Genomic DNA, 72,089 nt, shown 5'->3' on the forward strand with positions numbered 1-72,089 from the left:
CCACCAATTGATTTAGACTGCACTACAGATGTCCATTAGAGCAGTTTAATCCAATTTCTGATTCCCTTCCCAAAGCCCATTTTGGAGAGCAGGTCCAACATAGACGATATCTGGAGAAAATCCTTCTCCTGGTCTAAACTGATCAGGTAGGTGTTCTCCCTGTCCTACATGTAGGCAATGGTCTCTCTGAGTGGTGTCAGATATTCAGAGATTTTCCTGACCAGAACCATACAGGTTTAGTCTGGGTGGATCACCAGTCCCAAGCAACTTCACTCGATTGGCGATGGCTTTTGACAGGATTTTGTAGTCAACTTTTAAGAGGGGTATGGATCTCCAATTTTTGATATCCTCCTTCTCCCACTTCTTTTTGAAGATGAGGGTGATGAAGCCATTCCTCATGGAGTCTGACATGCTGCCTGCCAGGAGCATAGTGTTATATACTTCCAGAAGGTCCAGAACCACCCAGTCCCATACAACTCAGCTTCTGTTGCTTTCAGGAGTTTTACTTGACCCAAAGGAATGGGTGGAGTCCGTCAACTTCCCCAGGGGAATTGAATGGTCCAGACTCTCCCACTAGCAGTTGTCTAAGACCACTGTGATAGAGGACAAGAAGTTCAGGGGGGAAATTCTCTCTGTAGTGTTGTACAGTTTGCTTGAAAAGTATCTGCTGTTCCTCTGGATGCCCATCTGTGAGTATATGACTGCGCCATCCTGTTCCTTAAAGCTGTGGATCACAGAAATCCCTCAGTGAGCCTTTTGGAAAAATATGTGTGAGCACATCTTGTCCCTGCTACACTGTGCAGACTCTGGATTGAATGATGACTCTGGGGTGAAGAGCACGATTTGCCAGCATTTCACCCCTTGGAGGACTTCTCTCACATCCATCCCTCTTGACTACAAAAGGAGGAGTTGCTGCAAGTCAGTCTGGATTTGGCTCAGTTCCCTTTGTCCATTTTCTGCTCTCTGAACTCCCTAGAGGATAAAGAGCCTCTGATGTTCTCCTTGGTCACTTCTGACCAGTTCATCGGGGAATCAAAGAAGGGTTTCATGGTTCTCTAACCAGCGTACTCCTTCTTTAGTTCCTCTACGTTCTCTTGGGTCAGCAACCTCACATTCAGTTTCCACATTCCACCTTCCAATATGCCTGTAGGTGATAGGGGTGTGAAGGAGGCAGTGGTTTGAGAAGAACACCAGTATGACACCAGTGGTTCATCCGTGACAGCCTTGGACATGAAAATAATGTCTATCAGAGGCCATATTGAGCCATCTGATCTCAACTAGGTAGATGACAGCTGTGCTCCATTTACCTGATTGCTGAAGGTGTCACACAGCTGTGTATCCTTTACCACCTGGAGCGTTGTCCAGTCTGTTGTCAGCACTGCCAGATCGTCCAGCCACGTCGATGATGCAATTGAAGTAACGGGCCAGACCAACGGGCCTAGATGTTGCCAGCAACAGTGGGAGATACCAAAAGACCCACAGCCTCTCACTCTGCATGGGTGAGGCATACACATTGATCAGCCGGAGGTGCCACTGTACTTTAGATAAATCACTAGGTGATGTCTCACAACCACCTCCATATTCTTGGTGATTATAAATTGCTTCCCTGCAGCAAGATACTCAGACCGGATGTGCAACAATTGTCCCCCCCAATCCATTGTCACCATCTATGATAGTTCCTGAGGTATGGCAGCCCACACTCTGGCATGAAAGTCATATCTGCCTTGACCTTGGCAAGGCATTGAAAGGTATTTACACATCAGGTAATGTATTTGACACTGTACATGTTGAGCATTGCTATTTTAAACTCTATTATTGTTTATTGGACTCCCCAGTTCGCAATCCTTATAGTCCACTATGAATCAGCCTGAGTTCTCATGCCCACTGCTTTGGTGAACTGCAGCACTAATTTCAGGCTCAGGAACAGGCGGTGATATTCCTCTGGCAGTGGGGTCTCCTCAGGCAAGGCTGGTGGTGTGGCTGGTAGGAAATTTGGCTGTGTACCTGCTCCTCCATCTCCTAGCTGGCTTGTATTCTCCTTCTCCCATCGCTGGGGGTCAACAGCTTCAGCACTGTTGTGAAGTAGGTTTATCTAGGACGGCACAACATCATGGGCTGTATGACTTGTACTGTGCTGTACATTTCTATGTTCTGTTCACATCAAGTTAAGAGAGGCAAAGATGGGACAGAATGTCAGTGTCTGTTTCCCATGGTTGGGGGGTCTAAACTACAGGGAATAAATTTAAAATGATGGAGATTAGATTAAAGTGGAATCAGAGGGGTAAAATGCTTCTGCTCAGAGAAGTTGGTGTCTGTAATGAGCAGGCAGAGGAGATGGTGGAGACAGAAGCAGCAACAATTTTTAAGACGTAGCTGGACAGGTACATGAATAAACAGATCATGGAGGGAATTAGTGCAGGCAAGTGGGATTACTTTGGGTACATATAATGGTCAGCATATAATGGGCATATCCTGTACTCTATGACTCCATGAATAATAGATATGTGGGGGCTCGCTCTTCTCTGAACTCACTATATTGGCAGTTCACAGGGATGACTTCATTTTCCTCCCTCTTCTTTGTTCTCTTTTAATCAATAAGGTGTACATTGTGCTGCATGTAATTATATTTATAGACATACTAGAAATTGAGCAAAATCAGCATTTTACTATTTGGAATGAGATGTTAATGGTTGTTATAATTTTTGCATTGCTAAGATGTTGTTACAGTAAGAGAACCAGCTTCATTAACTGTTATCTTTTGGTTTGTCCTAAGATTGAAATTGTCTTCATCTCACAACTCTTACACTGTGCACACTTTGACACTTGCTAATATTACGAGCCAGAGAACCCCAAAACCCAGCAGCAATAGAAATTCACCAAGACAAATGGTTACTTAAACAAAAGTTACTTTTGATTTTCTTTAAACATAAAAAGAGGATCAAACTTAACTTATTACTATTAACTTAACCTAATTTAACCCCCTTCTAATTCTAAGCGCAAGTGTATGTAATGTGTGTATAAGTTCATAAAATTTCTTTGATTCACAGTCGAATCTCACTTCTCACCCCGCCAAGTTCACCGGTATCAGGCAATTCTTATTCTGGGCACAGAATTTAACATTTATGAATTTTCACCAAGCTTTGGCACATAAAGGTAAACGGTTACAGCTCAGAAAGGTTCTTGTTGGTTTCAGACAAGAGTCATCACTCGTTGGACACACACAAATTGATTCCCTCCAATCAGCCAGGTCAGTGTCTTGCCGAAGAAACTTGCCCCATCGGGGTTTTCCAAATTATAACCTCTTCTTCTGCAAGACACCACAGAGTTCCTTTTGTTTCCATTATTTCAGGTGAAATAGTCTAGCCAATCATTTCCTCTTGTATGGACCACAAGGGTTTTCAACAGGCTGAACTCACAACTCACAACCAGTCTTCAAAATGGGGTTTCAACAAGCTGCCAATTTGCTATGACTGCAGAAACCAGTTCTCTCTCTCTCTGCTCTTAGAGAAAGCCTGTTTGAACTCCTGTCTCTCTCTCTCTCTCTGCTTGCAAAAACAACATGACCTTTTTAGAACAGCAAACTGCAACCAGACAGATTGCGACACTGGACCCAATCTTCTGAGTCCATTCATCTGTTGCTTTCAAAACAATAATCCATTTGCACCTGCTTTTGAAATTCTTTAGCAAAGTTTTATTGTCTTTGCAAAGGCTCTCGGTGCCTGCATGACTTTCTTTCAGTAAAGCTCTGGCATTTTAAATGAGATCTGTCTTGTGAAGTGTTTGTGTTTGTTTGTGACCTACACTACTCCAACAATCTATCTCCTCCAAAAACATATCTATATACAATATAAAATATGATATAGTCCATCATGCTATTTAATTGGGTGTCAGGATTCTTGTGCTTTTTTCCTCCATTTTTTATGTTTCTAATTCAGGTTTGTTGGAGAATTTAGAAGCTTTGGCCTGTGGCAAACCAGCATTAATCCTAGTAATTGGAACAATGCCTCAACTACTTTGATTGCTTTAAATAGCTTCTGATCAATAATTCTATTGCCATCATACAGCACCAATAAGGTTTTGTCAGACCTGCCACATGGTTGTCACAAGTACCGGAAGAGATAGCATTTCAAACACTTGCATCTGAGCTATTAGCACAGAAATTTGAACAGATAAAAGTTTATCATCAAATGCACAAGTATAATGCACAAATGCACCGAAATTCAGACCAACAGGTACATAAAATACACCAACTACAATCGTACAGATTAGATTTCCACAATATTCCAAGACAGAAAAAGAGATAATAAATATAAAAGGATAAATAAATAAATGTTAGTGCAAGAAAAGTGACATTTCAATGTTGTAGATAGATCTTTTGGTGGTGAGAGTTTATAGTTTTGGTTTGGGTAGTACAGAGACATTCAAGAGTCTGATAGCTGTAGGATAAACACAGTTCTTGAACGAGAGGCACTAATTTCAGACTTCTGTACCTTCTTCATGAAGGTAGCAGTGAGAAGAGGTTGTGACCAGTGACAGGGGTCCTTCATGGTGACGGCTTAGCTTTCTTGAGACAGCATCTCACATAGAGTCATGGAATTGTAACAAAATGGAAAGAGGCCTTTTGGCCCAATTTTACCACATTGACCAAAATGTCCCACCAAACCCATTTCTCCCAGTCTTGTATTTGGCCGACATCCTTCCCAACCTATCTTATCCATATATCCATCCAATGTTTTTCTTAAACTTGGCAATAGTACCGGACCCAATCACTTTCTCTTGCAGCCTTTTCTAAACACTCACCACCTGTGTAAAAAAAAAGGTATCCATTTGGTTCTTGTTAAGTCCATTTCGCCTCAGCTTAAACCCATGTCCTCTGATTACTGTTTCCCCTGATCTGGGCTAAAGAATCCCTGCATTCACCCAATCTATGACTCTCATGATATTTTCTATGGATGGAAGGTTGTAGCCCATGACAGACTTGGCTAGGTCTGTCACTTTCTGCAGCCTTCTAGGATCCTGGGCACTTGAGTTACCAGTCAGGATAGTTTCCACAGTGCACCTGTAGAAGTGCGAGAAACTCTGTGATGACGTACCAACTCTCCACAGAAAGTAGAGATGTTGGCATGCCTTCATCATAGTTGCCTTGTTGTGCTGGCATCAGGAGAGGTGCACCAATATGTTGATTTTTTTTTTCCAAGTATAATAAAATCCCCCTCATCCGAAATTCAAGCAACCAGCAACCCTCAGTAATTGGCAAAATAAAAAAAAAATTGAGGAAATAAGTAAATGTTAAAAAATTAAAATAAAGAAGAATATATCAAAAAAATTAAATAAAACTTTAAAATTATAAAAGTAAATGTCTCTGAAACCACACGCAAACCCTTGATCAAGATGGGAACAAACATTCAGCCAGTGGAGCACCCCTGGGGGTATCCTGCCCAGAACTGCTGTTGCATAGAGTTTCAATAAAGTTGTGGTTGAAAACAATGGCATTAACCAGGATAAAGATCCAGCCGATGCTGGGGTAACTCTCTCAAAGTGTTTCCCTATCCCTGTCTGGTAGGAGTCTTTATCTTTATTAGAATATTATGAAGTATATTAGTAAGTCTTTATCGGTAAACGTTGGAGGGGGATTGATAATGATGACACTGCAGTTAGTACAACGCTGTGACAGCTCTAGTGACTGGGATATGAATTTAAAATTTTTAAGTTACAGGAATTGCCCGATTAAAGTGAACTTTACATAATGAAGCACCATGATATTGAAATTTTTTTCAAATTACTTTACATTTTGCACAGTCTTTTGTCTTTTAAATGGTTTATTCTTAATGCTGGTATATTAGTTAGGCATTGCATATCCCTGTAGGTACCGGATATTGGGGGTTTTACAGTATTTGTGGTATGGAGAAGAGCTATTGCAAATGCTCTTGTGTTGCCAACTGTGGTGCTGTGTAACAAAACCAAAGAGGAAAGCTATGACTTGGGTAATGCACTGTTTGTATCGAGGGTTAAAACCTTGAGAGTTTCTATCCTTTAAAGGACTGTCAAACTTAGATATATAAGCTGAGTCCTAAGCTAACTTCTGTACTGCAGCCACCTCTTTCCAGGTCTCATCATTAGTTGTTCAGATGGTTTGTATGTCTTTCATTCTTTCCACTAGCTCTTCCTCTGACATCTTCCAGGATGGATGCTGACCCAAAAGTAACATGTCAAAGAGTGTATTGTGACAGGGCTGGAGATACTGACTTATTTAATCTTGGGCAAAATTAGGAAAAGGAAAGAGGAAAGCAGACAGGTTACCATTGTGAATTAATGGACAGACACTCAACTAAAACGATTGACAGTGCAGGAGGTGACATGATACAATGCTTCATATTTTACTGGCATTAATGTCAGGACAATCTGATGAGAAAAAAAGCAATTAAATCTGGGTTCACTCCAGTCCTATTACTTCCCCATGATCTTCAGCAGTCCTGGGTTTTATATGATGAGTTCTGCTGCTTCTTCCCTGTGATTAAAAAATAATGTTGGTTTGTGGAGATACTGCCTGTCACAGCTCTCTTCCTGTTGATTTGGGCTGTCTTCTCCTTCAGAAAGACTGAACAAATAAGATACAGTTAATGTCACTGTGACACTCTGTAGAAATCAGAAGAACCAAAACTGTGTCCTAATGCTTTTGTGGAAAATGCTGTGTAGATTTGGGCAATGGAACAATTCCAGGGAAAAACTGGTGTAAATTCCATTGTCCTGCTGCCTTGACACTGTGTGAACATTCACACTACCATAAGAGATTACCACAGAGAAATAATTGGAAATTGCAGCCAAGGATGGTACAGTTTTTAGAGGATATGATGAACTTGCTTCTTTTTTCCATTGGTGTGAAGAAGTTGGGTTGGGTTTAATAGACGTCACACATCTCCACAGTTCATGTAGACAGCTTTTCTTAGGATGCTGCCCCTGCCGACTTGAAATATGTCATACCATTTTCTTCATACATAAACACAGATATAGAAGAGAATGTCAACACTTGAGAAGCACTCACAGGGATTTACAGTGGCTCAGTGACATGTTCCAGGTGGATGGCAATGTTGAATTGAACCTATGTGGCTTTGACTCAAAATTTTTTAATTTTATGAACCACTCAGCTTGAGGGAGAAAGGAAAAGGGCACTTAAAGGACATCCAACCTGATCAACCACATTCAAATATAGAACATTCGAGTCATTTGAACTTTTATTGTGCATTGTATGTTGTCCATTACATTTACAGCATGACTTGGCTGGAAGCGAATAATATGGAAAAATAAAATCACCTATTTCTGACAAAGTCAGAGCCCCATTGAGAAATAGTGGAGAATGTGACAAATATGTTTCAAGGACAAAGGAGAAAAGGAAAGGGACATATTTGGAGATTCGATGAAGATGGGCTAGATATTGTGGAAGGTGGGTCAAGGTAGTGATGGGAAATGTCAAAACAATATGGAGAGAACTTCACAGGAAGCAGGAAAATGAAGAGCACCTGTGACCAGTTTGTAACTGTCACTGCTGCCATGGTAATTTGGAGTACAATGTTGGCAAACATGAGGTTATCCACTTTGGAAGGAAGGATGGAAGATCAGAATATTATTAAAATGGGAAGCAATTGCAGCATGCTCAAGGCCTTGGGATTGCTTGTGCATACATTGCAAAAGGTTGTTCTGAAGGTGCAGGAGTCAAGAAGGAATGTTGTTCTTCATTGCTAGAGGGATTGAATTTAAGAGCAGGGAGGTTATGCTGCAACTGTACAAAGTACTGGAGAGACTGCATCTGGAGTACTGCATGCAGATCTGGTCTCATTACTTGAGGAAGAATTTATTGGCTTTGGAGGTGGTTCACCAGGTTGATTCCAGGGATGAATGAGTTGGCCTATGAGGAGAGACTGAGTCGTCTGGGACTTTATTTCTGTAATTTAGAAGAATGAGAGGGGATCTTATAGAAACAAATAAAATGAGTTATATATTTTATAACATGAGGTAGGTAGGTTGTTTCCATTGGTAGGGGAGAACAGAACTAGGGGACATAGCCTCAAGGGTTGGGTGTTGGGTTTTTCCTCCTTTGTCTTTTGTCAGTGAGGTGGGCTCTGCGGTCTTCTTCAAAGGAGGTGGCTGCCCGCCAAACTGTGAGGCGCCAAGATGCACGGTTGGAGGCGAGATCAGCCCACTGGGGGTGGTCAATGTGGCAGGCACCAAGAGATTTCTTTAGGCAGACCTTGTACCTCTTTGGTGCACCTCTGTCTCAGTGGCCAGTGGAGAGCTCCCCATAGAACACGATCTTGGGAAGGCGATGGTCCTCCATTCTGGAGACGTGACCCACCCAGCGCAGTTGGGTCTTCTGCAGTATGGATTCGATGCTTGCGGACTCTGCCAGCTCGAGTACTTCGATGTTGGTGATGAAGTCATTCGAATGAATGTTGAGGATGGAGCAGAGACAGCGCTGATGGAAGCGTTCTAGGAGCCGTAGGTGATGCTGGTAGAGGACCCATGATTCAAAGCCAAACAGGAGCGTGGGTATGACAACAGCTCTGTACACGCTGATCTTTGTGTGTTTCTTCAGATGGTTGTTTTTCCAGACTCTTTTGTGTAGTGTTCCAAAGGCACTATTTGCCTTGGCGAGTCTGTTGTCTATCTCTTTGTCGATCTTTGCATCAGATGAAATGGTGCAGCTGAGGTAGGTAACTGGTTGACCGTTTTGAGTTCTGTGTGCCCGATGGAGATGTGGTGGGGCTGGTAGTCATGGTGGGGAGCTGGCTGATGGAGGACCTCAGTTTTCTTCAGGCTGACTTCCAGGCCAAACATTTTGGCAGTTTCTGCAAAACAGGACGTCATGCGCTGGAGAACTGGCTCTGAATGGGCAACTAAAGCGGTATTGTCTGCAAAGAGTAGTTCACGGACAAGTTGCCTTGGTGTGAGCTTGCAGGCGCCTCAGATTGAAGGGACTGCCATTGGTGCGGTACCGGATGTAAACACCGACTTCATTGTTGAGGTCTTTCATGGCTTGTTTCAGCATCATGCTGAAGAAGATAGTAAAGAGGGTTGGTGCGAGGACGCAGCCTTGATTCACGCTGTTGTCAATGGAGAAGGGTTCGGAGAGCTCATTGCTGTATCTGATCCGACCTTGTTGCTTTTCATGCAGTTGGATAACCATGTTGAGGAACTTGGGGGGTGCAAGTGTAAAAGTGTAAAACGAATTGATATCATCTGTGTGGTGTGCTGTTCGCCAGAATCAAACACACACAAGGTAAAGACTGTACAACAGGCTTTAATCCACAAAGGCTTCCACAGAGCCAGGCTGGCTGTAGCTGCAATAACTTTGAGTGACCCCTGGCACAGGCTTATAATCCCGGAGGGTGATTGATACGCGACCTTGTCCCTCCGGGCCGACTGATTTACAGCTGGCCAGGTGTTGTCCTGTCCCCTTACACACCGGCAGGTACAGAGGTTTCCCCCTGCAGTAGGCCGGTGATGTACCACAACATTCACCCACTTCTTTAAAATTGTCCCAGGGTGGAAGGGGGCAGTAACAAGGAATCACACCCACTATATACATACAGTATTTACAGGTTGAGATGATCCAGCTGCTGCCAGGGTCTCTGTGACTGTAGTAGGACTGGCTCCTGGTCATTGGTCGGAGGGGAAATGAGGGGGGGCTGGCGGCAGGGTTCTGTGTGACTGGTGTAGTGCCATGTGGAGGAGTGGCCAGGGGGACGGGGTCGACGTATGAGGGTCGTATTGGATAGGTGGGGGGCACAGGTTTGTCTCCCAAGGCTGAAGCGGGCCCCTGATGGTTAGGGAGGTCCTGCGTGCCCCTTAGCTGCCTGGGGACGGGGTTGTATACCCGGTCAGTGTTGTCCTGGTCAGGAGGGTGGCGTGGTGTGGTGGGTGCTCCTCCTGGTGCCAGGTCCCTGGTTGAGATGGTGTCATCCCTGCCACTGCCGAACCAAACGTAGGCGTAGTTATGGTTTGCATGTAGGAGGAAGACCTGCTCGACCAGGGCTTCGTCCTTGTGTGTCCATATGTGCTTACACAGGAGCACCGGTCCCAGGGACGTAAGTCATGCTGGGAGGGGCTTTCCAGTCAGCGACCTCCCGGGGAATGAGGACAGACATTCGTGAGGGGTCTCTTTGGTAGCTGTGCACAGCAGCAACCGAATGGCATGGAGCACCTCGGGCAGGGCGTCCTGCCAGTACTCAACAGCTCACTCTTTCGACCTGAGAGCCAGGAGGACTGCCTTCCAGACTACCCCGTTCCCATGTTCCACTTGCCATTGCCTCTCGTGTTATAGCTCGTCGTGTGACTGGTTGCAATGCCCCTCGCTGTCAGGTACTGGCGTAGCTCGTCACTCATGGAATTAGACCCCCGGTCGCTGTGGATGAAGGCGGGGTAGCCAAACATGGTGAAACTCTGCCCCAAGGCCATGATGACGGTGGCCGTGGAGGTATCCGGGCAAAGGATAGTGAAAAGGAAGCATGAGTACTCATCCACTACCGTGAGGAAGTAGATGTTTTGGTTCGTGGAAGGCAGGGGCCCTTTGAAGTCCATGCCGAGATGCTCAAAAGGCCAAGTAGCCTTTTCAACATGGGCCTGGGTGGGTGGGGGGGGGGTGGAAGAAGCAGGGTTTGCACTCGATGCAGACCCGACAGGCCTCGGTCATGTCCTCGACGTCCCTGATGGTGAACGGCAGGTTTCGGGACTTAATGAAATGGTACAACCTGGTGACACCCGGATGGCAGAGGGACTCATGCAATGCCTGCAGCCCATCGTCGTGCATAGACAAGCAGGTGCGAGAGAGGGCATCAGGGGAATTGTTAAACTTCCCAGGGCAGTATTGGATGTCATAGCTGTAGGTTGTCAGGTCGACTCTCCAGCGCAGGATCTTGTCGTTCTTGATCTTGCTCTTGTGGGTAGTGTTAAACATGAATGCCACGGACCACTGGGTGAATCTCCTGCCGGCCAGGTAGTGGCGCCAGTAGCGGACCACTTCCACAATCACTTGGGCCTCCTTTTTAATGCTGGAGTGCCCTAGCTCAGAACCATGGAGGGTCCTGGAGAAGAAAGCGACAGGGTTTCCCCCCCCACCCCTTGGATGAGGGAACCAGTGAGGGCCACCTCGGAGGCATCACTATCCACCTGGAAGGGAGAGTCCTCATCCACAGCCTGCTTCGTGGCATCTGCAATGTCTTGCCCGATGTGGATGAAGGCTGCTTGCGCCTTGGGTGGGAGGGGAAAAGTTGTAGCTTGGGCCAGTGGACGGATCTTGTCCAAGAAGCGAGGGACCCACCATGAGTAATAAGAAAACAGGCCAAGGCACCTGCGGAGGGCCTTTAGCGTGGAGGGGAGAGGTAACTCCATTAATGGGCACATCCTTTCTGGATCTGGGCCGACGACTCCATGGGCCATGATGTACTCCAGGATGGCGAAGGCGGGTAGTGCTAAACACACACTTCTCCTTGTTGTAAGTGAGGTTCAGCTCCCCGGCCATCTGGAGGAATTTTGCCAGGTTAGCATTGTGGTCCTGCTGGTCATGGCCGCAGATAATGACGTTATCCAGATAAGGGAACATCGCTTTTAGCTTGTGCCGGTCTACCACGTGATCCATCTCCTGCTGGAAAACAGAGACCAACCGTGGAGTACGGAGACCCCGTTCGTGACCCCAAAGAGAACTTGGCGGAACTGGTACTGACGTCCGTCCACCTCAAAGGCGGTGTAGGACTTGTCCTTTGGATGGATGGGGATTTGGTGATACGCCAACTTCAGGTTGATCATGGATAAAACGCGGTAGCGGGCTATCTCGTTGACCACATCGGCGATCCTTGGCAGGGTGTAGGCATCCAGCTGGGTGTACCGGTTAATGGTCTGGCTATATATAATCCATGACCATCCTCTGCTTACTTCCCCTTTGACCACCAGGACTTGGGTTCTCCAAGGACTGTTACTGAGCTCTATGATGCCTTCTGCCAGGTGTCACTGCACCTCTACCTTGATGAAGTCTCTGTCTGCAGCGCAATAGTGCCTACTTCTGGCGGCAATCGGCTTGCAGCCTAGCGCAAGATGTGGGAAGAGAGCCGGTGGGGTGATGCACTGTGTGGAGAGGCCCCAGGTTGGCCGGGGCTGGTAGGTTGGTGTGCTATGTAATGTGAATAAAAGTTGGTGTCCCCTGAAGACAAGGGTGACACTCTGCAGGTGGAACTTGAAATCTGGGCTCAGGAGGATTGGGGCACAGAGGAGCCTGAACCCTGTGTAAGTTATATCGGCTGAGGGTACCAACAGTCTTATCCTTGGCAGCGAGGGTGATCGAGCAGGTGATGGGATGGACCTTTAATCTCAGGGAGTGGGCCACGGTTGGGTGAATGAAGTTCTCAGTGCTCCCACTGTCGATCAGGCACTTCATTACTTGCCCATTGACTTGTACGTCTATTAACGAGCACCAAGGTCATGAGGGATGTCCCTGGTCAGTGTGGTGGCGGCCAGGACCTTCTCAGAGTTGGAGTCATTGCTCTCCGGCTGTACGCAGCGATTTATGGCTTCCGTAGAAATGGGGATTGTTGGTAGGGTGGTCTGGTCATCACCCGTGTTGACCACATTGTTCTCAATGTTGTCGGGGGCCCTCCGTGTTGGCCGCTGCCTAGCCCAAGATGGCAGCGGCACGTGGGGGCCCGCTGTGTGGCTGGCCTCCTTCCCCAGCCATGTCCATTGCCCTGGGGGAAGTGATGTCATCATGGCCGGCAACAGTGATGTCATTACGTCTGCCGGAAGTGACGTCACACCATGAGCCGGAAGTGGCATCGCTGTAGTTCTCGGCGAGCTGTGCTGGTGAGGGCGGGGGCTGGTGCAGGTGCTCGGGGCACACGCTGCAACAGTCATCGGCGGGACCGGGTGATGCACCGTCGAAGTTGGGGAAGGCGGAAGTCGTCTCGGGGACAATGGCACCGCTCAGCATGCGCACGTGGAGGGTTCCACGGGGGAGGTGGCGATGTCATCGAGGGCCACTGAGCTGCCAGCAGGTTTTGAGAGGCACACTTTTGCAAAGTGGCTTTTCTTGCCGCATCAGGAACAATACTGGTTCCTAGCTGGGCAGTTTTGCGCGATCGTTGATCTGACCTACATCACGACCCACAGTACTTGCTGGGGCGCCGGCCACCTGCTGCAATGACGTTCTCCTCACCAGCTTGGTCTGGGGCTGCAGCTGCAGTGTGAGAGGGCCATGAGGCAGCCTGGGGAGCCTGGAATCAAAGGCTTCGATGTGCAGGGCTGCTGCTTCCAGGGTTTGAACCACTTCCACAGTCTTGGTTATGGGGTAGATATAGTCTTCCAGCATCTTCTGCCGGATGGCCCATGAGCATAGCCCTCGGATGAAGGTGTCCCTGATCAGCCTCTCGACCCCCTCTGCAGCTACCCCAGGTTCAGCCAGACACGATTGGGCCAACTCTCGCAAGTGTCCCAGGTAAGACTCAGCCGTCTCCCCAGGTTGCTGGGCTTGGGTGTTGAAGAGGTACCTTGCACAGACCGCATTCATGAGGGTTTTGTATAAGTTCTCGAGAGTGTCCATTGCATTCTTGTACGTGGAGCAGTCTTTGGTTGCCTGGAAGGCGTGGGGACCCAGGTTTCACCGGAGTAGGATCAACCTCTTCCGATCTGAGTCCAGGATGCCACCTTCTTGTGCTTCAATGATTGCTTCGACCGCTTGCTGCCAGATCTCAAAGCGTGTCTGGGCTTCCAGGTGACATAGGTCGACTTCAAGGCTCCCTGCGCTCAGGAGTTTTTCCAAGGCAGCTGTGGGAAAATTTTGTGGATTAAATTGTGGTGCGCTGTTAGCCAGAATCAGACACACATACAACAGGCTTTAATCCACAAAGGCTTCCACAGAGCCAGACCGGCTGTGGCTGCAGTAACTCTAAGTGAAGCCTCGGGAGGCTGGGGCAGGCTTATATCCCGGAGGGTGATTGACACCTGACTGGGTGGGGCATGATCCCTACAGGCTGACCGATTGGCAGCCAGCCAGGCGTTGTCCTGTCCCCTTGCACTCCTGCAGGTACAGAGGTTGCCCCCTGCAGTAGGCCGGCGGTACACTCCTGCAGGTACAGAGGTTTCCCCCTGCAGTAGGTCGGTGGTACACTCCTGCAGGTACAGAGGTTGCCCCCTGCAGTAGGCCGGTGGTGTGCCACCACAATCTGGATGACCTCTACAGAAAGGGTGACTTACATCCAGAATTTCCAAAGTTACATGAAATAATCCTGAAGGGTCAGTTCATGTCACTGGAAATTCTAGATGCTGCATTACTTTCTGAAAAAAAACAATGATTTTCACCATTGAAGATGACGTGTACTTAATTGAATCTGTTGGCAAACATAGATCCAATGAATATATTGAATGTACATGCTGTAAGATAATTAGTATGTGAAAGGCATAAAAATAGTTATAATCTAATTAAAACCAAATTATTATGAGTTTCTCCTCTAAACTTATAATGTGCTAAAGCATTCATTGAAATTTGGTTTGAACATCGAACATAGAACAATACCGAACAGTACAGACCCTTTGGCCCTCAATGTTATGCCAGACCATATATCCCTTCCTAAAAAAAAGCACTAAACCCTCCTTACCCTAAAACCCTCTATTTTTCTTTTATCCATAATGCCTGTCTATAAGAGTCTTTTAAATGTCTCCAATGTTTCAGCCTCCATCAGCATCCCCAGCAAGGCATTTCAGGCACCTACAACACTTGTGTAAAAAAACTTGACCCTGATGTCTCCCCTAAACTCCCCCCCCCCCCCCACCTCCTTAACTTTGTACAAATGTCCTCTGGTGTTTTCTGATCCTGCCCTGGGAAACAAGTGCTGGTTGTCCACTCTATCTATGCCTCTCATAATCATATAGACCTCTATCAAGTCTCCTCTCATCCAAAAAGTCCCAGCTCTGCTAACCTTGCCTCATAAGACATTTCCCAATCCAGGCAACATCCTGGTAAATTTCCTTTGCACCCTCTCCATGGCTTCCACATCCTTCCTATAATGACGTGACCAGAACTGAACACAATATTCTAAGAGTGGACTTACCAGAGATTTCTAGAGTTACAACATGATTTCTCTACTCCTGAATTCAATCCCCCTATTAATGAATGCCAGAATTCCATAGGCCTTCTTAACTATCCTAATAACATGTGTGGCGAGCTTGAGGGAGTGTTCCTCTGTTCATCCATACTCTTAACTATCTGATCATTAACCCTGTACTCAGCATTCTGGTTTATCCTTCCAAAATGCATCACTTATCCATTTGAAATCCATCTGCCACTTTTTTGCCCAACTCTGCACCCTGTCTATATTCTGTTGTAAGATTTATTATGAGCCCAGAGGACCCCAAAACCCAGCAGCAATAGATATTCACCAAGACAAATGGTTACTTAAACAAAAGTTGTTTTTAATTATCTTTAAACTTGAAAACAGGATCAAACTTTAACTTATTACTATTAACTTAACCCCCTTCTAATTCTAAGTGCAAGTGTATGTAATGTGTGTGTAAGTTCAGAAAAGTTCTTTGGTTCACTATCCAATTTCACTTCTCATTCCTCTGAGTTCACTGGTTGCAGGTAATTCTTATACTGTGCACAAAGTTTTACATTTATAAAGTTCACCAGGCTTTGGTGCTTGAAAGGCAAATGGTTATGGCTCAGGAAGGTTCTTGTCGGTTTTCAGAGGCAGATTTGTTGTACATTTATTTCCAGCAGCCACTTCAGTGTCTTGCTGACTAAACTAACCCCACAGGTTTCTCCAGATGATAATGTTTTTTTCAGGTCATCACAGAGTTCCTTCTTGTTTCTCTTATTTCAAGTGAAACATTTGACAGCCAGTCCTCTCCTCTTGCTGAAACCACAAGGGCTTTGACCAGGCTGAATTAAGCGCTCACAACCCATCTTCCAAATGGGGTTTTCCACAAGCTTGCCAGCTTGTCCTGTTGCAGTCCCAGCTGCTGCTGCTGACTGTAAAGCTGTAGAACTGACCTCTGTGTGTGTGTGTCTCTCTCTCTCTCTCTCTGAGAGAAAGCCTGTTTGACTCTCTCTTGCAAAAGCACATGACCCACTTACAACAGCAAGTTCCTCTCCAGACAATCTGTCGCTCCGACAAGTTGTTTCATCTATTTCCTTTTTGTAAACAACAACCAATTAGTGAAGTCTCCTGGGCACTCTCCAAAGCTTTTGCCAAGGCTGTTGGCTCTGACATGTCTAGCATGAGCAGAGCGCCAGTATTTTAAATAAGATCTGTCTTATAGTGTTTGTATGTGATCTACATTAAAAACCCTTCCCCAATTTATCTCCTATAAACATATTTATATTCTGTCACACATTCGACAGTCTTTAGCTCCATCTACAACTCCTCCAACCTTCGTGTCATCCACAAGCTTACTGGCCCATCCTTCCGCCTCTTCATCCAGGTCATTTATAAAAATCACAAACAGCAGGGGTCTCAGAAAAGATCCTTGCGGCACTCCACTTCACTCAAGCAGAATACTTGCCTTCCATAACTACTCTCTGCTTTCTTCCTACAAGCCAATTTTTATCTTCCCAGCAAAGGTTCCACTGATCCCATGCCTCATGACTTTCTGGATGAGTCTTTCATGGAAAACCTTGCTAAGATCCATGTAGACTACATCTACTACCTTACCCTCATCAATTATTTTTTGTTACATCCTTTAAAAAACTCAATTAGACTTGTGAGGCACAACCTTCTCTTCACAAAGGCATGGTGGGACTGTTCTTGAGTAGACTAGACTTCTCCAAATGCTCATAGATCATATCCTTAAGAATCCTCTCCATTAGTTTGCACATCATTGATGTTAAGACTTACTGGCCTATAATTCCCAGGATTCTCCCTATTATCTTTTTTTAAACAAGGTGGCTACATTTTCCATTCTCCAAATCCTCTAACACCTCCTTTGCAGCCAAAGAGATTTCAAAAATCATAGCTACTGCCCTAGTTATCTCTTCTCTCATGTCCTACAGCAGCCTGGGTATATGGTGTCCGGCCCCGGGGATTTATCAATCTTGATGTTTTTAAGAAGATCTAACACTTCCACTTCTTTAATTTCCACATTGTCCAGCACACAGGCCTGTTCAATTTTGATCTCATCATGATCAAGGTCCTTTTCTCTTGTAAATACTGGTGCAAAGTATTAATTTAGGACCTCCCCATCCTCCTCAGCTTCTAGGCACATGTTGCCTCCTCTATCCTTTAGCAGCCCCACCTTCATTCTCATCATTTTTCTGTTCTTCACATAAGCATAGAAGGCCTTCGGGGTTCTCCTTAATCCTACAGGCCAAGACCTTCTCAGGCCCACTTGAAGCTCTCCCAACCCCTTTATTAAGCTCCTTCCCAGCTACCATATACTTCTCATGAACCCTTTCTGTTTCCTGCTTCCTATATCTAATGTATACATCCTTATTCCTCTTGATTAGTTGCCTGACCTGTTTTTCCTTGTCCCAGTGAGACATAAAACTTCCTCCATATAACTTTTGTCCTTTCACTCTTAAACAGTTTCCAATTTATTTTCTTTAGTTCCTGCCTCATCCCTTCATAATTAGCCCTTACTCAGTTAAGCACTTTCCTTGTATGACTGTTTTTTTTTCATAGTTGTGTTGAAGCTCAGGGAGTTATGGTCACTTTCACCAGATCCATTATGGCCTCTCCTCTCATTGGCCGGACCACATGCTGTGTCAGGAATCCTTCTTGTACACACTTGACAAATTCTATCCCTTTTGCAGTCAGTAGGTGCCAGTTAATATTAGGGAAGTTGAAACCACCCATAACTACAACCCTGTATTAGCTCGTGGTGGTTCAATTAGTTAAGTTGCTGGTTAGGTTTTGGATGAAAATATATTGTATAAGGGATTGAGGTAATTCTCCAGAAAGATTAAAGTTTACTAGATGTTGTTTAATGGTTGGAAAGATTTATAAGAATAGCACTTAACTTGTCCTGTTAACACATTGCAAGACACAGTCTAGAGCTGAAAATTCTAAAATATTATTTGCTCATTTATCCACAAAGTTTTGACAGCACTGTTAATTATGGAAACATTTGATACAAAGTACAGTAAAACCCATGTTATCCGGAATTCAAGCAACTGGCAAAAAAAATTGCTGAAAATAAATAGATAAAAAATATGGAAGTTTAAAATTGGTGCACCTCACGGTTAGTTTGCCAAACATGCAATGCACAGTATAAAGCAACTGTAAAATTCACTTATCTGGCATCTACCAATACCCATAGGTGTCAGATACCAGCGGTTATATTGTTTTGAAATATATATGTGGATTCAGACAGATTGTATCCTGACATGTTTTGCAAAATCCCATTTAACTTGTATCACTTTATATCGTGGCTCCTAATGATACAGCTCGAGATGTAGTTTTGAGGTTCTTAAGGATTGGTAAATACCATTGAAGTATTTCTTAATTCTTTATGACTGAGAATCAATTGGCTTGAAGCTTTGAACTAAATTCAAAGGCAAAATTTTGAGAGTGTAGTGTTTGCATGTTCCTGCCTGGATTAAAGGCAAAGATGACAGGCATAGGGAACCTTAGTTTTCAAGGGATATTGGCAATCTGGTTAAGAAGAAGAGAGAGATGTATAGCAGGTATAGGCAACAAGGAGCAAACAAGGTTCTTGAAAGAGTTTAGAAAATGTGAGAAAATACTTCAGAATTAAATTAGGAAGGCAAAAAGAAGACATGAGGTTGCTTTGGCAGATAACGTGAAGGTAAATGCGAAGGGCTTCTACAAGTATGTTAAAAGTAAAAGGATAGGAAGGGACAAAATTGGCCCACTAGAGAGGATCAGAGTGTTTGTCTATGTGTGGAACCTCATGAAATGGGGGAGATCTTAAACAGTCTTTTTACATCTGTGTTTACTCAGGAAACTGGCATGGTGCATCAAGAATGAAGGGAAACAAGCAGCAGTGGCATGAAACATATAGAGGATAAAGAGGAGGAGGTGCTTGATGCCTTACAGTGACTAAAGGTAGATAAATCCTACAGGCCTGACATAATATTCCCTCAGACCTTGAGGGAGACTAATGTACAAATTGCAGAGGTCCTGGCAGAAATATTTTAAATGTCCTTAGCCACGAGTGAGGTGCCAGAGGATTGGAGGGTAGCTTATGTTGTTCTGTTGTTTAAAAAAGGCTCCAAAAGTAAACCAGGAAATTACAGGCTGGTGACCCTGACATCAGTAGTAGGTAAATTGTTGGAGGGTGTTCTGAGAGATCAGGTATACAAGTATTTGGACAGCTAAGGGCTGATTAAGGATCGTCAGCATGGCTTTGTGTGCAGTAGGTTGTGTTTAACAAATCTTATAGAGTTTTTTGAGGTGGTTACCAAGAATGTAGATGAAAGAAAGGCTGTTGATGTGTCTTCATGGACATTAGTAAGGCCTTTGACAAGGTCCCACAGGGGTTGCTAGTTCAGAAGGTTCAGACACTAGGTATCCATGGAGAGGTTGTAAACTGGATTTGAAATAGGCTTGAATGGGAGAAGGCAGAGAGTGGTAGTTGATGACTGCTTCTCAGACTTGAGGCCTATGACTAGTGGTGTGCCTCAGGGATAACCATTGTTATTTGTTGTCTTTATCAATGATCTGGATGATAATGTGGGAAATTGGATCAGCAAGTTTGCTGATGACACTAAGATTGGAGGTGTTGTGGACAGCGAGGAAGGCTTTCAAAGCTTGCAGCGGGATCTGGACCAACTGGAAAAATTAGCAAAAAAATGACAAATGGAACTTAATGCAGACAAGAATGAAAAGTTGCATTTTGGAAAGACAAACCAAGGTAGGACATAACCAGTAACTGGTAGGGGACTGAGGTGTGCGGAGGAAAAAGGGATCTGGGAATACACATACATAATTCCCTTAAAGTGGTGTCACAGATAGACAAGGTTGTGAAGAAAGCTTTTGACATCTTGGGCTTCATAAATCAAAGTATTGAGTACAGGATTTAGGATGTTATGGTGAGGTTGTATAAAACATTGGTGAGGCCAAATTTGGAGTATTGTGTGCAGTTCTGGTCACCATACTACAAGAAGGATATCAATAAGATTGAAAGAGTGCAGTGATGAGTTACTAGGATGTTGCCGGGTTTTCAGGAGTTGAGCTACAGGGAAAGATTAAACAGGTTGGGACTTTATTCCTTGGAGCATAGAAGAATGAGAGGAGATTTGACAGAGGTTTACAAAATTATGAGAGGTATAGACAGAGTAAATGCGAGTAGGCTCTTTTCACAAATTAGGAGAGATAAATATAAGAGGACAGTGCTTTAGGGTGAAAGGAGAAAGGTTTAATGGGCACATTAGGGAGAACCACACAGAGAGTGGGAATGTGGAATGAGCTAACGTGGTAAATACAGGCTCATTCTTAAGTTGTAAGATAAATTGGATAGATACATGGATGGGAGAGGTCTGGTTATGGAATGGGTGCATCAGTGGGGCTAGCAGTATGATGTTTCAGACAGACTAGAAGGGCCCAATGGCCTGTTTTCTGTGCTGTAGTATTCTATGGTTCTGTGTTCTATGGTTCTAAATAGTGCTTTTTAATATCTGGTATTGAGCAGATCTCTAATCTCAGAATTTGAGATCTACTTGTGGGAGATTCCACAGTAACTCAGGAGCACTCCAGAAATACCCTCAGAAATAGTGATCCAATCCAGAATTGAGATTCAACATTAATCATTGGATGCAGTGGGAATACATGAATTAAATTTAATGATACAAGAGAGATCATAAGGCTAGCAGCAAATAGCAAATACTCAATATTGAGTGGCTTTCAATCAATTATTTTTCCATTTCAAGACATTCTGGTTAAGAATGTCAAATGTAATATTTCAAATGATTTTTTTTCAAGTTCAAATTTATTATCATCTGATTGTACTTCTTGAACAGATCAGGCAGCATCCATGAAGTCAGCATGCTTCAGACAAGTGAATGGAAGATTATCAACCTGAAACATGAATTCTGTTTTTCCCTCCATATTATTTGTCTGCTTGCTGAGAATTTTCAACATTTTTTGCTTTCTATTTCAATTTATCATTTATTTAGTCTTAGAAATGCTATCAATCAAAATATTGGTGAGAATACTAGCAGGACAAAAGACTGGAGGAATTAATAACCACGCAATAAAGAAAATTATTTTGAAATTAAATAAAAGATATTTAATAACAATTCAATCCAGTTGTCATTTGATGCTAAGAGGTAGATATTAATGATTTTGAAATGCATTACCTAGATTTGAATAAAGTTTTATGAAATGTAAACTGAAAATAACAGCAGTTTGAAACCACATTTAATGTCATTGATAACAAATGTTTTGTTGCAATATGATTGGACAAACAATTACATGCACATTCTGGGTTCTGAGACATGGTTTAATACCACCCTTATCACTCCCACCACTCACCTCTGTTGGAATTAATCTTTTCAATAATGCTGTGAAGAAATTATTACCAGATTTCAGACATATTCCCAGAATGTTACAAGAAAGCCCACACTTAATTCATCATGTAATGTTCTCATATGCTCTCTATTGTTAGCTGCAGAATGAACTTTGGAGATCTATGAGCATATCATCTTGGTGCCTTCCCTTACACTCACATATGATTAGTGTCAAATTCAAACTGTTAGGTGGCTTATGAAATCAAAATAGCAATTTGGGGAAGATCTTGCTACCAGTAGCAAACTGCCTACATTTATCTCTGACCTACAGATGGTATGAGTTTTCTATTTGGATGTTCTGCTGGCATCAAAATCCTGGTTAAGTGCCATTCTGATCCGAAAGGATGAGGCACTGAACAATATAATACTGTTGTATGGGTGGGTGAGAACACAATAACTGAAAAATTTTTGACAGCTGGCTAAGCTATTTCCCTCTGCTTAACTAACTGTCAAACATGTCAATTATGTTTAATGCTTCCTACTTGAACCCAGCATTCAGGAATATTCAAAAACAATCAGAAATCAATGGGCTGAATCAAGCCTACAGTGGCTGATGGTTCCACCTGGAAGAGTTGAATTTAGCCATTGAGTCCCCAATGCAAACAGAGAAATTGTTGACAGATTTCGAGAAGCATAGTCTTATTATTTATAGTCAGCATGACTTTGTGAGAAGCAGGTCATGCCCCCTGAGCCTTATAGAGCTTTTCAAGGGAGTGACAAAGGAAATTAATGAAGATAAAGGTGGTGGATGCATTGTAGATATATTTTAGTAAGGTGCTTGACAAGCTCCCCCATGATCAGCTCATGGTCACAAGGCATGGGATCCAAGTAAGCTTGGATGCTTGGATTTGGAATTAGAAGTGCACAGTAATAAATGGAATGCATTCTGCCTGGAGGTCTGCATGGATCCCTGCACTGTGTGATTTTTATAAATGACTTGGATAACGAAGTAAAGGAGTGTTTTAGCCATTTTGCAGATGATACAAAGGTTAAGGGTGTTTTAGATACTGTAGAAGATTGTTGTAGGTTACAACAAGACATAGACAAGATGCAAGAATTGGGTGGAGAAGTGGCAGATGGTGTTCAATCTGAATAAGTGTGAAGTTATGGACTTTGGAAGTTTAAACTTAAGATGGAGTATGTGGTTAATGCCAGGATTGATAGCAATGTGGAGGAACAGAGAAATATCGGGGTCCAGGACAAAAGATTCCTCAAGGTTGGTGTGCAAGTTGATCGGGTGGTTAAGAAGACATATGGTCTGTTGGTCTTCATTAGTTGGGGGATTAAGTTCAAGAGCTGTGAGGTAATATTGCAGCCTTATAAAACCCTGGTTATTCTATATTTGAAGTATTGCATCTAGTTCTGGTTGCCTCATGATAGGAAGAATGCAGATGCTTTGGAGAGGGTGCAGAGAAGATTTACCAGGAAGTGCCTGGATTGGAGAACATGTCATATGAAGCATGGTAGACAGAACTAGGGCATTTCTCTTTGATGTGATGAAGAATGAGAGGTGACTTAATGAAGGTATATAACATTATGAGAGGCTTCGATAAAGTGGACACCAAGCACTTATTTCCCAGGGCAACAACAGCAAATACTAGAGAATGTCTGTTTAAGGTAAGTGGATGAAAATTTAGAGATGTCACAGATAAGTCTTTACATAGAGGATGGTGGATTCCTGGAATGCATTGCCAGGAGTGATGGTGGAGGGTGGTAAGATAAGGATATTCAAAAGATGGATGTAATAAATGTGAATAAATCACATGGATGTAATAAAATAGAGAGTTATGGATTTGAGGTAGGGAAAAATTAGATTGTGTGGATTAGATTTATGTTAGTCGGCACAACATCATGGGATGAAGGGGCTGTACCATGCTGCAATGTTGGTAAATGTGAAATCATCTATGTTGGAAGAAAAATAGATAAGATATGATTTAAATGGTGAAAGATTGCAGAACAGTACAGTGTTGGCCTTCATTATTAGAGGGATTGAACTTAAGAATAGGGAGGTTCTGCTAACACTATACGGGGTACTGGTGAGCTGGTACCTGGAGCACTCTGTGTAGTTCTGGTCTCCTTACTTGAGATAAGATCGTGTAACCTTGGAGGCAGTGCAGAGGAGGGACAAATTAAAAAAAAGAGAGGGAATCTTACAGAAACATAGAATTATGAAAGTGATGGAAAAGATTGAGGCAGGAAAATTGTTTGCCCTGGTATGTGAGACTACAATTAGGGAACATAGACTCCAAATATGGGGAGTAGATTTACAACCGATGAGGAGGAACTGCTTTTCCCAGGGATTAGTGAATCTGTGGAATTTTTCTGCCCATTGAAGCAGTATTGGCTGAATCATTAAATATATTTAAGACATAGTTACATTGCTTTTTACCTAGGAGAGAAAAGGAGTAAGGTGGTAAAGGTAGGAAGGTGGTGTTAAGTCCATGTCTAGATCAGCCATGATCTTATTGAATGGTAGAGCAGGCTTGATGGACCAGATAATCAGTAGCACTGGGAGTGGCAATGACTCTGAGAGAAGAAAAAAAATATTTAGAGTAGACTATAACCTTCATTATTACACCATTATTGTTCTATAGGTGCTCTCACTATTATCTGTAAGTCAACCACTGTGAGTCCTGCCCTGGTTCAATTCACTCAATGGCAGCAGCTCACATTTCTCTCAATGAACTGCAATTGCCATTCCCAACCCCTGTTCCCCATCTGATCTAGATCTTGTTGCAAATCTTCTTCACTGTCCACTATAGTACATTTGATCATATCATCAGTAAACTTACCCTTGCCACAAATATCCTTGTTCAAATTATTTATGTATATTATAAAAGCAAGGATTCTAGTATCAAACCCTTTGGGACTCGACTGGTCTTGGTCCTCCAGTCTGAAAAATGCCACTCTGTTATTATTTCAGTCACCTAATTACAGGAAAGATATCAATGAGATAGAAAGTGCAGAGATTTACTAGGATGTTGCTTGGACTTCAGGAACTGAGTTATTGGGAATGGTTAAACAGCTTAGAACTTCATTCCCTGGAGAGTAGAGGAATGAGGGGAGATTGATAAACGTATTTAAAATTATGAGGTGAATAGACAGATTAAATGTAGATAGACTTTTCCCACTGAGGATAGGTGAGATACAAAACAAAGACATGGGTTAAGAGGGAAAGGGGAAAAATTTAGGGAGAACATGAGGGGGATCTTCTTCACATAGAGAGTGATGAGCTGCCAGCTGAGGTGGGTGAATATGGGCTCAATTTTAAAATTTAAAAAGAATTTGGACCAGTATGGGAAAGGTTTGGAGGGCTATGGACTGAGTGCAGGTCAGTGGGACTAGGCAAAAAAAATGGTTTGGCACAGATTAGAGGGGCTGAAGGGCCTGTTTCTGTGCTCTAATGTTCTATGATTCAATGCCAATTGTTTATACATTTGAATAGCTGGTCTTCTGTCCTGTGTACCCTAACCTTCCATTCCAACCTACAATGAGTGACCTTAAATGCTATACTAACATCTATTAAATAAGTTCAACTGCCTTGCCCTTATTTACCTTGTTCATCACTTCTTCAAAATATTCCATCAAGTCTGTGAGACCAAATTTCCCATGCACGAATTTTCATCCAAGTGTTGATACATTCAAGTGTACATTCAAGCCATCCAAGTGTTGATAGATTCTATCTTTCACAATAGACTCCAGCAGTTTGCTGACCACTGACATCAGGTATATAGGTACCTAGATTGGCCTTACAGCCCTTTTTATATTACAGTGCAATATTTGCCATTTTCCAGTCCTCCAAAACTTTGTCTGCAGCAATAAACTAAAAATGTCTATCAAGATCCCAACAATTTCCTTTCTGCTTACCTACAACATTCTGAGTTGCATCTGATCTGGATCTGGAGATTTATCTCCTTCAATACCATCTGAGACAACTAAAACCTCATCACTACTGATGTAGACATCCCTTTGGGCTAGTCTATCTTTCGATACCTTCCTCACTGCTTATTCTGCTCCATAGTAAACACATTCACAAAATATTAATTTAAGCTATTCCCCATCTCCTCTGTTTCTGCACATACATACTTTAGGGGGCCTATTCTATCCTTTTTGATCCTGTTGTTCCAAATATGCATTATAAACTTGTTTATTAATTTAAATTATAAATTTAGGCGTAAAGCCCGGTAACAGGCCCTTCCAGCCCATAGGCCTGTGCCACCTAATTACACCCAAATGACCTACAACCATGGTAAATTTTGAAGAGTTGGATTCTTCCTTATGCTGTCTGCCAAAGCAATTTCTAAACTCCTTATTTCCCTCTTCACTATATTCCTCAAGAGATTCCCTTGAACCTCTCTGTCTGTATTTGCTTCCTTTCTCTTTCTGATCTGTAGTCTCGTAAACCAGGACTCCTTCCCATTGTTATTCCTGCTCATTACACAATGGGAAAATATTCTTCCAATCTTAAATGCCTCCAGTTTGGCAATTCTTATTCTCTAATATTTGTGTCCAGTCAGCTCCTGTCTAATCATGTTGAAATTGGTTTTGTCCCAATTTAGGATTCTAACCTGAGGGCCAGTCCTATCTTTTTTCATAACATTCTTAAAGCAAATAGGATGGCACTTGTTGCTGCCAAAGTGCTCCTTCACCCATACCTCAGTTACTTAACCAGCTTCATTCCCCAGTAAAAGGTCCCACATTGTCCCTTCTCTCATACTCCTCTCCATGTATTGCTGGAGAAATTTCTTCTGGACACACTTAACCAAGTTCATCCCACACAATTCTCTAACACTTTGGCATTTCCGGTCAATGTTGGGGAAGTAGAAATTACCTGTAATAATAGACTTGCTATTTCTACAGACATCAGCAATCTCTGCATCTTTGATCCTCTAGCCATAGGTGACTGTTTGGACTCCTTCTTTCCCATCGTAACCTCCTACCATCTTGTTTACTCTGCTCAATTCCTTCCTTCAACCTACAATTATTCCCCAGAGTCTCCAACAATTTCTCCCCCCACTCCGTCTGTCACCAAACTTCTTCTTCCCTGTAATTTTCCCTTCCCTTACTTCTGTCACACCCATGTCCACTGTTGCTAGCCAACCTTTCAATATGGCCAGCCACCAGCAGGGAAGCCAAATCCAGAAAAGTTCAATATGACAAGGTCTTTGTGTCCTGGCCATTTCTGGTTTCCTAAGAGCCGACAGTTACTTCTACCCCGTCCTGCCCCTCTGCAAGTATGTGCGCCACTATTAGGGTGACACAGTGAAATGTACCAGTTTCAGGTCATTAACTGACACTATTTTAAGGCCTGGTGATGAGAAGCTATTGGAACTCATCTCAGACTGGAATATATTATGCAAATCAAAGCCATTACATTACAAAACATCAAAAGAGAGGGGGGGTCACCTTGAAAAAGAAATTTGCAATAATGGTTATGCATTAGTGAGGATGTCATGAACAAGGCAAAATGACATGTTGTAATAGAAAGCTTTACTATAACACCATCCCTTCTTAAATTAATATCTGTGATAAGGGACATGGGATTTCAGATCTTTATAGATGGAAATCCAAATCCCAAGATAAAATCCTTGCTTCTCTTCTTTTCTTTTTGTAAAATGAAACCATAATTCATGAAGACATAATCCTAAATCTTCATGCTATAAATAATTGATAGTCAGGTAAGTTAAACTAAATGTGATTAGTAGATTGCTGTTGTTTTACACACTATCACTACTGTAATTATATCTTGGAGGTTTAAAGATCTTGATGGTGTCAGAGTTACTCACAAATTATGCATGTATTTATCATCGCTGCATGACTACTTGATATTGAAGCCTAGATATTTGATATGTGGTTTTGTAAACTAAGTGGATATGCCAACATCATCAAAATGTTAAACTTGCACTAAGAAGTGAAGTAACCATCTATCTTTCACCCAAGTTCAATAATGTCAAACTGGCAAAATGTGGTGCTAGTGGAAATGCAACACCACATGCTCTCCAGCCCATTAACTCTTGTCAAATCCCTTATAGAGTCAGGCAATAGAGATGCATCAGGATGGTAGCACCAGAGCTAAATGTTCACTTTTCACTGACCTTATCTGTCAACAAATCCTGGATGTGATAAGAACATATCTACGAAAGCAGCCAAACAAGCTTCAGTTTAAAAAAAAACACATTTAAAAGGGAAGAAATTGTGACAACCCAAAAGCAAAATAAATTCTCTCATTCCAATAACAGATTTACTCTCTGAAGATTCATTTCCTTCAATTAAGATTAATTGATCGATATTAAAAATGTGTTTGAGCTTCTCAGTATTCAGATGTATCGTTGCACTCATTTGCTTGTTAAATGAAACTTTTATTGAAAGAATGTTTGTCTTCTGAGGGCACAGTTTTATTATGTTTTGATTCTGAATGTCTATTGCCGAGAACACCTCAAGGTCACAGCTCAAGGGCAGTGGAATTCGTAAATCAGAGCAGTGTCTCCATGCTGGTAAAATTAGCTTCTCACTTATGGTTTTTAGACTGCAGGCGTGTAACGGCAGAATCAAGGAATTTTGCCACTACACGGGCAGTCTTAAAAAGAATGTGCAGGTAATTTGAGTCAATTCCTGCACCGCAATTTATCCTGTAGGGCCTCGCAACTTTTTGGAGGAAGCCTGCAGTGTAAATCGTACTTGAAAAATTAGTTGACCATTGTCCACTCTATCACATGTCCAGTCACTGGGACTGTTACACCCAGGTACTTGCAGTCTAAAAAGGTACCCAGTATAAACAACCACACAGGCAGTAATTATGCTCATTTTTCCGTGATTTTCCCAATATTGCAGTCTAAAAACCATAACAGTTGATCAACTGATCTTAATAACAAGTAGTGATTCTTGGGTATTTGTTGGTGTGTCAGGTGCATTGAATTCAGAAGGAAAAGTGATGTTGGCCATTCATTTATGAAGTGCAGTACTGTAGTTACGAACAGCTGCAGAGACCAAATATCATGCTCTAATTTGCTGATGAATTCAAGCTAGGATCCGGGCTTGACCACAAGTGGATCCCTCATCCATCATTGAGAATACCTGAACATGAGGTTCCTTCCAGGTGTATCAATCTTAAAAAATGGTCCGAAAAAATGTTGCTGAGGTGTAGCAACATTTTATAAACTGCCCTCAGTAGATCTTCTTCTCCTACACTCCACAACCACCCTACACTCCACAACCACCCTACTCTCTCCAATCCCTGCACTTCAGCACTTTCAATATTAATGTTCTCTTAAAATATGATCCTGAAGCCTATTCTCCCTCAGAGAGACTGAACTCCAGACTCAAAGGCCCCAACCTTGAGGAGGATTTAACATTGTGGCTACTGAGGAGGCTTGACTGCAAGTAGAACCTGATGCAGGTTTCCTTTCTATTTCAGGCACCAAGTTTTCAGATCTTGACTACCCCAGGACCTCCCAGGCTCCATCAGAGGCATGATGGACTGTAGACCATAAAGTCTACCATCATTGACCTAACCTGGATCCACTAGAGCACCTATAGACCGAAGCGCCATCATCGATGTACTTGGACCCAATGAAGAATTCACAGATCGAGGGCCTCAGTTGCCCATTGCCACCAACCTACCCAAACTCCTTTTAAGCCCCCATGGATCATTGGCCCTAACTGCCGTTGATCCCTTCCAAATGTCAGCCAAGCAACCCGGTGCTGCTAATCAATCCACAAAAAACTCCTTTGGGGCACCCAAAGCTACCATCTGAACTAGAGACCCTGAAGGCCACATCCCCTTGCCTTCAGGAACCAGCATCTCCACTTAGCATCTCCTTGGCCCATGCAGAAGCAACCATCATTCATGACTGGTTTGTGTCAGTAGTCTGGTCTGTATTCATGATATCAGCAATCAACCTTAATGAATTGATCATTGCTATTATTGATTTTATAAGCAAGTACCTAGAATATTGGGTACCAAAGAGAATGATCTGTGTGGTCTCTAGTCAAAAACTATGGCTGAACAGCAAGTTCAATTCACCGAAGGCTAGGAAAAGACATACAAGTCTGATGACCAAGTTCTTTCAAGAAATTTTGGTAGGACCAGCCCAACACTATCAGAGTCTTAAGTCCCAGATGAAGCTTTTGGCCCCAAGTGATTGTGACAGGACATAAAGTGAAACTGTGCAGAATAGTGAGCAAAGTATATCCCTCTCTGATAAGCTCAATGCATTCCATGCTCTCTTTGAGCAGGAGGACAGTGAGACAGTGGCACGCACATCTCTAATCTCAAGTACACTGACTCCCACCATCACCACTGCAGTAGTCAAATAACCTTTCAGAGAGTGAAGTTGTAGGAAGTGACTGGCCCAGATGGAGTCCCAGGATGTGCCTTCTGTACCTGCACAGATTAACTAGTGGGAGTATTCACAGACATCTTTATTCTCTCTTCCTACAAGCTGAAGTCGTCACCCTCTTTGAGAAAGTCACTCTTATCCCAGTGGTGAATAGGAATGCAGTGATGAGCCTAAATGTCTATGAGCTGGTGGCTCTAATCCACCATCATGAAGTACATTGTAAGGCTGGTCATGACTCACAGTAACTCCTGCCTCCCAGCCACTGTCAACCCACTGAATTTAACACACCACAGAAAATGTGTCCATGGCAGATGTCATCTCCCTGACATTCCACTTAACCTGGGGACATCTGGATGGCATGGATACCCAAATCACATTACTATTAATTGACAACAGCTCGCCTTCAACATAATAGTGTCAGACAAACTCATCACCGAACTTCGTCACCTTGGCCTCAGCAGCCCCCTCTACATTTGGATCCATGCCTTCCCATTCCATAGGCCACAATCAGTTTGTATTGGGGACAGTTCTTCCTCCAGGATCATCCTCATTACCAGGCCCCCACATGGCTGTGGAAAACCTCCCACTATACTCCCTGTACATCCATGACTGAGTGGCTAAACAGCACTCCAACTCCATCTCGAACATTGCATACGAAACCAGAGACATTGGGATTAGTGGTGTGGTGACAGGACAACAACTTCTCCCTTAATATTAGCAAGACGACAAAACTGGTAATCAATATCCAGAAGAGGAGCGGAGCTCACTCCCCGGTCTGCATTGTGATGAGGAGGAGATAGTAGACAGCTTTATGTTCCTAAGGACAAACATCTCCAGTGAATTGCCTTGGTCCACCCACATTGATGAAATGGCCAAGAAAGTACCCAGCCCCTCTACTTTTTCTGAAGCCTGAGCAATGTTGGCATGACACTTACATCCTTTAACAATTTCTACAGATGCACCATTGATAGCATCCCATCAAGGTACATCACTATGTGGTACAGGAACTGCTCCACCCAAGACCACAAGAAACAGCAAAAGTTTGTGAATGGACCTCAGGCCATGGTGCCTACCCTCTCCACCAACCCCATCTATACTTTGCAAAAGCAGCCAACATATTAAAAGATTCATCCCACCCGATCCACATTCTCGATCAGGAAGAAGATTCCTGAGTATGATAAGCACCCCCAAATTCAAGGACAGTTTCTTTTCTGTTAGTATCAGACTCCTGATTGAATCTCACAATATGTTGCCTTTGCTCTGAACCAACTGATCTTTCTCTAGGGCTCTGCACTTCTGTATCATGTCTTACTTGCTTGACCATGTCTGCTACACTATGCATAAGATGTCTAGCTGGACTGCTTTCAAATCATATTTATAACTTATCTTGGCACAAACTTATCTTGGTACATGTGCCAATAAACTTTAACTGTACTGAGCTACCTAGTTTATTTTTTACTTCACTACTCTCCGAGCTGACCTATCATGTGCGGTTCCAATTTGAACAACAGATTGAGAGCTGACAGTCTCAGTAGTCTCAGAAGGTAGAGCATTTCAGTTTTTTTTTTAATGTGAAATAGAGACTTGTTCAAATCTTTTCCTTTCCGCAGTCATAACTTGTCCAATTTATTATTCAATGGTCTTGAAATTCCCTGGAAGGATTCTGTCAAGATTTTTTACCTAACTACACTTGTCCCAAGATGAAAGAAAGTCTACATGGCATTATCAGTCTCTGATCTTTAAGCATTAATGAGTGTTCTGCCTGTTTATGGAGGATCTCTCTCTATCAATGATAACAACATGATTAAAATGGCAGGAGATGTCAATATGTTGCCAGTCCACTGGCAAATAGATATACTATTTGAACTAATCACCTGTCCCAGTTGAGTGGAATATTTTCAAGCTGGCTGACTATTCTTTCCATTTATTATATGGATTTGACATAATTCTTCTCCAGCAGTACAATTACCTGAAGGATCTTCATAGGCACAAAAGGTAACTATGATAGAAAGTGACATGTAATATATTCTGGCATTGAGTTTCTCTATCTTGAAAGCAGGTCAGCTAAATCTAAAACCTGGGCCTTGTTCTCCCCAAAATTAAAAGTATTTTAAGCACCATATTCACTTTGTTATAGGCTGGAACGTATATTTTTACATTTAATAATTGCTTAGTGCAATATAGATACAGTTACATCCAGCTGGGTAAAACTGCTCTTACCTTCTTTCTTTCTTATTTTTCCATGGTTTTCAGGTCAGGACTACAAAGTTTTCCCCTCCCTTGCATTCACTGCTACATACAGTATATACTGACCAGCAACACAGCACTCCAAGACTGTGTGTTTACTCTCCTGTACACTCAAGACCATGTAGTGAAGTTTGACTCCAAAACAATCACTGAATTTGTTAACAGCATGAACATGGTTACCCAAATAATTGGAAATGTGAATCAGAATACAGAATGGAAATTGAGAATCTGATTGGGTGCTACCTGAACAAGAATCTTGCTCTCAGCATTGCCAAGACCAAAAAGCTCATTGCTGATCTTAGGAAAGGGAAGCTAAGAGACCATGCTTCTTTCCACATTGATGGGATGGAGGTGGAGACAGTTAGTTCCTTTAAGAGCCTGGGAGTTCATTTTTTTGAAGAGCTCTCCTGGAGAAAGCACACCAAGGTAATTGTGAAGAACTTCCACCCTGACCTCAAATCCACTTGGTCCATCTCTAGCAACACTCTCCCTCTGTCTCCATCTGTCTCCATCTCAGGATACAAATTCCTGACAGATATCTCTACAAACCCACCAACTCACACAGCTACATCAAATACACCTCTTCCCACCCTGTGTAAGGATTCTATTCCATTCTCTCAATTCCTCTATCTCCTTTGCAACTGCACCTAGGACAAGGACTTCCATGCCAGACCATAAGAGATGTCCTCCTTCTTCAAACATTGTGGCTTTCCTTCTACCCCCATCAACTCAGCCCTCACTTGCATATCCTTTGTTACCCGCACATCTGCCCTGGCCCCTCTGTGCAAAAGGACAGGATTCCTCATCCTCACCTACCACCCCATCAGCCTCCGCATCCAACACACCCTCTTCCTCCCATTTCCGCCACCTACTATGAGATCCCACCACCAGACACATATTCCCTCTCCTCCTTCTGCAGGGACTGCTCCGTCCATGCCTCCCTTGTCCACTCCTCCCTCCCCACCAATGATCCCCTTGATATTTACCCCTATGACCACAGGAGATACTCCATTTGTGCCCACACCTCCTCCTTCACCACCATTTGGGGCCCCAAACAGTCCTTCCAAGTGAAGCAACATTTAAATTGTAAATCTGCAGGGATCATCTACTGCATTCTGTGCTCCTGCTGTGAGCTCCTCTACGTCGGAGAGACTGGATGCAGATTGGTGATCGCTTTGTTGAGCACCTCGGCTCTGTCTGCCACCACAGCACAGATCTTCCAGTGGCAACCCATTTCAATTCTCCATCCCATTCCCTTGCTGACATGTCTGTCCATGGTCTCATGCACTGCCAGAATAAGATCACCCGTAGGTTAGAGAAACAACACCTTATCTTCCGACTGGGCACCCTCCAACCAGATGCCATTAATATTGACTCTTCTGGCTTTCATTAAATCCTCCCCTACATTTCTTCCCCATCGCCTTCCCCCAGTTCTGTCTCTCCCTTTTCCCTATCCCCTTTTGTACAGGCATGATAAATTCTTATCACATCGTATCCAATTAACAACTTTTGTTGGTCAGCATTCTGAGATTTCCTGCTTCTGGCTCATTTTTCTTATTCTTTGAAGAAGGACTCAGGCCTGAAACATTGGCAATATATCTTTGCTTTTTATGGGCCCTGAAAAGACCAACTGAGTTCCTCCAACATTTTGGTGTATTTTTACATCAACATCTCTACTTCCTAAAGAGTCTGAGGAGAATTAGCATGTCATTGAATACTCAATCAAATGACTACGGGTGCACTGAGGGAAGTTCACTGGATGCATCACTGCCTGGTTTGATCATTCAAGTGAGTAGGAACTCAGAAGGCTACAGAAGGTAGTAAACATAGACTGGTCCAGCACAAACTCTGATCTCTTATCCATTGAAGACATCCATGTGAGGGGCTACATCAACAAGGCACCAATATCATAAAGGACCCCCATCAGACTGGTCAAAACCTCCTCAATGCTACCTTCAGGCAAAAGATACAGAAACATGAAGACCAGCATTTTTAGGTTCAAGAATTTTTTTTAATTAATTTTAATTTAATTTAGACCTATAGGATGGTTATAGGCCATTTGGCCAATGAGTCAGTGCTGCCCAATAACACCCAATTGATCTACCACCCTGGTACATTTTTGGAGGGTGGGAGGAAACTGGAACCTCGGGGAAAACCATGCAGACATGGGAAGAATGTACAAACTCCTTACAGACAGCATGGGATTTGAACCCCGGTACTGATTACTGCCACTGTAGCACCTTGTGTGCTAACCACTAGGCTACCATGTCGCCCTTTTTGCAGTGCTATCAGGTTCTTGAACCTCTCCTTTCTACACTAACCATAAACTACTTCCAAACCACAAAATGGACTGTCTGCACTATTGTAAAGCTGTAGCGGCAGCCACCCTGCTAACTGAAGAATCGCACAACCAGACGGGTTGAGTTCAGTGAGCAAAACTGATTTATTGCGGGCTGCCTGGCTGGTCTTATACTCCCAGCCTGGACCTGGCTGAGAACCGCGTTGGGGGGCCCCGACATCACCGGGGCATCACATGGGTCCCCAAGCACAGGCTTCTGAGCCCAGTGCTGAGGTTGGGAGGAAACCCCTGATGGCGCCATTTTGGCCGGCTACCCCACCACATGCGTACATCTGCCTAATGGCGTACCGCCACACAACCCCCCCCCCCCCCACACAGAACCGGCACCAATGTCCTTTTTTGCTGGGCGGCCTCGCTTCTTAGGTTGGACCACAACTATTGGTTCGGTGGGGTCGAGGTGGGCTGGCTTTAACCTGTCCACCATAAACAGTTCCCTCTTACCACCGATGTCCAATGTGAAAGTAGATCCTGAACACTGGACGATTTGTACGGCCCTTCATATGGTCTTTGTAGAGGTGCTGTAGATGGGTCCCACATGATAAAAATGTACTCTGCAGAGTACAGCTCGGTGGGGATGTAAGAGGCCTGTGTGCTGTGTCTGGGTTGTGGTGGGCCCGGAGTGGGGAAGTAGATCTTGCGGTGATTGCTGGGGGTTGAGGTGCATTGACGAACTCACCGGGTAGGGCTAGCGGTGCACCGTAAACCAGCTCTACTGATGATGACTGTAGGTTTTCTTTGGGTGTCGAGCGGATGCCCAGGAGCACCCAAGGCAGCTCATCCACCCAGTCGGGGCCAGTGAGACGGGCCATGAGTGCCGACTTAAGGTGGCGGTGCAATCACTCGACTAGCCAATTGGCCTGAGGGTGATAGGCCATGGTGTGATGTAGTTCGATCCCCAGCCTGTTGTTGAGCTGTGCCTAGAGCGCAGAAGTGAACAGAGATGGTTTGGGATGCCGAACCAGGCAACCCAACCATTAAAATGCGCTCGGGAGCAGGAGTCCATGGAGGCATCTGGCATCGGGATTGCCTCGGGCTAACAAGTGATGCGGTCTACCACTGTGAAAAGGTAACGGTTACCTCGGGAAATGGGTAAGGGTCCGACGATGTCCACATATATGTGGCTGAACCATTCCCGGACGTGTTTGAAGTCTTGTATGGGCACTCTGGTGTGCCTGTGTACCTTGAAAAGTTGGCAATGGGTGCAGGTTCTGGCCCAGTCCACATTCTGTTTCCGAAGCCCGTGCCAGACTAAACCTTCTGCCACCATGCGGACCATGGACCTGATGGAAGGGTGGGAAAGGTCATGGATATGGTGGAAGACTTTCCTGCACCACTGCTGGGGAACCAATGGTTGCGGGGTGCCCATGAAGACATCGCACAGGACGGTGCCCTCACCATGAGGAGTCGGGAGGTCCTGGAACCATAGGCCCGTGACGGCAGTCCTGAAGGCCCGTGTCTCCTCGTTGGACTTCTGGTCCCGGGCGAGCTGGTCGAAGTCGAGGCCAGGTGTCAGCGCGCAAATGGCCGGTCGTGAGAGTGCATCAGCGACCACGTTGTCTTTCCCCACCTTGTACTGAATGTCGGTAGTGAACACGAAGGAGAGGTGACGCTGTTGGTGGGCCGACCAGGAATCTCTTGCCATAGCAAGTGCCTGAGTGAGGGGTTTGTGGTTTGTAAAAATGGTGAAAGGCCTGCCCTCCAAGAAAGAGCGGAAATGACACACCCCCAGGTACAAGCCCAGCAACACACGATTGAAGGCACTATACTTGCGCTCTGGCGGGTGAAGAAGTCGGTTAACGAATGCCAGTGGTTTCCACTGTCTGTTCACCTGCTGCTCCGGGACGGCACCGACGGCTGTGGCAGAGGCATCGACAGAGAGCACCATATGCAGGTCGGTGCGTGGGTGGACAAGTAGGGTAGCTTTCGCGAGGGCATTTTTCATGGTTTCGAATGCCATGCTGGCCTCTGGAGTCCAGGCAAGTGTCTTGTCTTTGGCCACAATGAGGGCGAAGAGTGGCTGCATGATATGCGTAGTGCCTGAAATGAAGCGGTTATAGAAATTGACCATACCCACAAACTCCTGTAGCCCCTTGAGGTTCTCCAGGCGTGGGAACTCCCTGATTGCAGCAACCTTCGTACCGGCAGGAGTGGCTCCTTCAGCCATAATGGTATGGCCCAGGAACTGCATGGACTCTTTCCCGAACTGGCACTTGGCTGGATTGATCATTAGGCCGGAGTTGGCCAGTCGGGAAAAGAACGTGCTCAGGTGAGATTTGTGTTGTGTCCAATCTTTGCTGGCAACAAGGATGTCATTCAGGTAAATGAATACAAAATTCAAATCCCTGCCTACTGTGTCCATAAGGCATTGGAAGGTCTGGGCGGTGTTCTTGACCCTGAACGGCATGCATAGGAACTTGAACAAATCGAAGGAGGTGATGATGGTCATTTTGGGTATGTCCTCGGGATGCACCGGGATTTAGTGATACCCGTGCACCAGGTCAACCTTGGAGAATACCCTTGCGCCACGCAGGTTGGCCGTAAAGTCCTGGATCTAAGGGATTGGGTAATGGTCAGGTACTGTCACGTCATTAAGCCATTGATAATCTTTGCAGGGGCACCAGCCACCGGAGGCTTTTGGGACCAGGTGGAGTGGTGAGGCCCAAGGACTGTCGGAACGTTGAATGATCCCCAGCTCTTGCAGATGCGAGAAATCTTACTTCACTATCTGGAGCTTATCCGGCGAGAGCCGGCATGCCTTGGCATGGACCGGCAAGCCTTGGGTGGGGATGTAATGAAACACCCCGTGGCGTGGTGAGGCAGCATAGAACTGCGGCTTGAAGAGGGATGGGAACTCGTCCAGGATATGCTGAAACTCGTTCTTTGGCATGCTGATCGTGGCCATCAGCAGCTGCTCTGTACAGGAAGCATTGAGGTGAATGGATTGGAAGGTACGGGCATCTACCAGTTGCCTACCTCAAATGTCAACCAGGAGTCCATGGGTGAGGAGGAAGTCGACACCCAGGATGGCGGTTGGAAGGGACGAAACAGTGAACCTCCATGAGAAATTCCGCTGGCCGATCTGTAAGTGGACGGTCTTGACTCCATCAAATTGGCTGCACGGAGGGGAGGTCCTCGAGGCCATTTCTGGGACTCGATGGCTGTGGCCAGGATGACGCTGCTCTGGGCCCCGGTGTCGATGAGGAAGCGTCGGCCGCTGACTGAATCCCACAGGTAGAGAAGGCTGTGTTATTGGCCAGCCGCTGCAGCCATTAACAGCGGCTGGACTGAATCGTTTGAGCCGTAGCTCCTGAGCCTTTTGAACGACCTTCCTAGGGTTGACGAAGCTCTCATGGAACAATAAAGGCAGGATGCCTTCAGGCAGATGGTTGAGGAAGATGTGCTCGAAGAGTGGGCAGTTGGTGTAATCGCCCATGAGCGCGAGCATCTTGTCCATCAACTCAATTGGAGTTCTGTCCCCCAAGGTACCGAGGCACAGCATCCAAGTGACACGCTGGCACCTGGAGAGGCCGAGAGAGCCAGTGAGCACCCGCTTGATGGTCCTCCACTTATCTTCCGCGGGCGGGTGCTGAACGAGGTGCAGCATTCATTTGGCGGTGGCCTGGTCCAGGGCGGAGACCACATAGTAAAACTTGGTCAAATCCGATTAAATCTGGCGGAGGCGAAACTGAGCCTCTGCGTTGGCTGAACCAGATCTTCGGTTCCTGAACCCAGAAGTCAGGAAGCTTGATGACTATAGCGTTGATCAAAGGGTCAATCATGTTGGGTGCAAAGATATTTGAACCTGTCGGGGTCACCAATTGTAGCGGCAGCTACACTGCTAACTGAAGGATCGCACAACCAGATGGGTTGAGCTCAATGAGCAAAAACTGATTTAATGCAGGCTACCTGGATGGTCTTATACTCCCAGCCCAGACCTGGCTGAGAACCGCATTGGGGGGCCCCTGATGTCACCGGGGTGTTAAATGGGTCCCCAAGTGCAGGCTTCTGAGCCCGGTACTGAGGTTGGGAGGAAAGCCCCGACAGTGCCACTTTGGCCGGCTGCCCTGCCGCGTGCGTGACAAACGGGGCCGGTTCGCCTGCCTAATGGCATACCGCCACAAAGCCACTATTTTCTTCCCCTCTTGGTAACTGAACATTTATTACAGGGTATCTATATTTGTATTTATTGTATTTAATTGATTCTATTGCAGTTCTTGTTATAATTAAGTGCCTGTTCATAATAAGTACATACTGCAGCAAGTAAGAATTTTGGTAAATATGTACAGTGTTCATGCACATTATAATCTTGATTCAATTATTTTTCTTACTTACATGCTATCCTTCAACATCATATTAAACCCAACATGTTAAAATGAAAGCTGTAAGGTCTGCCAATAATAACTCTACTATTACTGACTCACCACACTCATTTTTGTTCAGTGAAATGCAGTCTGCAGTGTTGGTTTATTATTACCTTTCTGCATGCACTCACAATGATCCTGAATGTTCCAGAAGAATCGGATGAGAGCAGCCTGACTCAGCTGGATGATGATGGGAAGTGGTGGAGGAAGATTATTTGATTAACCTTGTTCAAGATAAGATCAAAAATATGAAGATGGTTAAAATATCTTGGTCACAATGGCCTGGAGTGTCATTTGTTTTTTATAAAAGAACTCTTTTGGTATATAACTGAGTAGAGCCACCATTGGATGAGAATAAGCAAGGATATGAGGGAAAATATAGACAAAAGATTTTTAACTCCAACTCAAAGACTTGGACAGACACTGTAGAAAGGGTTGCATTGTGCAAAGAAATAGGCAGGAGGGTGATTGAGGATGTTGTACAGGGGAAAATAACCAGAAAGAGAAAAACATGCATCAAAATATTCACTGTAATGTGGCACTGTCGCGGTTCACCACTAGGCAGGCGAACTGGCCCCACTTGTAAGCCACGCGGCGGGGCAGCCAGCCAAAATGGTGCTGTCGGGGGTTTTCCTTTCCTTCCAGCACGGGGCTCAGAAGCCCGTGCTGGGGGACCACGTAATGCCCAGGTGACGTCAGCGCCCTCCAGCACGGTTCTCAGCGAGGTCCGGGCTGGGAGTATAAGTGCAGCCCAGCAGCCTGCAATACACTAGTCTGCTCACTGTGCTCAACCCATCTGGTTATGTGTGTTCTTTCAGGAGGAGTGTAGCCGCTGCTACACCACCATAAAAACAATATCATTGTTGAGCTCTGAAGGCCAACTCTAATGCACCACAAGTTCTCTTGTTCCTCACACCCTTTCAAATTGCCAATTAATCCAATAACCATTAATGGATGAGCAGATTTTTTTCTCCAAGTACATAATGAGATAAACTCTGTTCCTTACCTACTATGGAATCTACACACCTTGGTGTACAGATCTGCTTCCTTGATATCATGTTTGAGTTGATATGTTGATTTTCTTCCAGTTTTTAAATGTAGGTTTATTCAGAAATATTGACAAACCTCAGCAGATATCAAAAATGAGCCATGACTCTGCTTAGTTCATGGCTGTAAGAAATTGCTGGGGTTATCCATGTCTCTGTTGTACCATGTGAGGCCATTATGCCAGGCAGGAACATCACTCACAGGGAAAGTAGAGGGGGGGGGGGGTTGATGTCATTCCATGGTCAGAGACAATAATAAGTCTGTCCAATAATAAGTCTTTAGATGTGACTTGGAGCCTTTAAAGATTTCACTCCAATTGGCTGCTGCATTAATATTGTCAGAGTTTGCATGTCTCATCTTGATAAACACTGCATTTCTTAATGATATTGTCATCACTATCTGATATGGAGGTGCCAAGGCACAAGACAGGAAAAGAATCCAGTGTTGTTAACTCAGCCAGAGACATCACGGGCTCCAGTCGAGACATCGACAAGAGGCGGTGTCCTCTCTCCTCAGGGACCCCTTCTACCTAGGTCATGCCTTCTTTACATTGCCATCATCAGGAAATGGTTCAGGAACCTGAAGACGAGCACCCAGCGGCACAAGGACGGCTACTTCCCCTGTGCCGTCGGATTTCTGCATGGACAATGAACCACCTCACTTTATCCTATTTTTATGCACTATTTATTTATTTTTGAAATGTGATTTATCGCAATATTTGCACTATAAGGCTGCTGCAAAACAACAAATTTTCATGACAATAAATTTTGATTCTGTTTCCACTGTGGAGAGACAGCATGTAAATAAGAAAATGATATCAGATCAGATGCCGGGGAAGGAAAAGTTTGCAAGTGATGGTTTGGTTACAACTGGATAAGTATTTAATTTCCTTCTGTTTTGACTGCTTCAGGTAAATTACCAACAGCTGTCAGTCTATTACATGGTAAGCTGCATTATTTGTTTTCAGATTTCACATCCTGCAGGAGAGGCACTGAAGTGGACATTTTGCCTCACTTGTGTAAATCACAATGTAGCATGGTTCATGAACATGTGCTGCAATGTTCAGCGAACTTAAGAACAGTTCATTTAACTCCTCAGAGCAATGGTAATTTCAAGACTGTTTTCTTTCATGTTGTACAAAATATGTGATACATCACCATTGTTCTAACAGCAATACCGTTTTCAAATAAATGCTAGTAATCAGACAGACCAGTTAGTACTTAAACATAGCATTGCTTTGAGTTAGTGTTTTCGTCATTAATGTTTCACGTGAATAAATCACATAGACAAAATAAATCTTAGCTTTCAACATAATAATATGAAAATATGGAGGGTACAACAGATTTAAACTGCATTCATTTTAGAAATTATCTACCACTGAGATCTCTGTCACTATCAGACCCAGCACCACCAGGTTGAGGGACAGCTTCTTCCCACGGGCAGTGAGATGCTGAATGACTAAAGGAACTGCTCACACTAACCATCCAAGACTCTCATATTTACAAAACTATATTTATTTGTATATATGAATACTTATCCTACATATGTGTTATTGGAATGCAAGTGTGTTATATCTGGTTGTGTGTCTGAATGTTTTGTACTGAGGACTAGAGAATGCTGTTTCGTTGGGTTACACTCGAGCAATCAGATGAAAATAAACTTAAATTGGGTTGTAACATCTCTCAATTGCCACGTGAAATGGTCTGGATTTTTTTTTATTTTGATTACTTATCTGCAATTTTTTCTGTCATCTATACTTTAAATCACTAAGCAAGATATGCAGAAACTAATGTCAGATCAAGCAATTTATATGGTACAACATCATATCTACAGTATATTTTGGCATATATGTCGACTGGCATATATTTTCAAAACTGAAAATTAAGCAAGCAAAAAAATAACAGTTAAAAAAAACCTTTTATGTCTTGGCAAAAAGATGCCAAATGGAACTGGGTTCAAGTCTTCAGCATTGACAACAGGAGTTGGCAATGGCGACTCCATTCTCCACATCGAAAAAGTTGCCTTGCTGCCAAAGAATTCTTGGATCAGGAACCACGGCTACATGTTGGCTCCTGGGCAGGAGTGGCAACCTTGTTCTCCCGGCAGGAGCAGAAACCTTGGCCTATATGGCAGGAGCGGTATCCTCTGCCCACATGGCAGAGATGGTGACCTCATTCTCCTGGCAGGAGTGGGAACCTCAGCTTACCAGGCAGGAATGGGAACTTAGGCTTACCGGGCAGGAGCGGTGACCTCAGGTTCCTGAGTAGTGGCAGGGATCTTGACCTTTACAAGTGTAGAATGTCTGGGTGGGTTATGACAGCATTTGGTGGTGGGGAGATGTCGGGAAGTGGTAGTGCCGGTGGTGGGGAGTTGCTTCCAGGGTCAACTAATACGCCGCCAAATCAGTTTTCAAGGGTCAATCTATACGCCGAATTAGTTTTCAAGGTTCAACTTATACACCAAATCGATGTGGAGTGGTTTTTGAGCTGAATTTAAGGTCTCCCCATTTTTGAGAGACTTTTTAGGATTTCACAACTTGACTTTTACACCAAAATATATGGCATTTGAAATACTAGGTGGAACTTAGAGCACAGAAATTTACTTTGTCCGAAGTGATTAGATGACTCCTTGCTCACTATTTCACGTATGTGTGAAAGGAACCTGAGCCCAGATTGGTCTAATCAGCCACCGTCATACACCACAATTCTAAAGACTAGATGTCATGGTCACAAGAATGAATGGTGAACAGCAACACTCATATTATTTCATTCTTCTTCACACATGATATGCTTTCTCTATACATTTCACTGTAATCATTCAAATGATCAAACTACCAATTTCAGGGACATGATTTTGCAAAACTTAAATACTTGGCAGGAAATAAAGTTGAAGACCAGATACTAAAATTTGTTTTCAGATTTGTCTTACTCTGTAGTATTAAAATGCATTGCATAATACAAAAATTTTCTTCTTGTTTATTTCTTTTTTTCCATTCAAGAAAATAAATAAATATGTGAAAAGACATGCAAGATAGCTGATGTTGATTACCCTTTTCAAAACATTAATAGACAAGAATAATTCCTACTCTACCCGCTATGCAAGAATTTCATAGAATTATAAAGTCATGCAACACTTAAACAGTCACATGTCCACCTCTATTCCAACCACATTGTTATGCACTTGGCCTAAAAATATATAGCCTTCTCTGCCTTGGGTTTTCCAGATACTTCTTAAAAGTGGTGAGACATACAGCTTTCACAACTTCCTCAGGCAATGCTTTACAGCCAACGTTCATCCATCAGTTCCATGAAGATATGGAAGGCTACGTCAACATGTGTGGTGAGTTGTCAGACCCATTTCCTATCAGCAACATCATAAAACAGGGTTGTGTTTTGGCTCCTACTCTGTTTGGACTATTCTTCACTGCTGTTCATCAGGATGCCACGTCAGACCTGAAGTTAGGGGTCTTCCTACAAATGAGGGCTGATGGTGGTCTCCTCAACCTTTTTGAGAGGAAAAACAAAAGTTAAGGACATTGTGGCTCATAATCTACAGTTTGTTGATGACTGTGCGTAGGTTACCCACTCTCTCGGAGACTTACAGACGATCACCAGTGCTGCTAAGAGCTACGGACTGACAAACAGCCTGGAAAAAAAGATGGAAGTTTTGTACCAACTGGCCCCTGGCTCAAGCCACAAAAAACCAATTGTCCTCATTGATGTTTCACTCATCTCAATGCTGCCAACCGATTTTTCTACCTGGGCAGCTCAGTAACATCCTCAGCTTCTCTAGACGTAGTGATTGAGTCAAGAACCAGAAAGGCCTGCTCTGCCTTTGGTCAGCTGAAAGGTCGGGTTTCATCACAGAACATCAGGTTGGTCACCAAGTGCAAGGTTTAGAGGGCCATTGTCATATCAGCTTTGCTATATGGATGTGAAATGTGGTGCCCATATCAGGGCCACTTATGTCAGTTTGACCTACTTTCTCGATGAAGATCACCTGGCGAGACAGGGTCTTCAATATTGAGATCCTTTTTCGAGCCAGAAAGTTTCAATCTTGGTGATGTCAGCCCAATTGCCTGACAGAAGACTGTCCAAGTACATCCAGTGATACCCAAAAACAAGGAGACCAGCGACTACAGTACAAGAATGTTCTGCACAGGAACCTCAAGAAAACTGACATTGCCCTATCAACATGGGAGGATTTGCCTCAAGATCGCTTGCAGTGAGGGCAGCCATCAGAAAAGGGGTGGACGCTGCTGAGAAAAACCTCAAAGAGGCAAAAGAGGAAAGGCACAGGAAGCACCACAACAGAGCTTCTGTCCCTATTGCCCCTCCAGACCTCACCTGCCAAGTATGTGACAAGCAGGGCCTGTCAAGGATCAGCCTGTACAGCCACTCCAGGGCACACATATCAAACCCCACAAACTGACTGAAAGGAGCCATCATCATCCTATAGGATGGATAGCCAGAAGAAGTTGTTCTGCATTTGACCTATATATAACCATATAACAATTACAGTACTGAAACAGGCCATCTCGGCCCCTCTAGTCCATTCCAATCTAAGTGATCTCCTCTTGTCCCACTTACCTGCACCCTCCCCATAACCCTCAAATCCCCTCTCATCCATGTACCTCTCCAACTTTTCCTTAAATGACAAAATTGACTTTGCTGCAACCACCTCTTCCGGAAGGTCATTCCACTCAGCCACCACTCTCTGAGTGAAGAAGTTCCCTCTCATATTACTTCTAAACTTAGGCCTCTAACTCTTAACTCGTGACCTCTTGTTTGAATCTCACCTACCCTCAAGGGAAAGAGCCTATTCACCTCTACTCTATCTATCCCCCTCATAATTTTAAAAACCTCTATCAAATCACCCCCTCAACCTTCTACACTTCAATGAATAAAGACCAAATCTACTCAATTTTTCTTTATAATCTAAATTCTGAAATTCAGGCAATATTTTAGTAAATCTTCTCTGTACCCTCTCTATCTTATTGATATCCTTCCTATAATTCGGTGACCAGAAGTGTACACAGTATTCTAAACTTGGCCTCACCAATGCTTTGATTTATAAAGGCCAGCATACCAAAAGCTTTATCCACATGAGATTCCATCTTCAAAGAAGATCTTTCTGTTCTTCTGCATTCTTCGATTTACTACATATGTCCTATTTTGATTATTTTTTTCCAAAATGAAGCATTTCATTCTTTTCAGTATTAAACTCCATCTGCCATCTTTCAGCTCATTCTTCTAAGCCAGGGGTTCCCAACCTAGGGTACATGTACCCCCAGTGGTACATTTGCACTTTTCAGGGGGTACATTGGGTCTGAGAGAATAACCACTACTGTACATAGATGGTATTGTAATCTGTAGTTAGATTGCACAATGTCATGGTTTTTTTTTATCCTTAACTTTTAGGGGTTCATAGGAACCTATAAAAATGCCCAAGGGGTACAGAGGAACAAAAAGGTTGGGAACCCCTGTTCTAAGCAGTCCAAGTCCTCTGCAATCTCTGAAAACCATCTTCACTATCCACAATTCCACCTATCTTTGTATCATCTGCATATTTACTAATCCAGTTTACCTCTACATCATCCAAATCATTAATGTAAATGACAAATAACAAGGGACCCAATACTGATCCCTGAGGCACACCACTTGTTACCGACCTACACCCTGACAAACAGTTATCCACCATGACTCTCTGCCATCTATCTTCTATCTATTGTTGAACCCATTTGACTATCCCAAAGTTAATACCTAGTGCCTGAACCTTCCTTACCAATCTTCCATGTGGAACCTTATTGAAGGCCTTACTGAAATCAATATAGACAACACCTACTGCTCTATCCTCATCAATATTCCTAGTCAGCCCCTAAAAAAATTCAACAAGATTTGAGAAACATGACCTTCCACGTACAAACCCATGTTGATCAGACTCTGTGTCTCTAGATATTTATATATATTTTCTGTAAGAATACTTTCCAATAGCTTACCAACCATCAACATCAAACTTACAGGCCTATAATTGCCAGGCTTACTCCTCAAACCCTTTTTAAACAAAGGAACCACATGTGCGATACGCCAATCCTGCGGCACCATGGCCCCTCTCTAATGATCTTTGAAAAATCACTATCAGAGCCTCCGTTATTTCTTCCCTGACTTTATCAAGGTCCTGGGGAAAATCCCATCGGGACCTGGAATTTATCTACCTTTATATGCTTCAAAAGCTCCAATATCCCCTCATTCCTAATCCTTACATTTTCCATTATTTCCCCTTTTGCTTCCCTTATCCTCCACAATTCAATATCCTTCTCCCTAGTGAATACCAAAGAAAAGAACATGTTCAATATCTCCCCCTCCTCATTTGTCTCTGCACACATTTGTCTGCTCTGATTTTCTAAGGGCCCAATTTTATCCTTCACTCTCCTTTTGCTATTTACATTTTGTAAAAACCCTTTGGATTTACTTTCTCCCTGTTCGCTATAGCCACCTTGTACCTTCTTTTTGCTTTCCTAATTTTTTTCTTAAGATTCTTTTTACAATCAATGTATTTTCCAATCATTTCGTTTACACTTGTTTTTTATATTTAATGTAGGCCCAACAAACCAAATTTCTAATATCCCTTGAAAACTATAGCTCTCTCAAACTTTTGACTCTATATCCTAACAGGAACATAAAGATTCTATACCCTCAAAATCTCATCTTTAAAAGACCTTCAATTCTCCTCTACATGCTTTCCATAAAACAAATTATCCCAATCCACTCCTCGCAAATCCTTTCTCATCTCTTCAAATCTGGCTTTTCCCCATTCAAAAACTTAAATCTTTGACCAGACCTATCCCTTTCCATAATTATATTGAAACTAATGATACCATGATCACTGGATCCGAAGTGCTCCCCAACACATACCTCTGTCACCTGCCCTATCTCATTCTCCAACAGTAGAATCATCACTGCCCCTTCTCTAGTGGGTACCTCATAGTATTGCTGCAAAAAACTATCCTGCACACATTTTACAAATTCTAATCCATCCAGCCATTTCATAGAATGTATTTCCCAATCAATATTAGGAAAATTAAAATCCCCCATTAACACAACCCTGTGCTTATTACAAATATTTGCTATTTCCTTACAAATTTGCTCCTCTTTTTCTCGCTCCCCATTAGATGGTCTATAGTACACCCCTATAAGTGTAATTTCTCCTTTCCCATTTCTCAATTCCATCCATACTGCCTCCCTTGATGAGCCCTCCAATCTATCTAGCCTAAGCACCGCAGTAATTTTCCCTGACAAGCAATACTACACCACCCCCTCTTGCTTCTCCAATTCTATCACACCTAAAGCAGTGAAATCCAGGATTATTTAGCTGTCAGTCACAACCCTCCTGCAACCACATCTCACTAATCACCACCACGTCATACTGCCAAGTGTCTATCCACACCTCCAGCTCATCCACCTTCCTTACAATACTCCTGGGATTAAAGTAAATGCATTTCAGAGATATCACACATCTTTTACTCTGTTTGTCCCTCTCTTTACAGTCAACTCTTTTATTTTTTTCCATCATCTTCTCTCCATTACTGCACTAATCATTTTCCTTCTCAATCGCCTCTCTCTCCACACCCAGACTTTGCCTACAAACCTTCTCTGTTTGCAGTCTAACCATCTTCTTACTGTTCTCCTTTATTTGGTTCCCTTCCCCAACCATTCTAGTTTAAAGCCTCCTAAGTAGCCTTAGCAAATGCCCTTGCCAGGATCCTGGTCCGTCTGGGATTCAGATGCAACCCGTCTGTTTGGTATAAGTCCCATGTCCTCCAAAAAAAGGTCCCAGTGATCCAAAAACTCGAATCCCTGCCCCTTGCTCCACCCCTTCAGCACACATTCTTCCTCCACCTTATACTATTCCTGACCTTACTGTTGCATGGCACTGGTAGTAATCCAGAAATTACCCCCTTTGCAGTCCTTTTTAGCTCCCTTTCTAACTCCCTGTATTCATTTTTAGGACCTTTAAACTCTTCCTCCCTATGTTGTTGGTACCAACATGTACCATGACCTCTGGCTCATTTCCCTCCCACCTTAGGATGTCTTGGACATAGGAAGCTACATCCTGGACCCTGGCACCAGGGAAGAAAACCACTATCCAGTTCTCTTTAGCATGTCCACAGAATTCCACATCTGTCCTCCTAACTATTGAAACCCCTATAACTACTGTCCTCCTCTTCCTTTCCCTACCCTTCTAAGCTACAGAGGACAACCTCATGCCAAAGGTACAGCCACTGATGCTTTCCCCAGCTTGGTTGTCCCCCCCCCCCCAACAGTACTCCAGGAAGTGTATCTACTGTTGAGATACACAGGGGTCCTCTCTTGTATCTGTCCCTTCCCTTTCCCTCTCCTAACCGTAACCCACTCCCATGGCCCTGGAGTGAACACCTGGGAATAACTCCTGTCTATGACTTCCTCACTCTCTCTCTGACCAGGCCTTTTCCAGATACTCCTTAAATGTGGTGAGACATACAGCCTCCACACTTCCTCAGGCAATGCTATACAGATTTCTACAGCCTTCTAGGTGAAAAAAAGATCTCCTTTAGAGATTCTTTCTGAACATCCTCCCCCTTACCTACAGCCTATTTTAAATATCTCCACAATGAAAAAGCACTACACCACTCATAACTTTGTAGATTTCTATCAGGTACCCCTCAGTCTATCTAGTCTTTCTTTGCAACTAAATGTTTCATCCCACCAACATGCTGATGAATTGGCCCCACCAATTTTTTTTAAAGTAGTATTGCAACTTCCCAGATCTAACATTCTATGCCCTGGTTAATGAAGTAATTAATCTCATATGGCTTCTTAATCTCCTTATCTCCCTCGACCTTCATATTCAAGTTCCCTTGGACTTGTTCACTGAAGCAGTCCCAGCATCCACCACACTGGCAAAGGACATTCCCCACGGACTTGGGCACTCAGTGATGGATATTGATGTCAACAGGAAGATAACAAAATCCCTGTTTGATAGTAGTAGTACTGAGAGCTTTGTGTACCCGAAAGTGATCAGGATAATGAAACTCGGGGTGTACCCAGCAAACCTCCCTATCTTTTTTGCATCCCAGGACCACTCGATCACAGCACAGGGGTGCTGCTCAGTGGTGGGGGGCGGGGAGGGAAGACATATCAAGGGTTCAGGCTACTGGCCTTTCCCAAGCTCTGTGCCCTGGTTATCCTGGGACTAGACTTCCAGTGTCACTGCCACAGCCTCACTCTTGTCTTCATGACCCACTCCCCTGACTCACCGTCCACAATGCAAAGTCCCATGACCATTCTAAATCTACCTGCAGACTTTCCACCCTTCAGGTACCCCCACCAGCCCTTTTCAATTACCTAACGCCAGATTGCAAACCTATAGCAGCCAAGAGCAGGCGCTATTGTGCAACCAACAGGGCTTTTATCAAGGTGAAACAAGTCCTGGCAGAGGGAGTAATAGAACCTAGCAATAGCCCCTGCAGAGCCCAGGTCCTAGTAGTAAAAGGCGGCAGAAAACCAGGTCATCGATTATAGCCAGACCATCAATAGGGATAGATGCCTACACACTGCCCCACATCGCTGACATGGTTAATGAGATAACCCAATGCTGGGTGTTTTCTACTATTGACCTGATGTTGGCCTACCACAAGCTCCCCATTCATGCCCAGGATAAACCTTATTCTGCCTTTGAGGCAGAGAGTTGCCTTTACCACTTCCGTCAGGTCCCGTTTGGGGTCCCAAATGGAGTCTCCATTATCCAGCGAGAGATGGACTGCAAGGTAGACTGGCACAAGCTAAACTGACAATGTCACCATTTGCAGCCACGACCAGCAGGACAATGATGCCAACCTGGAGAGATTTCTCTGGATGGCAGAGGCACTAAACCTCACATAGAACAAGGAGAAGTGTGTGTTCAGCACCACCTGCCTCACTATTCTGGGTTGCATCATGGAACATGGTGTCATCAGTCCTGATCCAGAACGCATGTGCCCTCTAATGGAACTGCCCCTTCCCCACACACTCAAAGTCCTCTTTTCGTATTACTCCCTGTGGGTTCCCCGCTTCTCTGATAATGTCCATCCACTAGCCCAAATCACCACCTTTCCCCTCCCCACCGAGGCGCAAAGTGGCCTTCGCTCACATCAGACAAATCATCGCCGTCACTACGATCCATGCCGTGGATGAGAACACCCCAATCCAGGTGGACTGCGATGCCTCTGACTTTGCCCTCGCTGCCACCCATAACCAAAGGGGCAGACCCGTGGCCTTTTCCTCCAGGGCCCTTCATGGTTCAGAGCTCAGACACTCCGCCATCGAAAAGGAGGTTCAGGCAATCGTGGAAGCAATCCGCCACTAGTGCCACTACCTGGCAGGCAGAAGGTTCACCATTTTCACTGACCAGTGTGCAGTAGCTTTCATGTTCAGCATGTTCATTCATCTTCCACCCACAGGGGCAAGATCAAAAACGATAAGATCTTGCACTTGAAAGCTGAGCTGGCCACATTCAGCTTCGACATCCAGTATAGACCCGGGAAGTTCCCCCAATGCCCTGTCCCGGACCTGCGCCAGCATGCAGTCCAACCAACTGCAGGCGCTGCACACCCTTTGCCACCTGGGTGTCAGGCGCCTGTACCATTTCATTAAGTCCCGGAAACTTCCCTTTACCATCCAAGAAGCCCAGTCCATGATTGAATCCTGCAGGGTCTGTGCAGAATGCAAACCGCATTTCTTCCACCCACCACAGGCCCATGTGGTGAAGGCCACTTGGCCTTCGAGCGACTCAGTATCGGCTTCACGGGATCTCTGCCTTCCATGAATATGAATGTCAATTTCCTCTTAGTCATAGATGAATACTCCTGTTTTCCCTTCACCATCCCTTGCCCTGACACCTCCACCATCTCCACTATCAAGGCACTGGCACTGAGCTTCACCATGCTCAGTTACCCAGTGTTCATCCACAGCGACTAATGGTCCAACTTCATGAGTGAGGAGCTGCACCAGTACCTGGCAGTTGAGGCATTATGTTTAGTTGTACGACTATCTATTACCCCAAGGGCAATGAGCAGGTTGAATGCGAAAACAGGGTAATCTGGAAGGTAGTCTTCCTGGCCCTGAGGTCGAAAAGATGGTCCATCAACTACTGTCAAGAGGCCCTCCCTGAGGCACTTCATGCCATATGATCGCTCTTGTGCATGGCCACCAGACAGACCCCTCATGAACGCCTTTTCTCCCTGCCAGTGTGGCTGGTGTCTCTGGGACCCTGTCTCTGTAAGCATGTGAGGACCCATAAATCCAACCCTCGGTCAAGCAGGTCACATACTCCATGCAAACCCAAACTATGTCTATATCAGCTACCCCAGTGGATGGGAGGACACCATTTTGACCAGGGATCTGGCACCAGGAGGAACCCAGCCCCCTACCCTGGCCCATCCAAGACCCCCCCCCCAGGACGATGTCTACCTTCTGCCTGCCCATGAGCCTCCACCCGCCATGGACCTGCCCCACATCTATGCCCCCACTCTGTCAAGCCCATTCACACCACTGGCTGCCCTGACCACCCCAGACCTGGCTGAACTTCAAGTGGCCCCACCCCCACTGACCATTGACCAAGAGCCTGCCCTGTGATAATCCCAGTGACAAAGGCGACCACCGGACTGCTTGAACTTATAAATACCCTAGAACCACTACCCCTGGGGCTCTTTTTAAGAAGGGGGTGAATGTGGTGATATAACCACCATTATAGCTGTACTCCTACCGCCTACTGCAGGGGGAAACCATTGTACCTGCAAGAAGGTAACCTGGGTGGCTGGCCCCACTTTGCTGACTGTCAATCACTGGCCCATATAAAGACTCAAGCTGGCCCTTTCCTAACCAGTTGAGCACTTGGAACCAGAGGCTACACAATATCTGGTGCTTTCTAAGCTGATTAAAGCCTATTGTACAGCCTTTCGAGTTTTGTGTTGTTTTCTGCACCACAGTGCACCACAGGCTGTGATTGTCATACCTTTGCATAGTGTTCCTTCTTCCTGCACTTTGAGAATGTCGCATTCTTTCGCTGGGCAGTGCTTATGCGGGTGCTTTGGCTGGCCACAGAAGTAGCACTTCAGGTGCTCGTGGGGGACAGCGGCTGTAGTGGGTTCACTAGCTGGACGTGGTAGCGGCCTGCTGGTTTGCAGTCCTGCATTACAAGATGGTGGCGCCTGTATGGGCCGCGGGGCCCCTGCGCCATTCACCGAGTAAGCCTCCATGTTACAGAGGGTGATCTCCAGCGATTTCATTAGGTCAATCGTCCCCTTTAAGTCCAACTTATTCTGCTCAAGTAGGCTCTGGAGCAAGTAGTCCGATCTGACTCCAGCGACATAGGCATCCCGGATCATGTCCATTATGCATCTGGTGGCCATCACTGGCTGAAAATTACATGCTCGTGCGAGTCCCTGCAGAAGCAGGAGGAACTCGCCACTCGGCTCTCCTGGCTGCTGTCTGCGGTAGCCAGCATGGGTCTTGCATATACCTCACTGACTTTTTCCATGTACTGATATTTCAGAATGTCCATTCCCTCCTCATTTGTTGCGACATCCCTGACCCACCAGAATACTTGACGTCCATCCAACCCAGGAGAACCCAGGGCATGCAGCTTGTTTATCTGTGTGGCCACAATTCCGGAGGAATTTTGCAGAAAGACCTCAATGCAGCATAGCCAGAGTTGAAATATTTCTGCAGCTTCTGGCAATTGTGGGTCGACCTCCAGCTTATCGGGCTTCAAGATTTATTTCATCATTGGAGTTAAAAAAGTATAGTGAATAAAGCTGAAGCACATCTCAAAAGGCTGGAGTTACAGGATGAAAGGCTTTTATTCAGAATAAACTTGAAGTGCATCACATTGCTGTTACCTAGGCTTTTAGGGGAGGGGGTTACGGCATTGAATCCTCTACACAGGGTCAAGTGGGTGGAGCCATGGGTACAGTCACATCAAAGGGTGGGTGGGGGAGCCAGATAAATGATTAAACAACAGTTCACCACATTCACCAGTATCCTTCTGTCCCTCAGCACTACCTTGATGACCTATTGGTATAATCTGTCCCAAAAGCATTACTTCCTTGATAACCTGTCAGTATGACCTAGCCCAAAATCCATGATTTCATGGATTACTCCTTCCATCTTTTCAACTCAACAACGTTTCCTATCGTCTTCAACTACTCTCCTCACCTTTAAAAACATATGTTTTGATTAACTTACTTATCATACCTCCTGCATTCACATTCAAACTGGAGAGAGGAGGGTGAGGGGGATTGTTATCAGGGCATTCTTTAAGGTGAGGAGGGGCAAGATCTCAAGAGTAGGCTGAGTCAGGGCAAGGGATCGTGGGGGTGATGTTTGGGCTCATGATTGGGGGATACAAGCTTAGTCCGGCTTTAAATTGGGAGGGGTGATAGCAAGGATGGTGCAAACAATAGGCATGGATAGCAAAAGTTCTTTTGATTGGTGAGACACAGAGAGAATGGAGGATGGAAGGATTGTTCACAATCACATGAGGCTAAGGGTTACAATAATAGGACATCAGGGGGTGAAGACAGATAATGAAGGTAAAGTATACAAGTTAAAGATGACATTAACTGGGTGGCCACAATTCCGGTGAAATCGCTGGAGATCACCCTCTGTAACATGATGTGGAGCAAAAGAAAACTTGGAGAAACTCAGCAAGTCGAGAAACATCTGTTGGAGCAAGAAGTTGTGAATGTTTTGGATTGAGACCCTGCATCAGGACTGTAGGACTTAGCTGAAGTGAGATTGTTGGTCTGGATTCTGCAACTTTATTCCAGGGGTCATCAGGTACCATTGGTAATTTATCCTCCCCCAATTCTTTTTGGGAATTTTAAAGGCAAAGGTTGCAGAGGAGATTTATCAGGATGCTCCCTGGATTAGAGGGTATGAGCTACAAGGAGAGTGTGGACAAACTTGGGTTGTTTTCTCTGAAACTTTGGAATTTAATAAGAGCAAAGTACTTTTTTCTTTGTATGTTTTCATGCAAATTGTATCACGTAGAATATTTAATTTGTTCATTTCAGAAAATCTAGTTCATTGCATCTTGCTTCTGCCTGAGACATAACTGTCACTGAGCAGCTGGTGAATATTCTAAGGGGGAAGATGATCACACTGAGCTCATTGCCTTAACTGGTACCAAATAATTGCTAGGATGAGGGATAAGATTCAGCAGACATATTTAGTGGTTGACATGGAGATTACAAAACAATATCTCAGAGTTGATGTTTGACAACTAGAACCATGTGCTCGAGAATGGAGAACAATAAATGTGGTGTAGAGGAATTCTGGCTGAGAGAATATGTAGGAAGGAAGCCTCTATATCTTTGGGTATTGGGGCCTGCTTTGGGACTGAAAGTACGAGTATCAGATGGAATAGGATAATACTGGGCTTCTGTATATTACAGTGGCATGAACACTGGAATGTAGTATTCGAAAGAAGAAATAAGATGAACAAAGGGTTTGGAGAGATAAATAATACTGGTGCAAGAAACAATTTGGTGTTATTCTCCAAAGAATAGGCCATATAGAAAGATTATTTGACATGTGTTTAAAACCTTGAAACATCCAGAAAAGGTGAGTAAAGAAAACTTTATTCCATTGGCTGCAGAACTGGAGGCTATAAATTTTAGACAGTTGGCATTAGGACCAAATGTGTCATTAATTCATGCAATAATCATAATCTGTAATTTATTACCATAAATTGGTGAAATCTAATTCTATCAAGTTTTAAAGGAAGGAATCAGAAAAGTACTTGAAGGAAAAGAAAATCCAGAACTAAGGCAAAGATCCAACAAACAGGGTAAAGTGGATTGATTTTAGCTAGTGCAGGTCTGAAGGGAAAATAGCTTTGTTCTGTGCCGAAACAATTCTGATTCCATGGTAACAGGTGTAATCACTTCTACTTTGAAAAAGGCCTACTCGATAATTTCAAACTCAAAAGAACAGCTTTATCTGGGACAGCAAAACAATATATATACAATCACAGAGGCTTGTTTTCTTCCTCTGTTGTTTTTCCTCTGTAACACACAGCAGGGTCTCGAAGCTATGTACAAGGCCCACTGGAAGTAGACAGGAAGTAAATCTCCTCCCTGGCTCTGGAACCAGCCTCACTTTCAAAAAGGCTCACATTACAACACTTCACTCCCCTTAAAATCCAACATGCCCCAAACATAAAAGAACAATGGTGTCATTAACTTGCGTACACCTAACACCTATAATAATGTTTCAACAACAATTTAATGATACATCTGAAAAACATGGCAGATTCCATATTCAATCAACTAAAAAAAACTATCCAATCAAAGATTTAGTCTAGTGGTTCTCAACCTTTTTCTTTCCACTCACATACCACTTTAAGTAATCCTTATGCCATCGGTGCTCTTTGGTAAGGATTGATTAAGGTGGTATGTGAGTGGGAAGGGAAGGTTGAGAATTATTGCTCTAGACCCAATTGTTACTGAAATATTTTGCTTGAGAAAATTGTCATTAGCCCATTAAGCAATAAATAACTCCAGAGGCGGAGACTGAGTTACTGATCTACAGGCTTTTATTCACAATGGACAAGGACCTCGTCCTGTGCTGTGACCCAGGCATTTCTGGGGAAGATTCAGGGTGTTAGAGGCTTAGTACAAGGTCAAAGAGGGAGAAGCCATAGGTACAGTCACAGAATGGGTGGAGCCAGGTAATCAGGAATATAGCAGTTCACCATCACCACAGTATCATGGCACATTTCATAGTGCCTATGGAAAACACATCCGTCAGTCAGCTTAACAACATAGGAGACAGGCTCACTCTACTTAAGAATAACCGCGGTAGCCATTGCCGATTCTTCCTCACATAGACATTGTTTTAACTGTCTTTCTTGTGCATGTTGATCATTTCCCTCCTTCTGCTTTCTCTTCACTTTTGCCTTCATGTCCGGGCGCAGCAGGTCTAATCTTGACTTTGGCCTACGCCCCATCAGCATCTCTGCTGGAGTGCATGCAGTTATAATCTGCAGAGTAAGGCAGTATTTAAACAAGAAATGTGAAACCCTGGTGCCAAGAGAGTCCCTTGTCATCCTCTTCAGGACTTTCACTGTCTGAACAGCCCACTGAACCAAACCATTTGAGGCTGGGTAGAAAGAGGTCGTCCGAATATGATGAATGCCATTCTGCCGCATGAACTCACTGAACAGCTCACTGGTAAAAGTTGGGCCATTATCAGTGACCAGGGTGTCAGGCAACCCCTGGACTGCAAACACTTGCCTGTGTTTGTCTTTGGTTGAGTGGGCTGCAATGTTGCCCAGTATGTGAGCTTCTATCCATTTGGAATGTGCATCCACCATTACTAGAAACATCTGCAACATAAAAGGGCCAGCAAAGTCCAAATGTAGCCTAGACCAGGGGCGGTCTGGCCACTCCCATGGGTGCAAAGGAGTTGTTGGTGGCATTTTCTGATTGATCTGCATGGTTTTACCTTGTTCTCCAGATCCTAGACCATTCTTGGCCACCAGACATAGGATCTTACAAGGCTTTTCATTCAAGACACCCCTGGATAAGTCTCATGAACTTCTTCCACAATCTTTGAAAGGTCAAGGGGAGGCACAATGACCCTTCCCCCAAGAAAATGCAACCATCATGCAGACTTAATTCTGTCTTATGTTTGGAATAGGGCTTCAGTTCCTTTCCTTCGATGATACTGGGCCATCCTAGTAAAAGGAAAGTCTTGACTTGAGACAGGATTGGATCCCTCTCTGTCCACTGCTTTATCTGAGTTGCCTTTACAGGTGTCTCTGACAGATTCTCCAATGAAAACATCATCTCTGGAGCTACATATGTTGTATCTGGTGTCTCAGGTAAAGGTGGACAACTCAGTGCATTGGCTTTTTAATGATCTCCACCTGTTCTTTACACAATAGTGCACTGTTAGGCTGAAAATGTGTGAGCCCAATGCTGTATCCTAGCTAAGGCATCTTGTCTTATTGAACAGGCTCATCAGTGGTTTATGATCCATATAAATTGTGAATGCACGTCCATAAAAGTACTGATGAAAATGTTTGACCACAAAAACCATAGCCAGACCTTCTTTGTCTAGCTGTGAATATCTCTTCTTAGCAGTGGTCAGGCTACGTGAAGCCTTCTCTGAATGGTCCTCCAATCTTTGGCTTGGCTTCGCGGACGAAGATTTATGGAGGGGTAAAGTCCACGTCAGTTGCAGGCTCGTTTGTGGCTGACAAGTCCGATGTGGGACAGGCAGACACGGTTGCAGTGGTTGCAAGGGAAAATTGGTTGGTTGGGGTTGGGTGTTGGATTTTTCCTCCTTTGTCTTTTGACAGTGAGGTGGGCTCTGCGGTCTTCTTCAAAGGAGGTTGCTGCCCGCCGAACTGTGAGGTATCAAGATGCACGGTTTGAGGCCTCAAACCATGGAGGAAACTCTCTTTTCTTTGGCTTTGCTTCGCGGACGAAGATTTATGGAGGGGGTAAAATGTCCACGTCAGCTGCAGGCTCGTTGGTGGCTGACAAGTCCGATGCGGGTCAGGCAGACACGGTTGCAGCGGTTGCAGGGGAAAATTGGTTGGTTGGGGTTGGGTGTTGGGTTTTTCCTCCTTTGCCCTTTGTCAGTGAGGTGGGCTCTGCGGTCTTCTTCAAAGGAGGTTGCTGCCCGCCAAACTGTGAGGCGCCAAGATGCACGGTTTGAGGCGATATCAGCCCACTGGCGGTGGTCAATGTGGCAGGCACCAAGAGATTTCTTTAGGCAGTCCTTGTACCTTTTCTTTGGTGCACCTCTGTCACGGTGGCCAGTGGAGAGCTCACCATATAACACGATCTTGGGAAGGCGATGGTCCTCCATTCTGGAGACGTGACCCACCCAGCGCAGCTGGATCTTTAGCAGCGTGGACTCGATGCTGTCGACCTCTGCCATCTCGAGTACTTCGACGTTAGGGATGAAAGCGCTCCAATGAATGTTGAGGATGGAGCGGAGACAACGCTGGTGGAAGCGTTCTAGGAGCCGTAGGTGATGCCGGTAGAGGACCCATGATTCGGAGCCGAACAGGAGTGTGGGTATGACAAAGGCTCTGTATACGCTTATCTTTGTGACGTGTGAGAAAACTGCCCCTATTCCTAGGGTGAGGTGTCACATGAAAGGGTGATCTCCTTATCTGGATCATAGTGAACCAGCAGCTTCACTTAGTGGATGAGATCTTTTACATCTTTGAAAGCTTCTTCTTACTCATCTCTCCACTGCCAATTGGTGTTATTGTGAAACAGCTTGAACAGTGAGGCCAAAACTCTTGAGAGGTCAGGAAGACACTTACCATAATAATTCACCATGCCCTAAAATGATCTAAGTTCTGTGACGCTCTTTGGGCTTGGGGCCTTCTTGATAGCTTTCTCCTTGTCCTCCACCTCAGCTGTGATCTTTTGTCCCAGATAGGTCACACTCGGTGCCAGGAACACACATTTGCCACATTTCATTCGCAACCCTGCATCTGAGAGCCTCTTCAACACCTGTTCCAAGTTAGCCAGACGTTCCACTTCCATGATCAAAATAGCATCCAGATACACCGCAACATATGGAATACCCTGCAGCAAGGTGTTCACTGTCCTTTAGAAAATGGCGGGGTTGAATGCCACTCCAAACACCAGGCGATTGTATTTAAATAATCCCTTATGCATGTCAATTTTGATGTACTCCTTTAAATTTTCGTCAAGCAGCAGCTGTTGGTAAGTGTGGTTCATGTCCAGCTTTGTGAATAGCTTACCCTCTGACAGGGTCGCAAATAGGTCATCCAGCCCTGGCAATGGGTACTCCTCCAGCTTAGAGACCCGATTCGCTGTAAGCTTATAGTCCACACATTTCCTCACCATTTTCTCAGCCTTCAAAATTGTAACAATGGGAGCTGCCCACCTTGAAAATTGGATGGACTTAATGATGCCCAACTACTGGAAACATTTCAGTTCCTCCTCAGCCTTGTCTTTCATGGTGTATGGCACTGCCCTGGGCTTTTTAAAAAATGTGGTGTGGCCTCAGGGTCAACATTGAGTTTCACTGTCACGCTCTTCAATGTGCCCAGCTCATCCTTGAAAACATCATTGTACCACTGCAGAATGTCCTCTGCCAAGTGTGCATACTTAATTTCATGCCAGTTTATCTGGATTTTGCAAAGCCAATTGTGGCCCAAAAGACTGGGCCTGCTACCCTTGGCTATCACCAGCCTGGCTTCTGCCTTCTGACACCTAGCTAAAATATCCACTATAACACCCCTAAATGAGGTATGGGCTGCACCTTATAGGTCCAGAGTTTGAGCTTTGATGGTTTGATGGGAGGCATCCTTTCCCCAGACAATGACTGTGGCAGAATATGGTTCAGGTGGTTCCTCATCTGTTTCAACTCCAAACATATTGTAACCACATGCTGTCTCTTCATTTGCTTCTTCTAGGTAGTGTGTAGCTGACAGAATAAAACCAGATCACCTCAATGCCAAAAATATGTGATAACTTCTACTTTGAAAAAAGACCACTCGACAACACACACACACACACACACACACACACACACACACACACACACACACACACACACACACACACACACACACACACACACACACACACTTGTTTTTCCTCTGTAACACACATTGACTTGAAGCTATATAAAAGGCACACCAGAAGAAGGCAGGATATAAAACCCCTCCCTTACTCCAGAACCAGCCTCACTTTTAAAACAGCTCACATTACAACAGGATGCATATGATTTACCATCACCTTCCCCCACACAGCTTAGTTTCTTCACTTTGAATGCATTGATTAAATCTCAACATTTATTTGCTACTACATTTTAAAATAAATTCTTCATCAGGAAAATGTAGATTATTTATTATGCACATTTTAACTATATATTTTTCCATTGATCCAGATTAATTGAAGTACATTTACACCTATTGATCTCTTCCTTTCATAACCATGTCAGATCTGTGCTTAATTTTATACCAAAAATGTTAGATTCCACAATGACAGGCATAAAAAGATATGAATTGCACCTTTCATTTCAAATTACCTAGGTGAGCTCATATGAAAGACTGAATAATTGTTGAATTTTAAGACGAGTGTTGAAATTTTATCTGACATCCACAGGTCACAAAACAATCAAGATACTGCTTTTTTTTTCTCATCAACTGTCTTGCAGCCGGAGATACAGGATAAAAGAGACAGAACACCCTTCCTTAATGGCCAACCCAATTCAAATGACAGAAAACCTTCTTGATCACTGCAACTTGTTTATTTCACAATTTATCTGAGGTTCCTATGAGAAAACTATGTTATATTACTTTGAAGTTAAATTATTACTACTTTTAATGTTGTTTTGGGAGCTGGTAAATTTGAAAGGTCCAGTAGAAGTGCCCAGTAATCACAATATCACAATGCAAGGGGAACCATCCTTCAGGTTAGTTTTTAAGAGTGGGGAAATGCCTGTTAGTCCAGCTGATGAAAGACTCCATCACATGTTGGCTGGTTTACAGTCTATTAAATAATGAGCAGAGGTACTTTTATTGCCCTGTTTCTCATGACTCTTAATGCAATTAATATTTGTCATCCTGCTTTCCCATCTCATTAGCAATGAAGCTCCAGACGGCTCCTATAACTATTTGATTAGATTATAAATATCATTCATTTTCGAGCTACATGTTTTCATTTTGATTTGTTCATATTCAAATTTCTATGGTGATGTTCTCTTTTTGTCTTGTCTGCCTTTCTTCTTTTGTAGTTATTCGTTTAATTTATATTAGACATAGAGCACCTTTTGGCCCATGAGCCCATGCTCCCCAATTACACCCAATTGACCTACAATGCCTGGTGCATTCTTGAAGGGTAGGAAGAAACCGGAGCTCCCGGGTAAAACCCATGTAGACACAGGGAGAACATACAAACTCCTTACAGACAGCATGGGATTCAAACACGATTATAGCTGGTGCTGTAACAGGGTTGCGCTAATCATACTGCCTCAAGTTTACAATTTCAGTATCTGGAAGTAAATTAGTTTCGACAATAACCCACGTACTGAAGGTGAAAATTGGCCCCATAGTATCTGTTACTTTTTCCTAAATTTTAATACCACAGCTACATGTACTTCTAAGCTTTCTCTTGCATTTTTCTGATGTTCAGGTACAGGCGGCTGAATGCTGAAACATTTTTTCTCACTTTAGGAAAATATCAGAAAATGAACCATATGTCCTTTTTATAAACTGTGCAGAGTCTCAGTAAAGGTGGACACTCATTTGAAATGGAAATGAGGAGGAACCTTTTCCAAAGAATCATGGATTTTTGCAAATCTCTGTCCTGGAGATCTATGGATGTCATTTCAAATCAAGGTCTAGATGGGCAGAATTTTGGACAATGAGGATTCAAGATTTTATGGGGAGTAGACAGTAAAATGATTGTGGTGAGTTGAAGCGGTATGAGGTATATGCTTAGACCATCTGTGTTGAGTAAATCAGAATAGATTACAGCATGAGATAAAAGTGACTGCGAGAAGGTGGACACAACATTTTCTATGGTCTCATCTTTGCTGTTGACCACAATTCGCTTATGTTTGCTCTATTTACGCTGACCATTGTTGCTCACTTGTCCATATCAGATTCAGATTTAGATTTATTATCGAGGATCCATACCACCCAGTTCTCTGTCCTCGCTGCTGCCATCAGGAAAGAGGTATAGGTGCCACAAGACTCGCACTTATTTAGATTTATTATCAGAGTACATACATCACCCACAGGAGATTCTTTCTCCTGTGGGTGAGGCAAAATTACCACTTATTGGCAGTGCAAAAAAAACTGACCACATAATCATTTTAAATGTAAAAAATAAATAAATGCATAAAAATATCAATAAAGTGCAAAAGTAAAAGTCCTTAAATGAGACCCTGATTGAGTTTGTTGTTGATGTTGGAGGGGTAGCAGCTGTTCCTGTGCGAATCTTGTGGCACCTATACCTGTTTCTTGATGGCAGCAGAGAGGACAGAGAACTGGGTGGTGCGGATTCTTGATGATTGCTACTGCTCTCTGATGGCAGCTTTATGTGTCGATATTCTCAATGGGAGGGTTTTACCCATAATGTCCAGGGCTGTGTCCACTATTTTTTTTTTTGCAGGGCTTTTTTCTCGGGGCATTGGTGTCTCCAGACCAGACCATGATGAAGTCCGTCAGCATACTTACCATCACACACCTGTAAAAATTTGCCAGGGTTTCCAATGTTATGCTAAACCTCTGCAAACTCATGAGGAAGTAGAGGCACGGATGTGCTTTCTTCACTATACCGTTAGTGTGTTAGGTTCAGGAAAGATCCTCCAAGAACTTAAATTGGTTTTGGTGACATTGAGTGTGAGGTTGTTGGTGCACTATTTATCCAAGGTTTCAATCTCCCTCCTGTATGCTGATTCCTAGTGAATGCTTGTGAATATGCCACCACCCTGCTCTATAAGAGAGAACCAGGTATGGCAGTGAGTGTTGTGCCAGCTCTTTACCTCTCAATGGGTGTGTACATGGTAGTGCGTGCAAGGTATGTCCAGAATGCCTTAGAACAGTATGTGAAGGTGCAGTGGAATTATAGATGTTAGCTATGACCTCTAACTATGAATGAAAAGTTCCCAACCCGAAACATTCACTGACCATTTCCACCCAAAGATTCTGGCCAACCTGTTGAAACCCTCCAGCAGCTCAATTTTTACATTGAGAAATCTCTGGCAATTTTATCAGTTTAAACAGAATCATGAACATTGAATAATTCCATATGCTCATTGTCAGAATTTGATTCCTCAGGTTGATCCCTAGAGCTGCCTGTTCATTCTATTAGCAAGTGAATCTGGTGGGCCACTTAACTGGCCAACAGCAACACAAAATCTCCTTTTCTCTTCTTCGAAACAATAATCCTAACAAACTGACAAAAATCCTGAGGGACTGCTTTCTTCCACGCTGCATCTGAGTACACTGCATCATTTCTCTTCACTCCTGCTGCAACAAAACATGTCTCCCTTTTAAAAGCTGCAAGCTTGGTTTTATTAGTGTAGGTTAGCCTTAATTGGCAGTAGACCTTCATTAAATGGGCACCTACTGAGGTGATAAACCCACGAATAGCACAGTTAGTGCTGGCTGTATGAAGCAAGGATGTAAATCAGCAGGCAGCTCAAAGCTGTGGCACCATTTGCATCAGAAGCAAGGGATGTGTGTTAATCACGCGTTGCATGCTCTATCATCATTTCTGTGGACTATCAAATTTAGCCTCCCACACTTTTATAATAATTGACCTTGTCAATTGGTGAAGCAATTCTTCCAGAATATACCTTGAGATGGCTTGTGGAATTTCTGGATTTAAAAATTAATTAATTTTTCACAGACATATCCTTCTCAATTTGATACTTCAATTTTCAAAAAAATTCAGAGTATCTGTTGTATAATTATATTAATGTATTTCATGATAAAAAATTCAAAGCGTATTATTTAAATAATTTCCCATCTCTCCTTTTTCAAGGAAAATAGTATGAATGATGTGTTTTTTTTATCAGTAGAAAAGTTAAATAATTAGCAATTTAGCAATTAGCCAGGGTGCTTCTCTTTGGAGCGACAAAGGATGAGAGGAGACTTATCAGAGGTATATTAGCTTGTGAGAAGCATAGATAGAGTGGAGAGCCAGTACCTTTTTTCCCAGAGTGAGAATAGCAAGTACTAGAGTACATTTGTTTAAGGTGAGTGGAGGCAAGTTTAGGTGAGTTTTCTTTTTATGTAGAGAGTGATGGGTGCCTGGAATGGATTTTCAGGGGTGGAGGTGGAGGCTGGTACAATAGGGACATTTAATATTTTAAATTTAGATATTCAGCATGGTAACAGGCCCTTCCAGCCCATGAGCCCATGTCACCCAATTATACCCACTTAACCTGCAACCCTTGGTACATTTTTTGAACGGTGGAAGGAAATCAGACCCCTGGAGGAAACCCATGCAGGCATGGGAGAACATGTAAACTCCTTACGGACAGCAAAGGATTCGAACCCAAGTCCTGATTGCTGGAGCTGTAACAGCATTGTGCTAACGGCTTCACTAACCATGCCATCCATTGCTGGTGGCTGTAGTGGAGGCTGATGCAATAGGAACATTCAATAGACTCTTAGAGAGGTACATGGACGCAAGAAAGATAGAGGGTTACAGGTGTGAGGTTGCAAAGGTTTAGATTGTTGTGGAGCAGGTTTATATAGTTCAGCCCAATATCATGGGCCTAAGGGGCAGTTCGATGCTGCAATGTTCTTTGTTCGAGCCATGCCCTGAAAGTGGTGTTCGAGCTCTATTTCTTATATCCATATGACTATCTAAGAGTCTTTTGTATGTCCCTATTGTATCAGCCTCCACCACAGTCACCAGCAATACATCTGGGCACCACCACTCTTTGAGTAAAAAAACTTGCCTCTGACATCTCCCCTAAATTTTCCTCCACTCACTTTAAACCAGGGGTCTCAAACTCAATTTACCCGGGGGCCGCTGGAGGTAGAGTCTGGGTGAGGCTGGGCCGCATCAGGTTTTCCACAAGAAAAGCTCTTACAAAAACATTGCAATGTTATCAAATGTCTTTATTTTTATTTTTTAACACAAAATAAGATGAAAAAAATAAATTAATTAACAATTCATAAGAAAAAAAATAAAATCAATCAGTAATAAATAAAATGAAAATAATAATAATGAAAATAATAATAATACAGCAGATATAGAAGACTGAAAAAACCACATATAGTTGCTGACTGGAGAAAGTAATTATTATTATTCAGATTCAAATGTCTGTATTAATAGTTCTTTAACCTTTGACTTTCTGAACATGAATGGAACATTGAACATAAACTGTTACGAACATGTCTTCTTCTGCCTACTTCTTACTGCTAGAGATCTGGCAGCGCTTCCTCTCGCATAGCTGAGCCACAACTTCCAGGTTCAGACTGGACGCCGAAGCGCGTGAAGCGGGAGCGGCCGCGGAAATTGCGCATGTGCCACGTGCATATAATAACAAATAGAAAATGCACACAAATATGCTTATATTCGCAATAAGCCCAGCTGATGTCCCGCCCCCAAGAGCAATATACCCCACCGTGATTGGTAGGTTCGTTCAGCTCTGCACACAACACTGAAAAGTGCCAATCATATCAAACTCGCTGGCCACACTAACATTAAATTTTCATATTAAGGTGGAGCCACAAACTATCGTCCCGAGGGCCACAAGCTTGAGAACCCTGCTTTAAACAGATCCCCACAGGAATTTACTATTCTCGTCCCAGGAGAAAGGGGCTGTCTGCCCACCTTATTTAAGCCCCTCATAATCTCACCTCTCATCCTTCATTGCCTCAAAGAGAAAATCCCCAGCTCTATCAACTTTGCTTCATATGACATGTTGGCCAATCCAGGTAACATCATGGTAAATCTCCTCTGCACCTTCTCCAAAGCATCCCTGTCCCTTCTGAAAATTGGATGCAATACTCCAAGTGGAGTCTAACCAATGTTTAATAAAGCTGCAATATTACCTCACAGCTCTGGATCTCAATCCCTGAACTAATGAAGGCTAGAACACTATATGCTTTCCTAACCACTCTATCAACGTGCATGGCAAACTAGAGGGATCCCAAGATCTCTTTGTTCATCTATAGCAGTGGTTCCCAACCTTTTACTTTCCACTCACATACCACTTTAAGTATTCCCTATGCCATAAGTGTTCTGTGATTAATAAGGGATTGTTTAAGAAAGTATGTGGGTAGAAAGAAAAAGTTTGAAAACCACTGTTTTAATCATTCCAAATTGATTCGTTATGTGCACAGTTTCATAACTCCAAAGGAAATGGCCCAATGACAATTTTTCCTCAAGCAAAGCAGTGATTCTCAACCTTCCCTTCCTACTCAGATACCACCTTAAGCAATCACTTACTAATCACAGAACACATGGCATAGGGAATACTTAAAGTGGTATGTGAGTGGAAAGTAAAAGGTTGGGAACCACTGATCTAAAGTTTTAAGAATCCATAAACCACATACTCTGCCTTCAATTTAACCTTCCAAAGTGCATCACTTCACACTTATTCAGATTGAACCATCTGCATGTCTCTGTCCATGACGGAACTTTCAGTGAGGTACAACACTGACTTGGAATCTATACTATTTTCCAGTTGTCAAATCCTTCCCTTCACATGGGGTGGTAGTCTTGATCTTTTCTACCTAAAAAGACAAAGGCAGCTGTTGCTTCTCATTCTTGGTTCATGATGTTGGTGCTCCCCCAATTGTTTTATCAGGACAGGAAGGCAAACCCTTACCTCTCAATTGAAGATAGGGGTGAACAACAAATGCTGACCACCTTTCTCTCCCCCAGAGAGCCCAGGAATAAGGCTGAATGAAAAGAAGCCCAAATCCCATGGGCATATGATATCCACTCTGCCATCCCTCTCTTTCTGATCATCTTGGTAATTGCTTCATGAGTGATGGAAGCCAGAACTGAGTGAATCAACATGCCAAATAATTTTATGCATCCATTCAAGGAAAAGCCTTATAATCCTTGACTAGTCATCTCCTCAGTTCTACCTTTCACACGCTTTTGATTCGGTGGCATCTATTGCTGTGATTGGCTGGAGCAATGTTAGCTGCTAATATACTACAATGAAAGTCACAAGGTACTCGGTTGAATTCCTCTGATCTATGAGGGCTTCAGCTTCTCCCTGGTGTGGTCAGAGTTTCCAGCTGCTTCCAGGTGGCAGAGTGAAGATTTCCTGCTGGATCAGGGTGCAAGTGATAAGACTGCAAATGGGCTCTTTTTGAGTGTTGATCTAGGAAGGGATGTGCGACGAGATATTGATCAGCCCATGTAAAGTAGTGCTCAAAGCCTCCAGAGTGAGGATCAAGGCTCCTGGCTCAGAGATAGCTCCTCCAGCATCTGCTGAAGCAGCCCTAGTACATTGCTAACATTTATAAGTGCATCCTTGTTAACCAATCCAATTATAATCCGCACCTGATTCTCTAAGATCATTCAGATATGTAGTCACACATTGCAACAATGCACCATACCAGATTCACCATGTCTGTTGCCAAAGTGTAGTCCAGTATCTGTGATATTTCTTTGTGGCTGTTATGTGGGAAGGGAAACAAGTTCAGTGGGTTAAAAGAGTAATGAGTCTGGATACGGTGTGAACACAGGAATGATCTTTATTAAAACACACATAAGGGGATTACAACAGGGATAACTCACACTAGAAATCACAATCACACACAGCACACAATAATAAATCACATCAGACTTAACACTTACAACCACTGCTTACACTCATACAACCTCAGTACAACCCAGTCACATCGAACATAACACTTACAACCACTGCTTACACTCATACAACCTCAGTACAACCCAGTCACATCAGACTTAACAGTATCAAGGCTACCAACAGAGCACAAATATACAAGCACAGGACAACCCAGTCAAGTGGTTCTCAACCTTTTTCTTTCCACTCACATACCACTTTAAGTAATCCCTATGCCATCAGTGCTCTGTGATTAGTAGGGAATTCCTTAAGGTGGTATATGGGTGGAAAGGGAAGGCTGAGAATCACTGCTCTAGACCCAATTGTTACTGAAATATTTTGCTTAAGGAAAAATTGTCATTGGCCTATTTCCTTTGGAGTTATGAAACCATGCACATAATTAGGTACAAATAAAACAATGGTTTCCAACCTTTTTCTTTGCACCCACATGCCACCTTAAGCAATCCCTTACTAATCACAGAGCACCTATGACATAGAGAATATTTAAAGTGGTATATGAGTGGAAAGAAAAAGGTTGAGAACCACTAGTTTCCACTCTACCAATACTAACAACTGTGTATAGACTTATAACAACCAAGAATTATAATACAATATTTGCTGTCCCTTGTCCAATGTGGGCATGATTCCGATGCTGTCTGCAACACTAATATACCACAGCCCATTCCGTGTGTAGGGCACACCTTACTAACTCCTCCAGTTTTGGACACAGTTTGTGACCTGGAGTGGAGCAGGTTTCATCTCAGGACCAAAGAGCAAAAGAGGAAGAGCAGCATAGGCTGAAAGAGGATCAGTATGAAGGGCATTCTTCTCATGTTGGTTGGTGGTGAGTGTAATGCTTCTTTTAAGTAATAAAGAAACTGTTTTTTTTTATATTAACACTATTTTATTAACAACTCATGACCTCATTGTGCAGACATTTTTTTGTATCTAACCCAAGGTGCAGCACTCATCTCTGACTCACTCTAGTGGTAAGGAGTATCACTAGCACTATCACTGCATCCCCTTTCCTTAAGATGTTCAAACTAGCAATGTTGCATAATAATATAGTACTCATTTCGATTTAAAGTTAAACACCAACATAAGCACAAAGATCAGCAGCACAACTTTTTTAAGTGTACAGTTCTTTTTTTCTTTTGGAGATTCAGCCTGTCAGGTGCTTTGATAATGTGTGTGGATCTTCTCAACACAGGTACATGTGTCGGTTCTGCTGATCCACTACTATCTAGCACTGGTGTGTTGCTGTGCAGACTGGATCTTCTGCATTTGTCTGTTCATGCAGTGTTTCTTGCATTTTCAGCAGGCTCTTTTGATTCCTCCTCAGTATTTGATCATCCTTTGTTCAGGCAGTGTAAGATATTGGATTTACTTGCTCCAGAACAGTAGCCTTTTTGTCCCAAGTGTGGGAATCTCTGAGTCTCACTATGTCATGTTGTGCCAGTGGCCCGAAGTTTCTTGCTGACTTGTCATAGTTTGCTTTTTGTCTCCTTTGCAGATGTTTTTGTTTCCTTTTTACATCTCTGATCATCTTAGGATCTGTAGAGTAGGGAAGTGTGGTGCATTGTGTACATCCCATCTGGATCTGAGCAGATGACATGGCATGTTCAAGTAGTGAAGCTCAGTAACTCATCGGAGCTAAATAAGGATCTGAGCCACTCTCTTGTGCTTTCTTGAGTAGCTGTTTAACTATGTGAACTCCTTTCTCTGCTTTACCATTTGACTGGGGATGCAGAGGACTTGAAGTCACATGTCAAAAATTATATGCTTCTGCAAAGTTCTGGAATTCTCTACAGCTGTAGCATAGTCCATTGTCACTGTGGACAATTTGAGGAATTCCATGCATTGCAAAGATCGATTTCATATATTTGATCACACAAGCATCAGGCATGCTAGGAAGCAACAGCATATCACAATAATTTGATAGATTGTCAATAACTAGCAAGTAATTCTTTCCATCTAAGTGGAACACATCAGTCCCAACTTTCTGCCATGGTTCCGTTGGAAATTCAGTTATGATCATATAACCATATAACAATTACAGTATAGAAACAAGCCAACTTAGCTCTTATAGTCCACGCCAAATACTTACTCCCATCTATCTCCACTGACCTACATTTAACCCCTAACCCTCCATTCCTTTCCCATCCATATACATATCCAACTTCTTAAATGTTAATATTGAGCCTGCCTCCACCACTTCATCTGGAAGCTCATTCCACAAACCCAGTAAAGAAATCCCTTCTCATGTCTCCTCTAAACTGTTGCCCCCTACTCTCAACTCGTCCTCTCATTTGTATCTCCCACTTTCATAAAGGAAAAAGTATCTCCACATCAACTGTATCTATACCCCTAATAATTTTAAATGCTTCAATTAAATTCCCTTTCAACCTTCTATGCTCCAAAGAATAAAGACCTAACTTAATTAACATTTCCCTATAAATTAGACCCTGTAACCCTGGCAACATTCTAGTAAATCTTCTCTATGCTTTCTCCAATTTGTTGATATCTTTCCTATACTTTGGTGATGAAAACTATACATAATACTCCAAGTTTGGCCTCACCAATGTCTTGTACAATTTTAACATAACATTCAAGCAACTATACTCAATGCCCTGATCTATTAAGGCCACCATACAATAAGCTTTCTACACCACCCTATCCATATGTGACTTCACCTTCACACCTGGATCCCACAATTCTACTGCATTCTTCAATATCCTACCATTCATTATGTATGTCCTATTTTGATTAGCCCTACCAACATATATTACCTCACACTTATCTGCATTAAAATCCATCTGCCATTTTTCAGCTCACTCTTCTAATTGGCCTAAATCCCTTTGCAAGCTTTGAAATCCTCTTCACCGTCTACAGCTCCACCAACATTAGTATCACCTGCATAATTACTAATCCAATTTACCACCCCATCATCCAGAACATTAATGTACATGACAAATAGTAATAGACCCAATACTGAACCATGAAGCACACCACTAGTCACTGGCTTCCAATCTGACAAACAGTTATCTACCACTACTCTCTGGCATCTCCCATTCAACCACTTTTGAATCCATTTTATTACTTCAATGTTAATACCTAATGATTGAACCTTCCTAACTAACCTTCCCTGAGGAACTTTATCAAAGGCTTTACTAAAGTCCAAATATGCAACATCCACTACCTTACCCTCATCAACTTTCATAGTAACCTCCTCAAAACATTCGATAAGGTTTGTCAAACATGATCTTCCTTTGACAAATCCTTGTTGACAGTTTCTAATTAAACCCTGTCTATCCAAATATTTATATATACCATTTCTAGGAATATTTTCTTTTTTTCTTATTCACCACTGATGCCAAACTTACAGGCCTATAATTACTAGATTTATTCTTAGCACCTTTTTTAAACCATGGAACTATATGAGCTACCCTCCAATCGTCCAGCACCATTCCTAATACTAATGGCATTTTGAATATCTCTGTCAAAACCCCAACTATTTCTACAGTAAACTCCCTCAAGGTCCTAGTGAATACCTTGTCAAGACCTGGAGACTTATCCACCTTTATTTTCTTTAAAATGCCAAAACTTGATTTTTAAAAAAATTATTATCATTTCCATAAATTCCTTACTTATTTCCTTTACTTTACACAGATAAATATCCTTCTCCTTAGTAAATACTGAAGTTAAAAAATCTCCCCCATCTCTTATGCCTCCACACATAGCCATCCATCAGATCATTTGCCTGCTTTGTGTGATGTTTCAGACAGGTCTCACAGCTGGAAACCATCCTGTAAATGTCAGCATTTATCCCTGGCCAATAAACAGTTCTGGCCCTCCTCTTGAATTTTTCCATTCCATGGTGGTCCTCATATAACCTTTCCAGCACCTCTTTTCGCAGTGATTGAGGAATGAGTGTCTGAAAAGAAGCCATTGACAACACTCAGCTCAGCTCTGATATAGTAGTATAGTTGACATTCACCCTAGGCCATCCTTCAGATTCTTGATCTCCTTCTTTAGAACTGTGTCCTTTACTGTTTCAGCTGTGATGTGCTTGGATTTCATGTCAGATATGGGAAGAGATTTAGTAATGAGGTTGTTGTGGAGATTCACATTCGTCTCTGTGGAAACCAATGTGTGCTTCACTCTATGTTGTTGCCCTAGATAATGCATCAGCTAACACAATAAGTTTCTCTAGTGTGTACATGAATTCAAAGACATACCGTTGAAGTTTCATCATCAGTCTTTGGATTCGCGGTGATATATCACTGAGGTTTTTCTCGAATATGGCTATTAATGGCTTGTGGTCTGTGTCTGCCACGAATGTTGGTAGACCATACACATAGCTGTGGAATTCCCACAGACCATAGACCAGACCTAGACACACTTTCTCCATCTGTACATATCGACATTCAGATGTTGTCATCGTCCTTGATGCACATGGTACTGGTCTCCAATCTTCTCCCACATCCTGGAATAGTACCTCACCTATTCCATGGGTATTCCAAGTGTCCATGGGTATTTTCATCCTTCTGGATGTGTCAAAAATGTCAAAAGCACTAGTTATTTAGTTAGAAAGGTCTTCAGTCATCCCCAATCTTTCTCATGCTTGGCTGTCCACTTGAATTCACATTTGTCATGTAACAACTTCCTCAAGTACATTGTTTTGGAAAACAGGTTTGGAATGAATTTACCAATGAAATTGATCATTCCCAGCACTCTCAATATGTCCTTCTTGTCTGTGGGCCTGGACATCTCAAGAATTGCTTTCACCTTGCTCTTGTCTGGCTCCACACTGGCCTCTGACAGCTGATCTCCCAGAAAGTGATTTCCTTCAAACTGACATTTTGTTCTGTTTAG

Source organism: Narcine bancroftii, chromosome 2 (assembly GCF_036971445.1).
Source record: "Narcine bancroftii isolate sNarBan1 chromosome 2, sNarBan1.hap1, whole genome shotgun sequence".
NCBI classification, from domain to species: domain Eukaryota; kingdom Metazoa; phylum Chordata; class Chondrichthyes; order Torpediniformes; family Narcinidae; genus Narcine; species Narcine bancroftii.